At 40.0% G+C, this 72089-nt stretch overlaps 1 protein-coding gene across 3 annotated transcripts; it reads right to left on the bottom strand.

Moving 5' to 3' along the window:
- Positions 1-41644: 41644 nt before the first annotated feature.
- Positions 41645-55122, bottom strand: ATP23 (ATP23 metallopeptidase and ATP synthase assembly factor homolog). Of its 3 annotated transcripts, XM_043564657.1 has the most exons (7): positions 54724-54792; positions 51249-51294; positions 50997-51094; positions 50481-50562; positions 46470-46607; positions 44793-44876; positions 41645-42156 (listed from the first exon to the last, which is right to left on the bottom strand). In XM_043564657.1, the coding sequence occupies exons 5-7, from the start codon at positions 46566-46568 to the stop codon at positions 41953-41955; spliced, it is 387 nt and encodes a 128-aa protein (XP_043420592.1). In that variant the 5' UTR covers positions 46569-46607; positions 50481-50562; positions 50997-51094; positions 51249-51294; positions 54724-54792; the 3' UTR covers positions 41645-41952. The 3 variants fall into 3 exon arrangements, with proteins under 3 accessions (XP_043420592.1, XP_043420593.1, XP_043420591.1); XM_043564658.1 differs by lacking the exon at positions 50997-51094 and having other exon boundaries at positions 54724-55122; XM_043564656.1 differs by lacking the exon at positions 54724-54792 and adding an exon at positions 47012-47194 and having other exon boundaries at positions 50997-51473.
- Positions 55123-72089: the final 16967 nt, after the last annotated feature.

Here is a 72089-nt window from a genome sequence, read left to right as displayed (position 1 = left end):
AACTCCTACAACTCAATAGCAAAAAACAATCCAATTTTCAAATGGGAGAAAAACCTGAATAGACATTTTTCTTTTTTAAAAAAAAAATTTTTAATGTTTATTTATGTTTGAGAGACAGAGAGACAGAGTGTGAGCGGGTGAGGGGCAGAGAGAGAGGGAGACACAGAATCTGAAGCAGGCTCCAGGCTCCAAGCTGTCAGCACAGAGCCCGATGCAGGGCTCAAACCCACGAACTGTGAGATCATGACCCAAGTCAGATCCAAGTGAAGATCCAAGTGAAGTCAGATGCTTAACCAACTGAGCCACCCAGGCGCCCCCTGAATAGACATTTTTCAAATGAAGATACACGAATGGACAACAGGTACGTGAAAAGGCATTCAACATCACTCATCATCAGGTAAATGCAAATCAAAACCACAATGAGATATCACTTCGCATCTTTTAGAATGGCTAACATCAAAAAGATAAGAGATAACAAATGCTGGCAAGGATGTGAAGAAAAGGGAACCCTGTGCACTGTTACTGGGAATGCAAACTGGTGCAACCACTATGGAAAACAGTATGGAGGTTCCTCAAGAAATTAAAAGTAGAGGGGCGCCTGGGTGGCGCAGTCGGTTAAGCGTCCGACTTCAGCCAGGTCACGATCTCGCGGTCCGTGAGTTCGAGCCCCGCGTCAGGATCTGGGCTGATGGCTCAGAGCCTGGAGCCTGTTTCCGATTCTGTGTCTCCCTCTCTCTCTGCCCCTCCCCTGTTCATGCTCTGTCTCTCTCTGTCCCAAAAATAAATAAAACGTTGAAAAAAAAAAAATTTAAAAAAAGAAATTAAAAGTAGAACTACCATATGACCCAGCAGTCCCATTTCTGGGTATTAATCCAAAGGGGGAAAAAAATCAATATCTCAAAGAGACATCAGCACTCCTATGGTCATAACAGCATTATTCATAATAGCCAGGGCAGGGAAAAAACCTAAGTGTCCTTCAATGGATAAATGAATATAATATGGGGTGTGTGTGTGTGTGTGTGTATACACAAATGCATATACATACATTGGAATATATATATATATATATACATATATATATATATATATACATGCAGTGGAATACTCTTCAGCCTTGGAGAAAAAAAAAATCTTGCCATTTGCAACAACACAGATGAAAAGTGAGGGCATTACGCTAAGTGAAATAAGTCAGAGAAAGACAAATAATACATGCTCTCACATATGTGTGGAATATTTAAAAAAAAAAAAGGAAAAAGAACTCATAGAAACATAAAGTAGACTGGTGGTTGCCAGGAGCAGGTAGAAGGGGAGAAAGCGGTCAAAGGGTCAAATTTCCATTTCTAAGATGAAAATGTTCTGGGGATCTACAGTGACTATAGTTAACAATATTGTGCTAATTACTTGAAAGTTGATAAAAGGGAGATATTAAAAGTTCTCACACACACACACACACACACACACAATGGCAGCTATGTGAGCTGACAGGTGTGTTTAACCTTATTTTGGTAATCATTTCACAATAAATACGTATATTAAATCATCTTGTTGTACACTTAAACTTACACAGTGGAAAAGCCAATTGTATCTCAAGCCAACTGGGAAAAAAAAGAAAATCTGAGCTAATAGGTAATAAAAGTAACAGAATGTCACCACTTGGAAACTCCTACTGAAATGAAGAATTTAAGCCAGGAGTTCTGAAGCTTGACTGCATTTGGGAATCACCTTTGGGAGCTTTAAACATAGTGATGATTACTGGATCCCATCCCCAGAGATGCTGTTTTAATTTGCCTCATGGGGGGCCTAGCAATGACAATGGGGAGGGTTAAAATCTCCTCACATGATTCTAATGAGCAGCCACGGTTGAGACTATTGATGCAGGGATTGAGCATCAGTGTCCATTGGAACAATCAAATAGAAAAGCTGTTCTACAATAAATGGATCAGGTGGATAACAACTGAAACCACCGGTCAATCCCACCACCATAAAAAGATGTGATGCAGGGGTGCCTGGGTGGCTCAGTCAGTTGAGCATCAGACTTCAGCTCAGGTCATTATCTCACGGCTCGTGAGTTCAAGCTCCGCATCAGGCTCTGTGCTGACGGCTCGGAGCCTGGAGCCTGCTTGGGATTTTGTGTCTCCCTGTCTCTCTGCCCCTTCGCCCAGCCTCATACTCTCTCTCTCAAAAGTAAATAAATATTAAAAATATTTTAATTTAAAAAAAGATGTGATGCAAATAGAAGTGCCCAACACTACCTATGAAGTGTACTTGTCAAAAAATCAGTCTGAATCTGATCAAGCCTCTCAATTTAACTATCACAAGAAATGTAAGAGACTTGAGGGAAATATAGGACACCCTCAGGATCCAATAAGCATAACCCAGAATGTGGAAAAGTCTACAGGACAAATAATCCACTCTTTCCAACAAATAAACTATAAGAAAATAATAAAGGACGGGGAATGTATAGATTAAAAGAGTCAAAAAGACATATCAACCAATGCAACAAGTGGACCTCATTTGGATTTTGATTTAAATACACAACAGTTAAAAGAACTATGAGACAATCAAAGAAGTCTGAATATTGCTAGATATTTGATGATATTAAGACATTTATGTTAAATGTTCAGGTCAGTAACTTTGTCTATAAAGGGCCAGATAGTGTTTTAGGCTCCGTGGGTCTATAGTCTGCTGCAACCATTCAACTATGTCATCGTAGCCTGGAAACAGCCAAAAACAACACATAACAAACAGCGGTGGCTGTATTCCAGTAAAAGATTATTTACAAAAACAGGCAACAAGATGGATTTTGTCAACCACTGTTTAAGAGATATATTCAGAAGAGCTTATAGATGAAAGTATGTGATGGATGGAATTTGCTTCTAAACCTTCCACTGGAAACGAGGGGGCTGTGAGCGAGCAGTATAAACGAAACAAGGTTGGTCATGTGCTGATAATTAGCTGAGGACAGGTAACAGGGGAGTTCATTACACCAGTGGTTCTCAAAGTGTGGTCCCTAGACCATCAGTGTCAGCATCAGCTGGAAACTTGTTATAAATGCCAATTTCAGGCTCCACCTAAGACTTACTGAATCAGAAACTCTGGGGGTGGATCCCAGCCATCCATCTTAACAAGCCCTCCAGGTGATGCTAATGCACACTAATGTTATTCTCTCTCTTTGTACTCTCCTATCTGTTTGAAATTTTGCATAGTAATAAGTTTTTTCATCAGATTCCCAAAGTGGCCATACGAGATAAGCAGTCCCTTTTAGGAAATATCAATTGCTTTAGATAGAGTATGATACATTGCTGAAGCAGGGGAATTTAAAAATTCAAATGAAGCAACCTCTTTTGAAATGCTCATCAGATCTATTACCTAACTCAAAACAAATGACTAGCATACACGTATTTTGGTATAGTCCTAGGCCTTTTTTTTTTAAGTTTTATTATTAAAACAGTTAACCCACTAAAAGTTTACTTTATTTTATATGTACTATCAGCTAAACATCTTCATCAGTTTTTCAGGGAAAAAATAAATTATTTGATCTGGAAACACCTCTATTATCAAGATCAGGAGCATACCATTTTTCAATACATATAAATATCATATCATTATGTCATATACCTAAAACTAATGCCATATGTCAATTATATCTTCATAAAAAAGAATATATTTTTCTAATATCTATTTTAGTTTCTTATCAGATATTATTTTCCAGATTTTGTGACATTTTAACATTGATTTACAGTATTTCTTATGATCGTGTCTTGAATTAATTTGAATTGAAAATGTGACAAATTTCTCAACCTCATCACCAGCAGATTTTTTTTTTAACCTTGTCATCAGTAAATAGTCTGCTATTGTTTTGGAAATTATGTAGAGCATTTCTCCATTATTCTTTAAAATTTATGCTAGCTATTATAGAATGAAGAGGCTCTCTGTGTGGCAAAACAGTCTGTAATTTACTATTCTGTTGCATAAATTCACTACATATTTTCATTCCTCTGTAACTGAGCCCTTCTTGGCCAGCCCCTACGTAGATCAATTACTATTTCCAAAACTACTAATGGGGACAAGGAATCTAGAGGAGACATCCAAAACATAATATGTTGTATAAATAATGTAACATGAGCAGAGGTTACACCATTTCTATTTCTTGATTTGATTTGCCTAAATACCTTTAGTCTATCAGAATTGAAATATGCTACTGAAAGGTGTTATTTTTATGTTACATATTCAGGGTCTTAAAAAGCATATTTCCTACAGAATAACTGATCCAGGCATATTGTAGCCAACCTGTATAAGATACAGATCCTCCCTTAATGATAAAGTAAATTATTTTATCAGCTAAGATTGGTTTGGCTGCAAGAAATAGAAACTGCCTGGTTAATTTAAGTAGAAAAGAAAGAATATATGGCAAGGACATGGGGTAACTCACAAAATGGCACAGACTCTGGAAGGGCAGAGACTAGAGCAACCCCAGGGAAAAACAGAAGCATGAACAATGGTCAGTTCAGGGAGGCTGAAGAGATAAATAGTGCCAGCCACGTGTGGTCTTTATATCATCCCTCTTATGGACGTAAACGCCTTCTAGCCACCTGGCTTAGGTCGGGAGTTATCAGGTCCCTGATTGAGAGTCCTATCAAAGCAAAACTGGGGTGCTGTTAAGAAGGGAGATAGCTGATGGGAGGCAAAAATGATCAACTTCCACTGAAATTAATTTTAAAACATTGGCAAAATACCACTTAAAAGCATATTAACTATAGGAATCCCTCATTTGAGAAGTACAGACTGCCAAAAAAGTTGTCCATAACACAAAGGCTAGCATCTCTTTAATTCTGTTCATATCATTGAACATAAACACACACACACACACACACACACACACACACACATCCACCCAAAAGTGTAAATAAAAATTATAATAAGGTACATAAGTCTGAGCCATATTTAGCCTAATAATATAAGGGGTTCATTCATTCATGTGTCCACAAGTATTTAGACATTATTCTAGATACTAAGGATACAGCACTGCTAAAAAAAAAAAATGTTTTTACATCTTGCCTCATGGAACTTATACTTTTAGTCAGAGAGAAACGAGACAAAACAAATAAGTAAATTATGTAGCATCTTAGGAGGTGCTACAGAGAAAAATAAATGAGAGAAGGGTGAGAGGGGGGAGGGAGTGCCAGGTCAAGGTTGCAAATTTAAAGAGTAATTAGGGAAGGCCTCGCTGAGGTGACAATGAAGCAAAGACTTATAGGAGAGAGGAAGTAAGTCAGGCAGGTATCTGGAGGAAAATCTTCCAGGAAGAAGGAGCAGTGGGTGCGAGGCATTGAGGCAGGTGTGTACCTGGGGTGTTGAAGGATCATGAAGAGGCCAGTGTGCCTGGAGTCCCTGAAGTGAGCAATGGGAGAGGGGTCAAAAGTGAGGTCAGAGGGTGGTCAGGTCATGACAGGCCTTGTCAGCCACGTGAAACCTTTGACTTTTTCTCTAAGTGAGATAGGAAAACCACACTACAGAGAATTAATTCCTCACCTAAGAATTCACTTTCCCTTGAATCATCTTTCTAGTCTAAAATCTATTAAATATCAAGACCATCTCTTCTCCCCTGGCTCTCAAGGCCTATCTGTACATTTCCTGGATGACTAAAGATTTCTGCAATATCCAGGCATTGTCTAACTCCCAGAACATTACTACTTAGCTGTATCAGTCAGCGTCCAACCAGGAGATAAGAAATGATACAGTAATTTTAACAAGGAAGTTCAACTATAACAGAAGATTCAATAATTGGGTGTAAGCTCGTAAGAAGTAAAGAAAACTCTAAAGAATATAAGAATTGCAGATCTAAGGAGCAGTTACAACCCCTGGGGCTGAGATAGAGTGCCCAAGGAAGAGCTCCCCTCCTCCCAGGACTGAGATCCATACCTTATTGGAGACAGCACCATCACAGCTCACTGGATAGAGAGTAGTGGCTGAGATGCCATTACTGATGGAACTTGCTGGAAATCCACCCTCTGGATTGCACGAGAAAGCCATTGACAAGGAGGTACCATGCTTGGAATTTGCTGCAAAGCTGCCCAAGGGGCCACCAGAGGAAAGCTGCTAGATACTGGATGCTGTTGGTTGCCAGGCACTGCAGGGGCCAAGCCCTGGAGAAGCCATTCACTAAAGGAGCCGGATGCTGGAGACCCCATACACTGCAGGCAGCAAGAGGTGAACAAAGCTGTGCCTCGCACTGCCAGCCTAAGAGGTAGAAGTTACACACAGAGCAGGAGTTTGCCAAGAGAACACATCGGGACCAGGACCAAAACAAAACTTTTTCCTCCAGTATCCCTCTAGCCCCTCCTACCAGCAAAGCTAACATCATGCCAGCTGGCAAAGAAGCATTTCAAGGGCCCAACTCTATTTTCATAGAGCAGACAGTAATGGACGGACTTGAAGTTGAGAGGCAATACATTTATAACTGGCATGCCAGCTTTTCTTATTTGGATGCAATATGCTCAGCATAAACTGTTGATGAACCGCAATATTATACTTTAACAAGTGTTGCTACTTTCTAATGCAAGATACACTTCTACCCAAAAATAAATAAATAAATAATAAAATAAAACCCAAGCCATGCCTAAGTGTGAAGCTCCAGATTCTAAAAAATGAGATACGGTCTATCCATTCTGAAAATTCTACACTTAGAAAATAAGAGAATATCTATTTAAGGCACTGAAGAGTCCCCTTGTTAAATAATGCCCAGTGCATGCCTGGGTGCATGCCATTCTATATAATCACAAATTTAATTGATTTCATTCCACTTTAAATGCTTGCCTCTTAGTGTTCGCCTTTGTTTTTTTTCTTCCTGAGATAAGTACACAATTGTTGTCTTCTTCTACTTGGATGCGTTAGGAATGAATGGCCCAGTAAGATACATCATGATGAAAAGAACATGGGCTCCCTATCAGACAGACCTGATCTTAAATTCTGACTCCACTGCATTCTGGGTGTGTGGCCTTCAGTAGATCACTTAATCTCTATGAGCTTCAGTTTCCTCATCTCTAATTGGGACAATAGCACTTACCTTTCAGGACTTGGAAAGACTATCTGGAGCACCTGGTAGACAACCTGCCCCCAGAGAAGTACCTATTTTAAAAGATGGCCTGGATCTGTGAATTCCATTGCTCTTTTATCTGTTAGGAATTTTATTCAACTGTCCATGGTGAAAATTGTAAGCATGCCAAGTTAATTCAAACTTTCATTCCAAAGACAGCCACAGAAGCATAAAATAAAATCTTGTAAAATGTTCCATTAACTACCATAGAATTTCTAAACAATATTCCAGTGTTGTTGGGGAAAAAAAAAACAGTAATTGGCACAGACATCAAAAGTTAATAGAGATTCTCCAAAACGTCAGCTGTCCCCCTTGCTGTTTCTTCCTGATTTCTGTCGTTCTTTATAACGAGATATCATTTTTTAAGTATAATTTTCTTTCCTCTTGAAAGTGTCTTGTTATGATAATTCTATTCTCAAATTCAAAAGTTCAAATAACTACTCATAGGAAAAGGAAACATGCATTTACACAGAATGCAGCTGTTGATGACAGTTTACCAAACGGAATGAGATGCTACACTAAAGGACCGTGAAAGTAAGTCTCCAACATGAGATCTGTACACTTCAGTTAGAAACACCAAAGTGACCTCAGACTCAAGGTTCCCATCACAATAAACAAATTTCTAGAACTTTCACGTAGTTTAATTTAATCTCACTTTCTAAAAACCACCACGAACTTTCTAGACCATACGTTCCTTCGGTTAATTGCCTATCACCAATGTTTTTCATATTCAAATTACCACCTGATGCCAAATATATTTTTCTACTTTTTAAAGTAGATGCAGCCAGAGAGGAAAGAAGCTCCTCCCTGGCAAGAGGACTCTGAAGTTTCCAGTAAGCCCATTGAATTTTCAATACAAGATCAGACAAACAAGAATATAATGGAACCCAGGTGTTAGACTAATTACTAATTTAACCATAAATGAAGGAAAGGGATGTATTAATCCTTGATGCAAGTTGTCGTGTTAATACAGAATCCATCATAATGAAGTAATGACCTCCCTGGGCTCAGAGGTTGACTGTATGAATGGCACTGTATTCACCGAATGTTAATAAGTTGTGTGTGTGGCAGCAGGTAAGCAGGAGATGGCAGAAAGAAGCCATTGTGGTAGCTACACAATTACAATGGACGTCGTGTCTTGGGTAACGAACAGGATTCACATCACATCTTATCGGTCACAGCGCAATTTTTCCAGCTCTGTTTATAGTAATCTGTGGGATTATTTGACAGCAAGATGACATTTTGACTTTGGAACAGATTTTTCTCATAGAAAGCACAATTACCCACTGATCTTGTAATACTCAATTAGGACACAGCCATGCTAGGCAATTTAGATTTTTTTTTATTAAACATACAAATAATGGACGTGTTGTTCATTAGCACATGAGATTCTTCAGTCTCCACACATAGCCTTCTTGGTCTAAGTGTCTTGGTCATAGGCAATAGATGCAATCGAAAATTTTTAATTGCCTATTATTTAAATTAGAAGTTTCAAATTTTTAAATATAGAAGAGTCCCAGCAGCTGAAACTCATATCTGTGATGGATCAGATCGTTATTGTATGCAGAGACTGTGTTTCAAGGAACATTATTTGGCTCATATTCTATCTAAACCCATTTAACCAAAAAATCCATATTGTAAAGGAATTTTATTATAGTGTAAAATGTAATACGCTAGAAATATGTATGAATTCTTATGAGTCCAGTTGTTTTATTTAAACTCACTGAGGCGTCAGTAATGCACCACACTGAGGATGTAAGGGAGAGAAAATCTCCTTTTGTAACCCTTCTAGGTTTTGCCAAATTCAGAAAAGGAATTCTTTCTCTGGAGAGTGTGTGTGTGCTGTGTGTGTATGCATTCACGTGCATTCGTATTTGTCCACATTTAGCCATCTCTCAATTAACTGCATGTGAAATGGCCAAGTTTTTATCCTTCACTGGTTTCTCCTGCCATCACTCAGAACCACCTTCCTTTTTCCTCAAAGTGTGTTCAGGAGAAATCAGTCCGTTTTAACACCAGCCCAACAAAAACATAATTGAATGGAAGAGAAGTCTAAAATGATGATTCGTCACATGTCATAATCAAATAAATTAAGCATCAATGATGTGCTTAAAATCACAAAAAATAAGATAAATGTATTTTCTTTCTATGGTATTAATGATATTTAAAATATACTCAAAACATTGGAAACTGTATTCTTCAGTGAACGTGTCATTAGTCAAAAGCAAAGAAAATCACACTAACTTCTTGATGTGATATTATCTGATTGCCAGAGATTAGCAGAAATACAGTCGTCCCCCTTATCTGTGGGAGATATGTCCCAAGACCCCCAGTGGATGCCTGAAACCACAGATAGTACTTAACCCTCTATGTACTATATTTTTTCCTATATATAGATACCTCTGGGAAAGTTTAATTTATAAACTGTAACACGGAGATTAACAATAACTAATAATAGGGGCGCCCAGTCGGTTGGGCATCCGACAGCTCAGTGAGTTTGAGCCCCGCATTGGGCTCTGTGCTGACACCTCAGAACCTGAAGCCTGCTTCGGATTCTGTGTCCCCCTCTCTCTCTGCCCCTCCTCTGCTCATGCTCTGCCTCTCTCTGTCTCAAAAATAAATAAACATTAAAAAAATGTTTTAAAAACAATAACTAATAATAAAATACAATTATAACAATATACCGTAATAATATATCTCTCTCTCAAAATATCTTCTCATACTATACTAATGCTTCTTCCTGTGATGATGTGAGATAAAATGCCTACGTGATGAGATGAAATGAGATGATGTAGGCATGCCACATAGCGTTGGACTTCTATTCACCTCCAACAGTATGTCAGCAGGATCATCTGCTTCCAGATGGTGATGGACCTCAGGTAACTGAGACCACAGAAAGCAAAACCACAGACAAGGGGGGACTACTATAGCAACTTCTGCAATTTTCATCTGTACTATGAAATAATGTAACTACCTCACAAGGTTTATTGTGAAGATTTAATTAAATAAAGCAGGGATCACCAATCCACGGACCATGAGCCAAATCTGGTCAACCACCAATTTTTTTATAGCCCACCACATAAGAATGATTTTTACATTTTTAAATGATTTTTTTAAAGCAAAAGAACAAAAATATTTCATGACATGTGAAAATTATGTAACATTCAAATTCCCGAGTCCATAAACACAGTGATATTGGAACACAACTACACTCATTCATTTCTGTATTGTCTGCTTTTGTATTTGTATGACTGCTTTCACACTACTACAGCAGGGTTGAGTAACTCAAGCAGAGCCTGCATATGACCTTCAACATCTAAACTACTTACCGTCTGGCCCCTAGCAGAAGAAACATGTTGACCTCTGAAATAAGCATGAAACTCATTTAGCACAATGCCAAGCATGTAGTAGGGGCTCAATAAATGGTATTCATTTATGTAAGTACAGCCAAGTGCTATTTATGACTACAATATTGTAATATGGAGAGACCCACCAGTCCACATTGGGCCATGAAAAGGCTTTCTCCATCGCTCCCCACTTCCCCAGGACTTACCTCCATGCACCTTCTGTTCTGCAGAGAGGGTGGAGAGGCATCTTCTGGGTGCCTCATCTGCAGCTTTCAATGCTGGTTTAGAATATTGCTCAGAAACATTCCTTCCTCCTCCACCATCCCCATGGATGGAGTATACTCTGGGAATGGCCAAATAACTTGCTTGGAATGGAATATGAGCAGATGTATCATGCTCTACTGGAGTCCTCATTTTCAGAATATTCATTCTAGACCTCAGTTACAAGCAAAAGTCATTAGAATTAGAAACAATCCACTAACGAACTGGCCACCTATAAAATTAGTCCCCGCTTCAAACTTTCCTAGCCACCGGGGTCACTCCTGCCCATCGGATCAGAACCTTAATCTTCCCTCTCAAATGAAACAATGTTTCTGCATGATTGGACCCAAATCAACCCAGCTAGCCTAGATATTCCCAGCCCAAGCAGTTGTCGAGGTTCCATTTTTGGTCTACACAATACTGAAATGGATGATTCACAAATATTAAGCCTCAGTAAAATTTATTCTTTCTGCCAGCCACATGGAAAAGAAAAGTTTTGGTGTGAACATAAAATGCAGTCATCTGGGGTTACAGCTCATTTTTCCATGGGATCAGCTTCAGATTTACGTCTAGACTAGATTGTTTCCAAATTCATAGGTTTAAAAGTGAGGAAAGAGAGAAATTAGATTTATAGTCATTTCAGCAGTAATGACTATTGACCACCTTGACACCCTATCTTAAGACCCCTAATATCTCAGCCAGTAGGTAATTTCGAAGGGGAAAAAAATGGATGAATGTATTATCATTTATTGGCCCACTGAGGATTTGAGCTAGGTAAAATATCTTCCAGGAGGAAGCCTCAAACATCATTCCAGTGAGTTTCTTACTGGGCAGAGCATATGCTTCTCGCCATCATTCTCTAATAACGTAAAGAAAGGATTCGTGTTATCAAAGAAGAACAGGAATCCTGCTAACAAAGGGCATTACCCCTGAAGACTCCACACCAGTAGAATTTTTGGCTCAATTATGTAATAAAAGAATCCAAATGCTTTTCTCCTAACACGATCCACTCTGACCAGACTTCCTTCATTCCTGGTTCATCATTTTAAAAATGTTTTTAACTTTCCAAAAAATGTCTTCGTTTTTAAAAACTTCTTATGTAAATATTCAAATCCAATTCAAGTCCTGTTTTAAATTTACCTCTTGGGGAGAGGAGGACCTACTTCTTTGCCAAGGGCACTTTGGTTGCTATTTTCTATTTACAAGAGAGCGTATATTTCCATGTTTTAGCAGTTAGTCAGGCATAAATGAATAAATTAGCATTTACCTACATTTAAATCTTATAACCTAAACTATTGGACAGCTGACTCTAATTGATTTATTATTGCTCAGAGTTATTGTGTGCCAGCTGAAGCCAAGTGTTAAGTAAAGGACAAGTTACTAACAAAAAAAATGATGCCTCAGTGCCCTGGTTTTTGAGTTCAGAAGTCTTCCTGTGGTCCATGATTGAGGACTGGGTGAGTCTATTTGGCATGCACAGTCCATGTCAACCACCTATCTGAGACTTTGGGCTTCCATAGATTGTGAAATTGGGTTTTGACTCTAGTTTATCTCATTATCCAAAGGCCAGATACACTCAGGTACATTTAGCCAGTACCCAGAAATCTCGGTGATATTTCTGAGAGTAAAACCCATCATCTCTCACATTGCCCCCTCCACCTGTGAGCACAACCCCAGCAACCTAAATATTTATGTGCTTTGATAGACATCGCCCATCCTCATCCATATATAGTTCTATTTTTTTCTTACTAGATTTCAGAAGATTACACCTCCCAGCCCTCTTGTAGTTAGAAGGGGCCATATGACTGGTTCTGGCCAGTAAAAAGTGAGTAGTGATTTGTGTCACTTGTAGGTTGAGGAGGTGACATGACATTATACAGTTGTTTGGACTTTCCCCAGTCTCTCTCTCTTGCCCAGCTGGGACAGAAACATTCCAGATGGTGGAGCTGCTGTCGGACTGGCCCCTGAGTGACTATATGGGCAAAGGTCCACCACCATGCTATCCCACATTCTGTGTCCCACCACCTGACCACTCAAATTAGATGTGCAGCTTAAGAAAGAAAGGAAGCTTTATGGGGTAGGCTACTGAGATTTGGGGCCAATATGTCCCTGTAGCATAGCATAGCATATCCTGACTAACATGGTAGCAGTTGTCTCAACTCAGTGATGTATATCTCAGAGGAATTCCTTCTGCACGACTTCTATGTCATTGTTGCTTGATTCTCATGGAAGAAGTCACCTTCACTTACTCCCTCCCACTCAAGACCTGAGATTGACTTGAAAAGATAAATAGGATTTGGAAAGGTGAAGAAAGGGAGGAGAGCACTCTACACCAGAGAAACAGGTTGAGATATCCCGATCATAGAAGAAAATAGTATGACTTAAGAAACATATTTCTTTGGTGAAAATGATTGATGAAAATGAAAGATGCTCGATTTCAACTTGGCCCTCCCTTAGTGGGTGGGGGAGTGAACAAGCACAAACCACAGGTGAGGCTCTCCATGGAGTTGTTAATTAGAAATAATTCCACCCTTCCCACCTGTGACTATGTCAAGCCAGCTTCTTGAATATTTGTGTGAATGCATAGCCCCCAAAGGGACTTGGGCTTGTCCAAGAAAGTCAGTTTCCCACTTGAATTGGCCTGTCCATGTGTCCCTACCATGAAAATTTCTGACAATTTTGAAAGTGGAACAGAAAAAGCTGATAGCTTCAGTAGTGGTTACTGGAGGAGGAGGGAGTGTTAGGGAGGAATTAATGTACCTTTGCGATTTTTATAATGTCTGCATTATGTGGGTGTATGTGGTGGTTTGGTGTGAACATATGTGTCATGAGAAATATCACTTATACTTACCACTGTCCTGAGAAGGATAATAGCAAAAAGACAGCATAACTTCTGAATTCCCTTAGGGAAAAGGTTACTCAATATAAGATTTTTTTAAGTAGAAAATGTTAGATTAGCTAGAAATGTAGAATATAGAAATACATCATTTTTTAACACTCTAGTACATTCCCAACACTACTGAAAGCACCTTATATGAATTCCTCATAACAACCATGTGAGGTAGGAGCAATTACCTTTATTTTATAAATTTGTAAAATTGAGGCCCAGAGTGGTTAAATAAGATCTCACAGCTTACAAGCGGTGGAACCAGGATTTCAATACAGCAGTCTGACTCCACAGCTCAGGCTAGTGTGAATCTCAATACATACCTACTCTGAGTTTGATTAATACATATGTTATTCCCAGAATTCGTGATCCCCAAAGACCACCAGGGAGCCGAGTCCAATGCAAAAGCAAAGAGCCTTTATTCGAGCTAGCTCGAGCTCAATCCCCTACCTGCACCGACGCAGCGGTGAGATGCCGGAGAGAGAGTGAGCGAGTTTCAAAAGCACAAAGGTTTTATAAGGATCTAGGGGCAGTTGGTGGGGTGATGGTCGTGGCCTTAGCTGATTAGCTGGGGAAGGGTCAGAGTCCCGTTGCGCAGGTTACCGGGGGTGGTTTGAACGGGAAGTTTGAACGGGTGAGCTGGAAGTTACTCAAGGGGAGGAGGCATGGCCTGAGGTTTGAGCAGGAATTTCTTTCTGCGGTTTTCCCAGAAAGGGGGCCATGTCAGGGACATAGTCACTCAAGATGGAGGACACAGAACAAAATGGAGTCGGCCGGCCTAGGTCCGCTCTTTCACACACAAACAATCGAGTTTCCAGTTGCTAACATGAGAACTCTGGAAATCATCCTCCATGGGCTATGGCCAGCTTCTCTCCATCAGGCAAAGTTCTGAGTCCTCCAATTCACTGAAGGCTTCTGCTATTTCTATCACGTGTTGAATATTTTGGAGGAAAAGTAAAGTGGTTTGTTTTTTTTTTTTTTTAATGATTAACAATCTTTATTTAATCCTCTTTAAAATGTTTTTATCGTGAAATTTTCAAGCACCCAGAAAAGTAGAGGAATAGTACAGTGAACTCCTATACACCAACCATCATCTACCTCCTCACAATCCATTTACCCCTTGAGTCCCCACACACACACCCAATTCTGGCTTCTGCCTCTGCCATGCCATTGTACTCAGTGACCCAATGACCTCCTTGAATCACAATCCAAAGGATGTTTTCCAACTTGTTTCATTCTTTACGAACTTTATCTATGCTACGTATAGCCCTGAGCACTTTTTATACACCGTTTAATCTACTCTTCAAGACAATATTGAGGTAGGTACTATTATGATCCCCATTTTCAAAATGAGGAAACAGACTGGCAAACATTCTTCATTTTGAGGAAAGAAAATGAGGTTTAGAGAGAGTAAGTCAATTTGACGTGGATCACACAACTAGTAAGGGGTAGAACCCAGACTGGAAATGAGGTCTGTCTGACCCGGAAACTACCAGCATACACTGCATCTCTTTCCTCTCTGGCTTTCAGTACATCACTCTCTCCTGGAGTTACTTATCTCCTCACCCTCCTTCTCTGTTTCCTTTACGGGCTTCTCTTCTTTTATCTTCTAATGCCAGTGGGCCCTATGATGTTGCCCTCAATGCTCTTCTCTCTTATACTCACTCCATCTGACGGACCTCACTCATGTCTAATGCTTCAGTTGTTACTATATGCCAATGACCTCCCATCTGTGATTCTGGCTTGTACTTCTTGCAGTTTCCAGTTCCAACATTCTCACTCCATCACCTCGTGACATCACCTCCTGTCTGTGTCAGAGGAGCCCCCACCTTAGTATGTCCATTCACCGTCTTACCCTTGAAATCTACTTCTCCTCCTATGGTTGCTGTCGTTCAGCTGTCCACCAAATCCTATATATTCTGTCTCCAAAATGTTTTATGAATCTGTCCCCTTCTCTCTGCCCTTGTCAGTTCAGGTCCACACCACTTTTTTCCTTGGATTATGGCAAATAGTTGATTATTGCCCACCTTGCGTCCTCCAATTCATTTGCCAAAAATGTTTCAGATTGATTTTTTTACTACAAATTTTATCACATTTCCTTCTTAAAATGCTTCAAACAATTTCTCTTAACCTTCCGGATAAAACCCCAATTCTTTATTATGGCCTATAAGATCCTTTGTAGTCTAGTCTAGTCCTAGAACACTTGTTGGAATTGTATCTCATCACTACTCATTTGCACTCAATTCTTTAGCCATATTGTATCTCTCTGAAATTATTCTTAAGTGTTTATAATCGATTATATTTTCATTTCTTCTACATGTCTAAATTGTTCTTCTACTCATTCCCTTCCCTGCCCCCTGCCACCATACAGCATACACAAGCTTACATATTTTCTACTTAGCTAATTCTAACTCACTTGTCAAGATCTATCTCAAGAGTCATCTTCAAGGCCTTCTCTGACCACCCTCTCTCCACCCCAGTCCATGTTTCTGACCCCACCCTCATGTTCCCATGGCACTCCGGATTTCGGTTGCAAAATTTGTAAGTTACCAACTCAATATCCTTTCCCCCTTCTTCCTTACTAACAGAAGTCCAATTCTGTTTAGTGTACAATGTGTCCAGTTAAAAATACTCATTGCCCCAGACTCCTTTGAGCCAAGAGAGATCCTGTGACCTACTTTGGTCAATGATATGTCGGTAGAATTCTGTTGGGTGTGGCTTCCAGAAAGCTACAGTTTTCCTAATAAAAACAGATGGACTTAGTGGGCACAGCCCTTGCCATTTACCCTTTCCCTGTCTTCCTGCCCAGAACACGATCAGAGCAGCTAGAAATAGAACAATCATCTTGTATCTGTGAGGATGAAAGCCAGACACAGAGGATGGGAGATCAGGAGGTTGGATAGAGCCTGATATTGCATGGCTTCCTTGAGCATTTGGACCGGCCCTGGATTGCCTTTCTCTGGACTTGTTAGAACAACAAATTCATCCATTAGATGAAACCACTACTGTTGGGTATCTGTTGTGTGTGGTCCAACACAGTTCTGGCTGATAAACTCTCTCTTTTTCTTATCACGTATCAGGTTTAATTGTTTGCAGTTGCCTATTGTCTCAGTCCACCAGCAGATAATAAGATTTATGAAAAAAAGTGGGCTTTTTTATCAGTGCAGAAGCCTCTTCTGCCTTATCTCGCATCCATTTGGCCCTCTTTTTAGTCTGGCTTTGGCCATGGCAACCAGCAGACAAAAACTGAAAGTGCATTCTCTTAACTTTTTTTTTAATTTTTTTAACGTTTTGATTTCAATTTTGAATTTGATTTTGAGAGAGAGAGAGCGTCAGCAGGGGAGGGACAGAGAGAGAGGGAGACACAGAATTTGAAGCAGGCTCCAGGCTCTGAGCTGTCAACACAGAGCCCGACACAGGGCTCGAACTCACAAGCCAGTGAGATCATGACCTGAGCCGAAGTCAGACACTTAACCAACTGAGCCCCTCTCTTCACTTTCTATTGGGGGTTCTTTGCTTCTGCTAGATGACACCAAGAATCACTGAGCCATTCTGATTCTTACACAGAAGTGGAAGAAGTTAATACCGCCAAAGATAATCTTTATTCAAGGGATTGAATATTGGCCAATTCCATATTTCAAGTGGGCAATTTTGAGGGACATCCTACACCATTCTCAGGGGGGTTCCAGTGGGGCTGGACCCTAGTTACCCACATTGATAAGCCAGCTCAGTATCATTTAGTTTCTTTCCCTGTTTCATTATTTCCATTTCCCACTCTTGTTTATTTCCCAAAATAAAACTTCCTACCAGTAAGGCCTTGTCAGTCTCTGCTTTTGGAGGGAATGGTAGCAAAGACAACTGTGACTTCGTATCTCACCAGCACTTAGTGTGCTTCCCAGTTCTCTACAAATATTTGTTTGCTGATGCATAACTGAATGAATGGACTTCTTTTCCAATTATGCTTCTTTATTAAAACGGCTTTTTATTTCATTAAATAAATGAAGGAGAGTTAAGTTTCCGACTTCAGCTTAAGTCACAATCTTACGGTTTGTGAGTTCGAGCCCAGCATCAGGTTCTGCATTGGTGGTGCAGAGCCTGCTTGGGATTCTCTCCCTCTCTACCCTTTCCCCATTTGCATGCTGTCTCTCTCCCTCTCTTTCTCTCTCTCTCTCTCTCCCCCCCCCCAAAATAAGTAAATAAACTTTTAAAAAATTATAATCATTTGAAAAGTTAGTAGTGAAGATTAATAGCTCCTAGCTCCTACATAAAATACTAGCCACAGAGGGGAGAAACATAACAGCAGCATCTATCCAGATTTCAACCAGTGAGGATCCCTGAATTACCAATATGACATTCATTGTCCCAAACACAATGACACTTAGGCACTAACCCTTGGCTTGTTGATGACTGGAACATTAAAGCTAATAAAAGTCTTAAAATATTATAAAAATTTAAAGATTTTGTCAGGAAATCCCCAACAGCTATGACTATACAATCATGTTTTCCCCAACAATGTAACTCCAGTCCCAAAATAAATCTTCATATCTAAAACAGCTATAATAGAATATGCCAACCAATAATTTTATATTATCACACAATCAGAAGAGAAGTAACTAGTTTTTAGGATAATAAAAAAATGTTAGTCATAAAGCATTATTAGAAAATATGGGGCAACATTCTGTTACCATGGGCTTTGTTTTTAGATCGATGATTTAATAAAAATTCATGTGTCCCTTTCTGTTTATTTTTAAAAAGAGATAAAAACCTACCACAGTAAAATGCCTCTAGGTCTATGCATGGTGCTTCAGAAATAAAAAAAAAAAAATTATTATCAAAGGATGACTATAGCCTCAGCTCATCCAAAGAGCTCCTCCTACTGTTTTTTCAAAATATAAAAGGAGTCTGAAGAGAGGAACTTTTGTTGAAGAAGCAGACCATGACAAAATCAAGGAGCAGGAACCAAGAGAGTTAACACTCCCGAGTCAGAGCTGGGTCCCTGGTGCCCGGAGCAAGATGAACCAAAGACCAGACTGACACCAAACAGCTTCCCGAGATTCTCAGGTCTCCCCTTCCCCACAAACTGCCTTGTCCAGGAACTGTGCTTACTTGCAACTTTATAGGGGCTTTCTGGCAATAATAGCTTAACTCACAAACATCAGCTCTACTCTGGCAGTAGCTTGAAATAGAGTCGTGGGTGAGAATTTTTTTTTTTTAATGTTTATTTTTGAGAGAGCGCAAGCAGGGGGAGAAAAAGAGGGGACAGAGAATCCCAAGAGGGCTCTGCACTGAGGGCAGAGAGCCTGATGCGGGGCTCAAACTCACGAACCCTTGAGATCATGACCCGAGCTGAAGTTGGACACTCAACGACTGAGACACCCAGGTGCCCCTGGGAGAGAATTTTTTAACAAGGCACCCCTTCTCATTGTCTCCAAACACTCCTTCAAGGGCAGTCTCTTTGCACACAAATCATCTTGGAAAGGAAACGAAAGATTTAACTCAGGCATAAAGCAATTATTTTTAAAACGAGTGGTTAGTAATAAGCTTCTAATTTAACTTAGAATTAATTTTTAATTAATTCTAATGACTTAATTAATCTCTGACATTTTTGGTGAACGGGTAGTAGATGTTGTTTTTCAATTCATGGACATGAGGACACACACCTGAACTACAAAGAGTATATTACAATGTGCAGAAAATAATAAAGGCTGGAAGGCTACACACTGAATTTAACATCGGTATGTGTGGGGAGGTGAGGAACTGGGGAAGAGAAAGAGTGGGGACTCTTTCTTCTTACTTAATATCATCCTCTCTGTCCCTCAAAAGTAAATAAACATTAAAAAAAAAATTTTTTTTTTAAAGGGGCGCCTGGGTGGCTCAGTCGGTTGAGCGTCCGACTTCCACTCAAGTCATGATCTCACGGCTCATGGGTTCGAGCCCCGCGTCGGCTCTGTGCTGACAGCTCAGAGCCTGGAGCCTGTTTCCGATTCTGTGTCTCCCTCTCTTTCTCTCTGCCCTCTCCCGCTCATGCTGTCTCTCTCTGTCTCTTAAAAATAAATAAACATGAAAAAAATTTTTAAATATCATCCTCTGTTGTTTGGATCTTTTACAAAAAGAATGTTTTTATGTGTCATTTCTGAAATTCTATTTTTTTAAAGATCACTTACAATAATATTACTATCTGTGATATACTTACCCTTCTAGGCAGTGATCCATGTTCTCTGGTCACTTTTTCAGTCATTCCACACTAGCTCCCTTAAGGCACCAGCCCCCAAATCAGCCACTGCAGGGACTTCAAAGACCATTCTTGCAAAAGCAGGCATCTATGGACTGCTGATTACACGCCAGGCATTGTCCCAGAACTTTATCAGAACTATTTAATGTAATCTTCACCCACATTTGGCAGTACTAGGATTATAGCCATTCCTCAAAGGAGGAAACCAGGAACAGGGAGATTAAGTAAATTGCCCAAGACCGTTCAGCTGATATAGATGGAGTTGAAATTCAAATGCAAACAATTTGGCTTCAAGCCACACCCCTGATAACTATGCTATTTTATCTCCCTAAAAATGAAAACACTTCCCCGCCTCTGAGGGTTTACAATCTAGTTCGGGAGAACTGGAGTAACCAATCAGAATGCTATGTGCTAAATGGTCTGGTGAAGGTATGCACTAAGGGAAATAAAGGAAGAAAATTTGAGTGTGGTTCAAAGGAATGGAGAAAGTCAAGAAAGGTTCCCCAGGGGTGCCTGAATGACTAGTCAGTTGAGCGTCCGACTTCAGCTCAGGTCATGATCTCACAGCTCGTGAGTTCGAGCCCCCCGTTGGGCTCTGTGCTGGCAGCTCGGAGCCTGGAGCCTGCTTCAGATTCTGTGTCTCCCTCTCTCTCTCTGCCCCTCCCCCCTCCTCTCTCTCTCTCAAAAATAAATAAAAACACTAAAAATCAAAAGGAAAAAAAAAAAAAAGAGAAAGGTACCCAGAGGAAGCCTCCAGCCAAACCAAAAGCTGGTGTCACCACAGAGCTAAGGGAGGAGAGAGTCATGAACATCCACTATGCACCTGCTGTTTACTAGGCAATTGGTGAGTGTTTCACGCAGAACATCTCATTCTGCCCCCATAATATGTGGTATTATCCACATTTTATGAATCAAGAGACTGATGCCCAAAAAGTAAAATAGCTTGCTTAAAACTGAACCAGACCCAAGATATGAACCTTTATCTGTCTAACTCAGAAGCCCATGCTCTTTCTACTCACTACCACCATCCCCCACACACACACACAATAGGAGGAGAAAAGGGAGAAATGACATGCAAAGAGAATGTATAGACATACATTAAAAACATCCTGACATGGGGCACCTGGGTGGCTCAGTCCGTTGAGCGTCCGACCTCGGTTCAGGTCATGGTCTCGCAGTCTGTGAGTTCGAGCCCCATGTAGGGCTCTATGCTGACAGCTCAGAGCCTGGAGCCTGCTTTGGATTCTGTGTCTCCCGCTCTCTCTGCCCCTCCCCCACTCATGTTCTGTGTCTCTGTCAAAAATAAATAAACATTAAAATAAAAAACCATCCTGACATGATAAACCTCCATGCTCTCAGAAACCAAAGCCATCCAACCATAGAAGGAACTCTCTTATAAGATGAAATTCTAGGGGCGCCTGGGTGGCGCAGTCGGTTAAGCGTCCGACTTCAGCCAGGTCACGATCTCGCGGTCTGTGAGTTCGAGCCCCGCATCGGGCTCTGGGCTGATGGCTCGGAGCCTGGAGCCTGTTTCCGATTCTGTGTCTCCCTCTCTCTCTGCCCCTCGCCCGTTCATGCTCTGTCTCTCTCTGTCCCAAAAATAAATAAACGTTGAAAAAAAAAATTTTAAAAAAGATGAAATTCTATCCCCAGAAAGGTTTATGCAAACGTTGACATCTGTCTGCCCATTGAGGAAGCTTTAAGGTGAAAGTTTAGACTACCTGACCTTTAGGGGCCCTTAAATCTAGAGATAATAATATTCCATTAGGCTAACTGGGTTTCCACAGTAACACAGATATGCAGAAGCCACATGTGGCCCTAGAATGGAGTGCTGCTTAGGATTGGTTCTGTGTCTGAGACAACATGGTCAGTTCTTTGAAAAAATAGATTGAGTCTCACCTTCTCTGTCATCCTGATCAAAGGCCTCACTCTTCTCAAGGTCATGCATAACCTTTAAGACATGAATTGAAGTGACCATTTCTCTTCTCTGTTCTCATCTCAATGTATTTCTCAGCAATGTTACACACCTCCTTCCTAAAACACTTTTTTCTTTTGTTTTTCCATAACATTCGTTGCTCCAGCTCTCCACCTACTGTGCTGGCTATTCTTTCTCTCTCCATCTCTTTTGCTGGCTCCTCCTTCTCTTCCCAACCTCTGGATTGATGTAACCTAGGATGCAGTTCTGGACCATCTTCTCTTGGATCTACACTCTCTCCTAAGGTCAGCTAGTCCAGTCCCTGGTCTTCAAATAACCAACCATATGCAAATGATGCCCTCAGTTACTTACACCTTCAGCTCTGACATATCTGACATCATTGTGTTTTCATGTCCAATAAACATGTGAAACTAACCACATTCAAATCAAACTGTAAGTGTCCCAGCCCCCTAAAATTCTTCTTTCCCATCTCAGTAGATTGCTCAGGACAAATACCTCTTCCCCTCAATCCTCACATCTAATCTATCAATATATCCTATTATTTCCACCTCCAAAGTATATTTTGGAATCAACCACTTCCCTGCATTTCCACTATCTCCACTTTAGTCCAAAGATCCTGGACTTAACTTGAACTGGCCCAGATTGTCTTCCTGCTGCCACTCCTGCTCCCATTGTGATTCTCCTCATGGTAGCTAGAACAATTTCTTTTGACTCTTCAACAGTTTCTGAACGACACATAGAATAAAATCCAAACTCTTCACTAGGGTCTTACAAGATCCCACAGAGCCCATGCCTGCCAGCCTCTCCTTCCTCATTTTCCATTCTCCCACCCTTGCTCATTAGGCTCTAGCCATAACAGCTCCTTCCAGTGCCTTGAACATGCCAAGTTTGCTGCTGCCTCAGGGCCTTTGCATTTGCCATTTCCAGTGCTCGAGATGCTCTTCTCCCTCACCTTCTTATAATTGACTCCATCTTATTGAAGAACATTCCCTCAGAGATGCCTTTTCTTATCCACACCCCTCACTCTCAACCACATCACCCTATTTGATTTTCTTCATAGACTCTATGTAAACTTATTTATTGTCTTAGTCCCACTGGACAGTTAGCTCTAAGAGAGCCAGAATTTCGTCCATCCTGTTCATCATTCCCAGTGCCCAGAATGATGTCTAGCACAAAATATGTACTCAATAAATACATGTTGAAGAAACAAATATTAGTATTGGAAAGAGGTTTTTGGTTCATTGAATCTAGTGAAGATTTTATCCCATAATTGGAGTTACAGGTGTTAAAAACTTGTCATAGACAAGTGATTACAAAATCCTGCATTGCTCAAGTTGACCCAACACGTTTACAACAGACTTACTAGTGGTGCTGGGAGAAATTGCAGCCAGTAACCCTGAGGCTCAATTCCTTTTGTTTTGCATCTTCAATTTCTTAATGTAGGAAAAAGAGCTTAAACGATGAATTGACCTGTTTCTTTCTGGCACAGTGTACTTCTGTGAAACACAGAGACATCAAGGCAGAAAGCCTGAAAATGGTACCAATTTGGACCAAGACATGAATTATGCTATTTATATTGTCAGATAAGTGTCTTGTTCCCCTAGGAAACTATCCAGAGTAATGTCGTGAGCCACTTCCAATTTCATATGGAAAACACCCACGTGGACATTCTCTGCAATTCCTAGTGAGTTCATAGTTCCATTGTAAGCACGTTTCCAAAAGCGTCCACCAGTTTTCAATAGTAAAGTAAATCTCATAAGGAGGATAAGGATTAGGTGTTATCAATACAAAGAGAAAATAATCAGTCTTAATCATGACTGCATTATGTGAAAAAAATGATTTCCTTTCATTGGATTTTTGGTTTAAACCGTTCTACTGAAATTGGCTCCTGAAAAGTTGTCTCAGGTAACTTATTTACAGTCATGATGTAGAAAAACACAATTTGCCACCAGTATCCTATTATTTCTACACTGCTCAGTTATTTGTGACCTGAATAAATAAGGCCCACTGGTCTAATAGGATGAGAAGGCTGCTAAGATATGTAGAAGCTAATATAAAACCCCCTGTCTCTTCTCTCCAAGAAGATGAGCTCTGTTAGATGAAGGTCATGATAGTCATAGGTCATAGGTCATGATACTTCACAAAGCAGGGCTGTGTGCCCAGGGTCTTTCCATGCCGAGCCCTGCTTCAAAGGGGCACGTAGGGTGAAGTCATGGGACTGGCTTACATCAGGTGACTCAAAAGGAAAAATCTACTTTTTGTGTTGGCACCTGAATGCCTCAGGAAAATATATTTCAAGATGGAATTATCTAGATTATGTTTCATCATTTTCACGTTTCCTTTTGCATATCTAATCACAACTGAATATTTCATTTCCAATTCCTCTATTAGTGGTGCAACTATGAACAGATTTCATTTTCCCTGTTGGTAGTATGCCACATTGCTTGATAAGGCTTTAAAAGGTTCTTAAAGAAAGGGTGCCAGAATCAGGTGTAATATCACATCTCTAGAGAAGAAAGGCTACAGGTTACTCTGGCTTAGTGAGGACTTCCCAGCCATCAAAATTACTGACAAACACCTGCAATTCTTTGTTCTTCAAACTCCAAATCCTTCAGCCAATCCCCTGATATAGATAATCTACATCCTTCATTTGCTCCTGTTCATCTAACAAATGACATGAAGATACGATGCACCGATGAGATGAAATTGAGTGTGTGTGCACTTGCGTGTGAAAAGGAGAACATCTGTTTTCCCAGGCTGTGTCAAAGATGTACGATTCTTAACGACTTCTATCTAGGATTTACTTGTGATCAAATGTTTAAATTTCTCATCTTCTGAGCATCTGAGCCATACTAAATTAATGGAAGAAAAAGGTAATTGTTCACTAGGGGAACAAAACAGAATGCCACATTAAGAAATCGTTGGAAACTCTGGTAGCCACTAGGGCCATCCTCCTCTAAAAATGGGAGAAATAAGGTCACAGGAATTAAAGTTACATTCCCATTCAAATTAACAGCATTGTCACCTCCTCATCTGAACAGTAAAGTCTTTTACAACAGGGTCTGTGTCATAACTCTGGGTCCTAACCCAATGCCCTACAAACAGAAGGAGCTGAATACATGTTTGGGGATCATGATAATAATAATGAACCAATTTCCATAATTCCTACTACGAAACATAGTCTTTCTATGTAGTCATCAGACCCGTGTTTCCCAAAATGTGTGCCACAGAAGGTACAGCATGTCTTGCAATATTGGGAGCGTTCTATTAAAAATGGAGGGAGAGAAGGCTCATTAGCCAATTAAGATTAAGAAACCTGAGTTGTACAAGGTTAAATGTTTCACTGCCACATAATTTCTTAAGAAATTTTAGAACATTTTTCTGCATTGTGAAACTCTAAAAAATAATTAAGGTTTGCAACATTTTGCAAAAATTGTTTAATAAGGAAAACGACAGAAACCTTGAAGGGCACCAGTGTCTTTCAGAAAAAAGTTTGGGAAATGCTGCCTTAGACAAATGTTACAAGAATATGCTGTTTGCAAGAAGCGTGTCCGTGCCCTTTCCCACAACTTCAGTGGGTTTTGTTTTTGTTTTTGTTTTTATTTGTAAACAGATGAAAAGAATACCTACCTCATAGGGTTGTCATGAGATTGAAATGAAATCAAACACATAAACTGCCACGCCTAGCACAAAGCAGGCCTGCAATGAATATTCGTTCTCTGCCTGTAGGGCAGTACTGTGGGAAAAATAAAAGTGTCCTGAATTTCACTAGACCCATACACACTCTTGAGGACAGAACTATAGCACATGACGCTCCAGTCTTTGGTTCAAGAATCAAGTCAGGCCAGCCATGGCCATCTCCCACCCAAATGGGATTTTTACTTCCTTCACTTAGTAAAAGTCCACCCACCAGTGCCTTTGCTAAATTAGACCTGTGATCTCTCCCACAATCACATATACTTGCAAAGACCCCAGCATTCTGACCTAAACCAGAAGTATAGTGTTCCAGTTTCCAAGATGGGCTAAGTACATGTCTTAGCCAAGCATCTTGGGCAGAAGAAATATATCATTTAGGGCAACGCAAGAGCTGAACAGCACCCCAGAACTGTGTTTAGTTTCTAATCTGTTTTAGCAACACTGCATGGTGAGGTTGACTATAATAAATATTTCAATAAAATCTAAGTTGCAAAACGCTTTGCAAAAAGGAGACTTTTGTGACTCAAAATCCATCAGTGATACGTTAGCACCCTCTGCTGGCTAGATTTTCCAACAGCTCAGGTTGTTCAATACTGCTTTTCTTTTTCTTTCTCTTGTTTTTTTGTTTTTGTTTTCTTCTAAGAACATGCAGTGTTTCACTCTGATTCCTTTTTTTTTTTTACACATAAATTGGTTAAAAACAGATATCAGTAGAATGGCAATCAGAATGCATGGAATTATTTTGAATTATTATCTTGTGTTTCATATATATATATATATATATATATAATGTATTACCAAGTTAGCTAACATACAGTGTATACAGTGTGTTCTTGACTTCAGGAGTACGTTCCCATGATACATCACTTCATACAACACCCAGCGCTACTCTCTTGTGTTTCATTCCTCACCTCAAAGAAGTGTTTTGGTCAAAAGAAGAAATTTCCTATTGAGCTGTGATCAGGGAGCGTGTTTCAATCATAAAATATTCCATAAAAGGCATTTGCACAGGGATTCTGCTAGCACAGAATATAGGTTCCAATTTTGCATCTGACTGGATATTGGCTCAAGTTGTGATCTCTCTGCCTTGGGATGGGGCCCCCTGTTGGGCTCCACACTCTGCCCTGGGGCCTGCTTGGGATTCTGTCTCTCTTTCTCGCTCTGCTCTTTAAAAAAAAAAAAAAAAAAAAAAAAGCTTAAAGCAAAAGATTGAATTAGGGTCATCTAGGCATGAGATTAAAAGCATTTTTTTCTTTTAAAAATGTTATTGAATTAACGAATGGATTGAATGAGAGAAATCTTGAATTCCTAGGCTTCTTTTATGCAGCAACAAAGTTACTATACAAAATATGTAAAATGTTTTGTTTTCAGAATGGTAAATTTGAAAATAAGGGCGCCTAGCTGCCTCACGATCCTAAGGCAATGAATCTCAAGCCTCCGGAGTAGAGTTGCCTGTGGAAGTTTTGTTTTTTTTAGTTTATTTTTGAGACAGAGAGAGAGACAGAGCATGAACAGGGAAGGGTCAGAGAGAGAGGGAGACACAGAACCAGAAGCAGGCTCCAGGTTCCAAGCCATCAGCCCAGAGCCCGACGCGGGGCTTGAACTCATGGACCGCGAGATTGTGACCTGAACTGAAGTCGGACGCTTAACCGACTGCACCACCCAGGCGCCCCGCTTGTGGAAGTTTTAAAACTCAAGGATACTTGGGCTCTACCTCCAGGCCAATTAAATCAGATTCCCTGAGGTTGGAATCCCAAAGAATCTAATGGCTTAAAAGCAGCCCACGCAATTTTAATATGCAGCCAGGGTGGCCACCCACTGTCCTGGGGCCATCAGGTCCCTTCGGGGAATGCTTCTTGCTTTTGTTGTGCCTGTGAATCAATAGAGATTAATTTAGTAAAATCTGGGCATTTCTAACTAGCTTCCTACTGATGCGGTCACTGCTAGGCAAAGGACAACACTTTAAGCAGCAAGAGTTTAGGAGAGGCCAAAAAAGAAAAGGCAGTTTGTTTCAAGATGGAATTGTATGTCTGTGTGAATTGAAGATGCAGATTACAAAAATTTTTAAAAAGAAAGAAAAATTAAAAGAGAAAGAAAATGCAGATTACTTACAACCACATTGCTGTGATGATAACTGCCATAGAAATGACAGAGGGAGGGACAGTGAAAGGAAATCTTACCCTAATCGTTCTGCAATGGGTTACTGTATCATCTTCATTATCTTACTGTTTCTGTCACAATATCCCTCACAGGCCAAATGGAGCTAATATTTGCTCCCCAGCTACTTCTTCAGAAACGGTATGAGATTCGCATTAGATCATTTTATATGCAGCATCTCAAATATGCAGTAATTTAAAGCATACACACTTAGATCATATTAGCATTTAGCTCATAGTTCATTTCCATCAGACCTTTTTTAACCATTTTAGTCTGTTGGAGCTTAAAGCGGCAATATGCAGATTGTTCAACCATGTGAAACTGATCAAATCAACCCTTGAAAGCGTAATTGGTAAATCTCCTCATGTGCTTTTGAAAAATTAATCAAGACAGGTTTGGTGAACCTTTGCTGAAAGAGTCTCTTTAGGACAAATGACTTGGCTCCCAATGTATTGTCGTAAAGGAAAATTCCAGCTGCAAATCCCAAGGTGACCCATATATCTCGCTTGGATGGAGCGTAATGACTTCTTAAGCACTGCAAATAATTCTGCTGGTTTAAAATCAATTTGGTTAATACAATTAAATGAAACTATTTGATCCTTCAGGTTCAAAAACCATCAGTTTGACTCCTACATTAATATTTTAATATGGAAACAGCCACCATAATCTTCCAATGCCTTCTAATAATGTTCTATAGAGATATGTTGTAGAAAATAGTACACATAGTGTTGTCTTTAAAAATCTCTCCAAAAAATAAATAAATAAATAAATAAATAAATAAATCTCTCCAGAATTAGTCGTGAGAATTGGTTTTAAAATATTATTCCTCAAGTACTCATAAAGCAATCAAAGCTAATCCCTGTCTAATGCCTTTTTGCATGTGCTCATCAGAGAAGGCAGAGGAGCCACAAATGGTGCCTCAGTTTCCACTAGATGGCCACTCTCCCCATCCCACTACCAACAAAGGTGCAAGACCTACTCAGAACACACATGAATGGTCAATGATATTTTCAGTTCTCATTTTAATTTTTTTTAATGTTTATTTATTTTAGAGAGAGAGAGAGACAGAGCACAAGCAGGGAGACACAGAATCCGAAGCAGGCTCCGGGCTCTGAGCTGTCAGCACAGAGCCCAACATGGAGCTTGAACTCACGAACAGTGAAATCATGACCAGAGCCGAAGTTGGGAGCTTAACCAACTAAGCCATCTAGGCGCCCCCAGTTCTCATTTTAATGATTCAGTCAAGGGGATATAGCACAGTTGACCACTCCTCCTCTTGGAATAATCTTCTATTTTTCTTATAGGACACCACTCTTTCTGGTCTCTCTGACCACATTTTCTCTATCTCTTCCTTCTCTGACAAAACCTTAAATGCTGATATATCCAGTTTCTAATCTTCTGCTATCTTCCCTTCCCATTTACTTATCCCCTCTCTCTTTATGGCTTCAACTGTCACCCATAAGGTGATTACTCCCTCTGTAATTCCAGGCCTGGCCTCTCCTCCAAGGTCTAGATCCATGCTGTTCAATAGGGGAGGTACTAGGTACAGGTGGCTAACAAGCTTAATTAAAATTAAACAAAATTTGAGATGCCTGGGCGTCTCAGTCTGTTGAGTGTCCAACTTCAGCTCAGGTCATGATCTCATGGTTCATGAGTTTGAGCCCCACATCAGGCTCACTGCTGTCAGTGCAGAGCCCGCTTGAATCCTCTGTCCCCCTTGCTGCCCCTCCCCCCTCATGCCCCGCACAGGCTCACAACCTCGTTAGTTCTCTCTCTCAAAAATGAATACAAATTTATAAAAATAAAAATAAAATTAAACAAAATTTGAAATTCCATTCCTCAGCCCCACTGGCCACATTTCAATACTCAGCCGCATATGTCTAGCATGTACCACATGAGGTAGTTCAGATAAAGAACATTGCCATCGGCACAGAAAGTTCTACTGGACAGCGACACCTAGATAACAACAGCTAGTCATACATGTGCGGACACTCTTCCAAGTCTTTTGTATATCAACTAATTTAATCCTCACATCAAACTTCTGAGGTACTTACAGTAGTCAAAATTATACAGACAGGAAGCAGAATGTCGGTTGCTGGGGGTGGTCAGGAGGTGGAGATTGGGGAGTTATTGTTTAATGAGCATAGAGTTTCAGTTCTGCAAGATGAAAATAGTTCTGGAGATGGAGGGTGGTGATGTTGGCACAACAATACAAATGTACTGAATGCCACTGAACCATATACTTAAAAATGATTAAGATGCAATTTTTTAAAATGTTTGTTTATAGAGACACAGAGAGATAGAGAGAGACACCATGAGCAAGGGAGGGGCAGAGAGAGAGAGGGAGAGAGAGAATCCCAAGTAGGTTCCATGAATAACACAGAGCCTGACACAGGGCTCAATCTCACAACAGTGAGATCATGATCTGAGCCAAAGTCAAGAGTTGGATGCTTAACGTACTGAGCCACCCAGGTGCCCCAAGATGGTGAATTTTCTGTGTATGGTAGCACAATAAGAACGAATGAACAGCACAAATACAGCACGCACTTTAGCTTTGGAAATGAGTATTTGGGACTCCTCATTATCACAGATAACGTGTGCCAGCACTAAGACGACTGAAAGAGAATCCAGTTAAAATGGGAACTTTAAGGTAGACAGTTTAAGAAAACAAAAGTGGGTTTGGAGCGATGGCTTGAAAAGTGAAACTGATTTGATGGAAATAAATTTATCATATATTTCACAACATCCAGGCTAATATTATTTGTTCAAACTTCTAACAAAGACTCATTGGTTATTTGACATAACAATTTTGAAAAAATTAGGAAGAATAACAACAAATGTGTGGTTTTGTGTTTTTTTTTTTAGATTCCACATATACGTGAGATCATACAGTATGTGTCTATCTCTGATTTATATCACCTAGCATAATGCCCTCAAGGCGCATCCATGTTGTTGCAAATTGCAAGATTTCATCCTTTATGGCTGAATAATATGCATATGTGTGTGTATGTGTATACCAATACAGTCCCAATGTAGACCAGTTTACCTTCCCACCAACAGTGCACAAGACTTCCCTGTTCCCCACATCCTAACTAGTACTTGCTATTTCTTGCCTTTTCGACAATAGCCTTTCTGACAGGTGTGAGGTGATAGCTCATTGTGGTTTTGATTTGTTTTTCCCTGATTGTGAGTGATGTTGAGCAACTTTTCATGTGTCTGATGGCCATCAGCATGTCTTCTTTGGAAAAGTGTCTATTCATGTCTTCTGCCCATTTTTTAATCTGATTGTGGCTTTTTGCTGTTGAGTTGTATGAGGTCTTTACATATTTTGAATGTTAACTCCTTACCAGATATACGATTTACCAATATTTTCTCTCACTCAGGTTGCCTTTTCGTTTTGTTGATGGCTTCTTTTTTGTTTGATATACATCATATTTGTCAATCTCCTAAGTGAAAAATAGTATGTCATGGTTTACACATTTCTCATTATGAGAAAGGTCACATAAGTCTTATGCTTTGAGAGGCACCCATATGTATTTTGTATTCATGTCATTTGTTCATTTTTCTGTTGAGTTGTTCTTTATGTAGATGTAAAAACTGTATAGTCATCATTTTATTGTGAATGATATCAAATCTTTGACAACATATTGTTGAAAATAGTCTTTTATTTAGCTTTTTTTTTGAAGATTTAAAAAATTCCATTAAGTATGCAATATCATCTTTTATGGTTTCATGATTTTTATGTTGCTTTAGCCTTTCCCATTCTAAGATGATAAAAAATTCTCCCATGTTCTGGTATTTTTATGGCTTTCTTTCCTATTAACATCTTTGATATCTCTGGGATTTATTTTGGTAAAGGAATGATATAGGGATTTAACTCAATTTTTTCCAGATGTCTCCATTTCCCCAAAACCATTTACAGAATATGTCATTCTTCCCCACTGTTTACCTTTTTGATTTGACACTGAAGTCACATAGTGTCTCCTCTTTCTGGGAACTGGGTGTGAGTTTCCTTGGGAACCAGGTACTCTGTTCAACATTATCCCATTCCAGGGCGCCTGGGTGGCGCAGTCGGTTAAGCGTCCGACTTCAGCCAGGTCACGATCTCGCGGTCCGTGAGTTCGAGCCCCGCGTCGGGCTCTGGGCTGATGGCTCAGAGCCTGGAGCCTGTTTCTGATTCTGTGTCTCCCTCTCTCTCTGCCCCTCCCCCATTCATGCTCTGTCTCTCTCTGTCTCAAAAATAAATAAATGTTAAAAAAAAAAAAATTTTTTTAAAAAAAACATTATCCCATTCCATAGGCCTTCTCCCATCACCCCTGCTCCATTCTAAGGCCTTCACACAAAGGGTCTCTCCTTGTCTGGAAATTTCCTCTCCCCACCCTCTTCACACTCCAGATATCAGTTATACGGCACTTTCTCTAAGCTGGGTGCCATTTGGGTGCCCCAAATCACCCCATGTTTTTTCCTCTTTGGTGCAGCTGTTCCCCACAATGATAAAAGTCCAAACTGTGTTGGTTACGTCAGTGTCCCTACTGTCCACAACAGTACATAATAAACAGTGAATGCTTGATAAATATTTACTGAATGAATGCAATGTTTATTTTTTCCCCTCAGATTCATTCTCTTCCTCATTCAGTGGTTGCAGAAGGAGGGGCAGCTGTGATTCCCTCGGTGAACCCCGAGTCCAGCCACTTGGCTTTTCTGAGGCTCCTCGGGGCCTTCTACTGATAAACAATCACTCCAGCAGCCTGCCTGACCCCCTCCAGACATGTCTGGCTTTGACCTTACAGATCCAGATATGGAAGGTGCATATAGCTTTGGCCTTTGCACTGGGGCTCTGTGACTTACTAATTTTCAGAAAGAGAAGCACATGGCAGGAGACTTTTCTTGACTTAGTTTGATTTTTTTCTTCCCTCTTTTTTTAACCACCTTGGATATGAGGCAATATGAATGCAGTTAGCACTCAGAGAAGTTGCCACTAACCACTTAGGGAGGTTGCATGATTATTTTTTTTTTCCTTTTAACTTAGCTTTGGTACCTGTTGAATGAACACTATTGTCCTTATAAAATCCCAGATATTCTACTTGGTGATTTCTACACAACCAGATTCTGCTCTTGGGGATTCTAACTCTCACATTATAAAAGTTAGAAGTAGAAATCGGCAGGGAAGAGAAAGAAGAAAGAGAAAAATACAGGTTATTAGCAGAATGATTGGCTCTTGCTTCTCAAATACTTTAAATTCAGAAAAAATTTAAAAATTCAAGTGCAACATTATCATCAACATAAATTAACATTTAATTAATTATACACTCAGGGTATTTCTCTGAAGTGAGTTTAATTCGCAAATAACTAGGTTTGGTAATATGTTGGCTGGATATCTCTATCCCCTTGAGAAGGGGAGGTTGAATAGTTGAAATAGCATGGCCTGACTGCTGCAGACTAAGATTGTCCTGATTCATTCTTCGGTCCACCCTTCCTTCTCTCTCCCAAGGGCAGAAATGAAAAAGAACAATGGTTTCCTAATTGTTTAGCAAAGACTGTGTGATTATACCTGTTCTCACATAGCTTTTTGTAAAAAAGAAAGATATTGTATTTAGAATTCAGTGCCTACTAATCTTTCTAATTCATTTCCTCCTTTAAAAAGACTCAAATACAGAGAACAAACTGAGAGTTCCTGGAGGGGAGGTGGGGTGGGGAGTTAAATGGGTGATGAGCATTAAGAAGGGCACATTTAGGGGCGCCTGGGTGGCGCAGTCGGTTAAGCGTCCGACTTCAGCCAGGTCACGATCTCGCGGTCCGTGAGTTCGAGCCCCGCGTCAGGCTCTGGGCTGATGGCTCAGAGCCTGGAGCCTGTTTCCGATTCTGTGTCTCCTTCTCTCTCTGCCCCTCCCCCGTTCATGCTCTGTCTCTCTCTGTCCCAAAAATAAATAAACGTTGAAAAAAAAATTTTTTTTTAAAAAATAAAATAAAAAAAGAAGGGCACATTTAGGGATGAGCACTGGCTGTCATATGTAAGAGATGAGTCACTGGGTTCTACTCCTGAAACCAAGACTACACTGTATGTTAACTTGAATTTAAATTTTTTTAAAAATCCCATCTATAAAAAGAAAGAAAGATTTTATCATTGAAAATTTTAAACAGTTACTAAGTACACAAAATACTATAATGAATATCCTTGGATCCATCACTCAGGTTTAACAATTATCAACATTCTGCCCTTTTGTTTAATCTATACCTCCACCTACCCTCCACCTGCCCAAATATTAACTGTACACATTTGACATTGGATATATCTATGTAGCCCACATCAAAATGAAAATATAGAACATTCCTATCACCCCAGAAAATTACTTGTGTTTTCCCAGTCAATTCTTTGTCCTTTCCCCAACCGTCCAGGCAACCACCATTCTGATTTTGTTTTCAAAAACATATTAGTTTTTGCCTGTTCAATAATTTCATATAGAATCACCATATATGTATTATTCTGTATCTTATGCTTCTTTTAATTAGCAAAACGTCTATGAGCACCATTCACCTTATTACATGTATCAATAATTTATTCCTTTTTATTGTTGTTCCATGATATGAATATATCACAATTTACTTATTCATTCCCTTATTGAGGGACGGTTGGTTGTTTCCAGTTTTTAAGTATTATAAATAAGGTTGCTAACATTCTTGTGCAAGTCTTTTGGTGGATTTGTTTTCATTTCCCTTAAGTAAAATACTTAGCATAGAATAGGAGAGTCAAAAGATAGGTAAATGTTTAGCTTTATATGAAACTGCCAAACCTCTTTCCAAAGTGACAGTGCTATTTTACATTCCTATCAGTAGTATATGAGAGTTCTGTTTGCTTCATATCCTAACAAATAGTGTCAGCAGCCAATTAAAGTTTTGCTTTTCTAGGGGGTGTGTCGTGGTTTCTCATTGTGGTTTCAATTTCCTTTATTTTTTTTTTTTTTTTGATGACTAATGCTATTAGACATTTTTCACAAATTTTTTGGCCAATTATGTATCTTCTTTTGGAAAATGTTCAAGTGTTTTGTCTATCTTTTTACCTGGTTGTTTGTCTTTTTATCACTGAGTTAGAGAAAGTCTTTATATTTTCACACAAGGGTCCCTTGTCAGACAAGTGGAATGTTTTTTTTCCAGTCTGGTGTTTGCCTATTCATTTTCTTAATATTTTTCAATGGGCAGAAGTCTTTAATTTTGAATGAAGTCTAATTTCGCAACCAGAAACATTTTATCATTTTTACTTCCTATGTCTTTAGCCCAGTTTGATCCAATTTGAGTTAATTTTTGTATACAGTGGTAGGTAAAGTTCCAGTCGTTAGTTTGCATGTAGATATCTAGGTTTCTCAAGACCAAAAGGTCATCTTTTCCCCCATTAAATGGTTTTGGCACTCTTATCAAAAATCATTTGAGCATATATGCAAGGGTTTATTTCTGGGGTCCCTATCCTTATCTTATCCCGTTGATCTATAAGACCTCAGTCTTGTTTGTTTTTTAGAAGATTGTTTTGGGTATTCAGGTTCCCTTCAGATTCCATATGAATTTTAAGATAAGTTTTTCTACTTCTTGCAAAAAAAAAAGTCATTGGAATGTTTTTAGACATTACTCTGAAGCTGTAGTATTTGGGTACTTTGGGTAGTATTGATATCTTAACAGTATTAAGTTTTTCCAATCCATGAACATGGGATGCATTTCCATTTAGTTATGTCTTCTTTAGGGTCTTTATGATCTGTTGTGTTCATTGTACAAGTCTTTTACCTGATGAAGTCAGTTCCTGAGTATTTTATTCTTTTTTATACTATTGTAAATGGAATTATATCTTTAATTTCCTTTTCAGATTGCTCACTCTCAGTGTATAGAAATGCACCTGATTTTTGTGTGTTAACTTTATATCCTGCTACTTTGAGGAATTTATAACCTCTAATTGTGTGTGTGTGTGTGTGTGTGTGTGTGTGTGTGTAATCTTGAGGGTTTTGAATATTCAAGATCATATCATCTGCAAACAAAGACAAAAAATAATTTTACTTCTCCCTTTTCAGTTTGGATGCCTTTTATTTCTTTTTCTTGCCTATTGCTCTGGTGAAGATTTCCAACAATATGTTGAATAGAAGTGAGAAAAGCAAGCATCCTTGCCTTGTCCCTGACCATAAGCGAAAAGTGTTTTGTCTGAGTGTGATGTTCACTGTGGGCTTTCCATATAAGGCTTTTTATTATGTTGAAGTTTTTATTTTCTACTCCTACTTTGTTGAATGTTTTTATCCTGAAAGAGTGTTGAATTTTGTCAAATGCTCTTTCTTCATCAATTGAGATGACCACGTGGATTTTTTCCCTTTATTACATCGATGAATTTTCACATGTTGAACTATCCTGGCACTCCAGAAATAAATCTCACTTGGTCATGGTATGTATTCCTTTTAATATGCTGCTGAATTCAGTTTGCTGAATTCAATATTCAGTTTTCTTTTCATCAATATTCATAAGGGATTTGGGGCTGTATTTCTCTTTTCTTGTTGTGCTTTTGTCTGACTTTGGTAGCAGGGTAATTCTGGCCTCAGAGTAAGCTGGGGAGCATACCCTCCTCTTAAGTTTTTTGGAAAAGTCTGAGAAGGATTGGCAGTAGTTCTTCTTTAAATGTTTGGTAGAATTCACTGGTGTTTGGTAGAACAATTCAATGGTGTTTGGTAGAATTCATTTGGTAGAATTCATCATGTCCAGAGCTTTTCTTTGAAGATTTTTGATTCAATCCCAGGGAAATTAGAAAATACCTTGAATAATAGAAATTAGAAAGTACCTTGAATTGAATCGAATTTTCAATTCAATCCTTACTAGTTTTAGGTCTAATCAGATGTTCTATTCTCCATGGGTTAGTGTTGTATTTCTAGGAATTTGTCCATTTCATCTAGGTGATCCAATTTGTGTGTGTACATTTGTCCACAGTACTCTCTTATAATCTTTTTTATTTCTGTAGTTTGGTAGCAATGTTCCCATTTTCTGATTTTCATGACTTGAAGTCTCCCTTTTTTTCTTAGTCCATCTAGGTTTGTCAATTTTGTTGATCTTTTGGTTTTATTAATTTTCTCTACTGGTTTTCTATTCTCTACTTCACTGGTCTCTGCTCTTATGTTTATTATTTCCTTCCATCTGCTAGCTTTGGGACTAGTTTGTTCTTTTTCTAGTCCCTTAAGTTGTGAAGTTAGGTTGCTGATTTGAGATTTTTCTTGTGTTTTTTTTTTAATTTTTCTTATTCTTTATTTATTTTTGAGAGAGAGAGAGACAGCAAGACAGAGTGTAAGTGGGTGAAGAACAGAGAGAAAGGGAGACACAGAATCCAAAGCAGGATCCAGATTTTGAGCTGTCAGCACAGAGCCTGGCGTGGGGCTTGAACTCATGAACTGCAAGATCATGACCTGAGCGGAAGTTGGATGCTTAACCAGCTGAGCCACCCAGGCACCCCGGTTTCTTGTTTTTTAACACAAGCATTTATAGCTATAAATTTTCCCTTTAGCACTGCTTTTGCCATGTCCTATAATTTTTGGTACCTTGTGGTTTTGTTTTCGTCTTAGGTATTTTCTAATTTCCCTGGGATTTCTTTGATCGATTGTGTGTGTTCTTTAATTTCCACAAACTTGTAAATTTTCAATTGTCCTTGTTATTGATTACTAACTTTCATCCCTTTGTGGTCAAAGAAGATACTTTGTATGATATCTTTTTAAATATATTGATATATTAGTTTGTGGCTTAACATATAGTCTATCTTGGAAAATGTCCCATGTGCACTTGAGAAGAATGTGTATGCTGTTGTTGGTTCCGGTGTTCTGTATATATCTATTAGATCCAGCTGGTTTATTTTGTTGTTCAAGAGATCTATTTACTTGTTTATCTTTGGTCTGATTGTTCTATCCATTATTGAAAGTGGGGTAATCAACTTTCCTAGTTATTATTGTAGAACTGTCTATTTCTCCATTCAATTCTGTCCCTTTCACTTCACATATTTTGATGGGCTGTTATTAGGTGTGTAAATGTTATATCTTCTTGCTCTATTGAAGCTTGTATTAATATATAATATCCTTCTATGTCTCTTGTACACTTTTTTGATTTAAAGTCTATTTTGTCTGAAGCACCTGGATGGCTCAGTCAGTTAAGCGTCCAAATCTTGATTTTTGGCTCAGGTCATGATCTCATTGTTCATAGGATCAAGCCCCACATCAGACTCTTCACTAACAGTGTGAAGCCTCCTTGGGATTCTCTCTTTCTCTGTCCCTCCCTCACTCATGTGCTCTGTCATACTCTCTCTCTCAAAATAAATAAACTTTAAAATAAAAAAAAAAAAAACTCTGTCTTTATCCCTTTCATTTGTTGCTGTCACAGAATTATATATTTTTTAATGTGTGGTTTTTGTTTGTTTTTTTTTTTTTTTTGAGAGAGACAGACAGAGCATAAATGGGGAAGGGGTCAAGAGAGGGAGACACAGAATCCAAAGCAGGTTCCAGGCTCCTAGCTGTCAGCACAAAGCCCAACGTGGAGGTCAAACCCACAAACCGCAAGATCATGACCCAAGCCAAAGTCGGACGCCTAACCAACTGAACCAGCCAGGTGCCCCCAGAATTACATATTTATACATTGTATGCCCCAAAACATAAACTACTAATTTTTTAATGTATTGGTCTCTAAAATTATATAAAAAAGAAAATGTGGAGTTACAAACCATTATTTCTTCAAATATTCTCTCTGTCCCCTTCTCTCTCTTCTTTTGGGACTCCCACAATGCATATGTTGGCCAACTTGATGGCATCCCTCAGGTCCCTTAGGCTCTGTTCCATTTTCTGCAATCTTTTTTCTTTCTGTTCCTTAGACTCAATAATTTTCATTTTCTTCAAGTTTCCTAATTCTTTCTTCTGCCTGCTCAAATCTGCCTCTGAACCCCTCAAGTGGATTTTTGTCATTTGTTATCGTAATTTCCAGGTCTCTTTGGTTTCCTTTAAGTTTTCTCTCTCTTTATTGATATTTCCATTTTGTTCATATATCATTTCTTGATTTTCTGCACATTTGTCTTTAGGTCTCTGAACATCTTTTTTTTTTTTTTTAATTTAAATTTTTTTTTCAACGTTTTTTATTTTATTTTTGGGACAGAGAGAGACAGAGCATGAACGGGGGAGGGGCAGAGAGAGAGGGAGACACAGAATCGGAAACAGGCTCCAGGCTCCGAGCCATCAGCCCAGAGCCTGACGCGGGGCTCGAACTCCCTGACCGCGAGATCGTGACCTGGCTGAAGTCGGACGCTTAACCGACTGCGCCACCCAGGCGCCCCTCTCTGAGCATCTTTAAGACAGTTGTTTTAAAATCTTTGTCTAATAGCCAAATTATGGAAAGAACCTAAATGTCCATCAACTGATGAATGGATAAAGAAATTGTGGTTTATATACACAATGGAGTACTACGTGGCAATGAGAAAGAATGAAATATGGCCCTTTGTAGCAACATGGATGGAACTGGAGAGTGTGATGCTAAGTGAAATAAGCCATACAGAGAAAGACAGATACCATATGGTTTCACTCTTATGTGGATCCTGAGAAACTTAACAGAAACCCATGGGGGAGGGGAAGGAAAAAAAAAAAAAAGGTTAGATTGGAAGACAGCCAAAGCATAAGAGACTCAAACTGAGAACAAACTGAGGGTTGATGGGGGGTAGGAGGGAGGGGAGGGTGGGTGATGGGTATTGAGGAGGGCACCTTTTGGGATGAGCACTGGGTGTTGTATGGAAACCAATTTGACAATAAACTTCATATATTGAAAAAAATAAAAATAAAAAATATAAATAAAATCTTTGTCTAGTAAGGGGCGCCTGGGTGGCTCAGTCGGTTGAGCGAACAACTTCGGCTCAGGTCATGATCTCACGGTCCATGAGTTTGAGCCCCGCGTCGGGCTCTGTGCTGACAGCTCAGAGCCTGGAGCCTGTTTCAGATTCTTTGTCTCCCTCTCTCTGACCCTCCCCCGTTCATGCTCTGTCTCTCTCTGTCTCAAAAATAAACGTTAAAAAAAATTTTTTTTTAATCAAATCTTTGTCTAGTAAATCCACCATCAGGTGTTTTTCAGGGAAAGTAGAAACTTTACTCATTTATTTTTCCCTTTGAATGGGCCACACTTTCCTATGTATACCTTATGTATCACTTGTATGCCTTGTGATTTGGAGGGTTTGAAAACTGGACATTTGCCTCTAATAATGTGGTAACTCTGAAAATCACATTCTCCTCCTTCCCCAGAGTTAGCTATTGTTTTGAGTCCCAGTTTTTGGTTTTGCTCTTAACTGTAGGCTGTCTCTGTGCCAAGGATCAGCCTGAGGTGTAAACTTGGGTCTTCTTGGGTTTTTCTGAGCCAGCACCATTTCCTGGGCATGCCTGGTGACTTTCTAATTCCCCCTGTATATGACATTATTTTTGAATGGTCTTAGTTTCACCGTCTGGTTCCCAAACAGGGAAAGTGAGGGGCAAAAAAGAAAGGCACCAGCTCCTTTAATGACGCTAGAAGTCACTTCAGCCAAATGGGAAGCAGTTGGCATTGGCAAAAATGGGAGGGGATGCAACAATGCCACCACCTCTTTGAACCTCTGTGTTCAGAAGCAGCGATCAGAGCAGGTCCCAAATATACAGAAGACAGGGTGCTTTTTGCCCACCCTAACTCCACAATCTGTGTACAAGCTACTCCAGGAACACATACATAGCTGACGGGAGTATATATAGAATGGTGGGAAATGGGTAGCTACTACTAGGCTAAGAGCTGAAATTTATCGAAATTAACTGCAATTTACCACCAAAGCCTTTTCTTGAAAGTTAGGAGCCTTTGGATTTGAGATCCAAAATATTTATATAAGATTCTGCCAGTGCAACTTTGTCTAGGTGGGAAGACAGATTTCTGTTGTTTCCTACTCTGTTATCTTCCCAGAATCCTCAAACCTTGTTCTAATGTTTAATAAGTTCTTAAGCTTGAGTATCACTTTATAACTTTAATTAAATTTTAACTCTAAAGAAGTAATGCTTACTTCATTGTCTTTAAATCCTTGATTAGCCACATCTACACACAGGCATCACTCTTTCAGCCTGGACACAGGCCAAGAGATGTTTGCCAGGGACAAGTGGAAGATGCAGCTTCGATAGATAAGATGACCAGTTTTCTGAATCTAAAACTCAGAGATAAAGGGGCGCCTGGGTGGTTCAGTCATTTAAGCGTCTTGATTTCGGCTCAGGTCATGATATCACAGTTTGTGGGGTTGAGCCCCACATCAGGCTCCGTGCTGACACAGAGCAGAGCCTGCTTGGGATTCCCTCTCCCCACTCTCTCTGTCCCACCCCTGCTCATGATTTCTCCCTCTCAAAATAAACTTTAAAAATTTTTTAATTAAAAAACAAAAATAATAAAACTCAAACATAGGACTTGACAAAACATTTGAGAATGATTATATGAAAAATCTTATAAATACATAAAAATTAAATTCAATTAAATTATAAATTTAATGGATTGCCTTTACAAAAGAAGAGTCTAATCAGGGCTGTCCCCAGAAAATTAAGACATAGGGTCCCAACATACATGTTGAAAGAACAGGGAGAAGGGAAGCATTGATCATTGAATGAAATCATTCCCAACTTTCATTCCTTACATACTTTGATCATGCAATATCTCAGTAAATGTCCTGTAATGAAATCAGTATATTTTTCTTTACATTTAATGTAAATACCAACAGTAGTCACCTATCAACTTCATACAAGAGCACACTTCACAGGTTTCATAATCAAATTTTATTTTTTTAATGTTTATTTATTTTTGAGAGAGAGACAGCATGAGCAGTGGAGGGGCAGAGAGAGGAGGACAGAGGATCCAAATATAGGCTCTGCACTGACAGCAGAGAGTCTGATGCGGGGCTCAAACTCATGAATCATGAGATCATGACCTGAGCCAAAGTCAGTTGCTTAACCAACTGAGCTACCCAGGTGCCCCCATAATCAAATTTTAAAATAACCACATGTAATAAAAACAAATCACAATTTTTTTTTAATGCAAATAATAAAAAAACACAAGTACAACATAGAAAATACAAGAACGTAATTTATTTGCCTTATTTACCAAATGGCTAACTGTAAAGTTACAATTTTTGCCTTGGAGTTTAAGGCAGTTTCACTTTTACCACAGCCACTTTTTCTGAACATACGCTAGAATCAGCATCTTCTGTGTTTTAAACGTATTTCATTGATCATTTACATTTCATATATTTGTCCACTTGAGAACAATATTTTCTTCATGATCACAGAAGCTCCATAACATAAAATGTCATTGTCTTCATATATTTGAGTAATACCGATCACGGTTTTGAAAGTCTCTATGAGCATATCTTGCATAAGTCTTGTTATGTGGGATCCTTCCAAAAGGTTCATGGTCATTGAAACAAGACTCAAAAACTTCATCAACAGCCTTTTGAGCTACTTCTTTGCTGATATTCCTAACAGCCAGGATAGAAAGAATGGCTCTGTCTCGCACACAAGTCTAAGGAGAAAGAAAAGTATGTGGCTTTAATTTTATATGAAAATTTAATCATAAAATAATATTTTATATAATGTCTAACCACATCAGAATTAATTCCCTTTCATATTATTTTACAAATTTATGTCATTCTAAAGAAGAAACATTGGAGTGCTTGGGTGGCTCAGTCTGTTGAATGTCCAACTCTTGATTTCAGCTCAGGTCATGATCCCAGGGCTGTGGGATCGAGTCCTGCATTGGGCTCCGTGCTAAGAGTGGAGCCTGATTAAGATTCTCTCTCTCTCTCCCTCTGCCCCTCACCCTTGCTTGTACTCTCACTCTCTCTCTAAAATAATAAAATAAAATAAAATATAAAAAAAGAAAGTAGAAACATAATTCTTAAATTATGGAATATGTTAAACTCAGTCTAAAATTACTTAGGTATAAGTAAGACCTCCTCCATTTTTTTCATCATTTCCAGTAATATAACCAGACGTCATTCTCTGAAGTTTCAGCCAGTCCAACAAACAGTCCCAATTTGCAAATATCAAAACAAAACAAAACTCTATAAATAAGGTTCTGGTTGGATTTTTAATAAAATTTAAATAGATTAAAAAAAAATTTTTTTTTCAACGTTTATTTATTTTTGGGACAGAGAGAGACAGAGCATGAACGGGGGAGGGGCAGAGAGAGAGGGAGACACAGAATCGGAAACAGGCTCCAGGCTCCGAGCCATCAGCCCAGAGCCCCACGCGGGGCTCGAACTCACGGACCGCGAGATCGTGACCTGGCTGAAGTCGGACGCTTAACCGACTGCGCCACCCAGGCGCCCCAAAATTTAAATAGATTTAAAACATACTTTACTTCTATGTCTCTCTCCTCTACTTTTCAGATGGCCCATACTAGATAACTCTTCCTTCGAGAGGGGCGCTCTCCCATGGGGGCAAGAGGAAACCACACATGCACACACAAAATTTAAAGGCGTCTTCATTTTTTAGGGGGAAAAAAAAAATCAAACAACTTTTTTTTTTTTTCCTGAGCGTTCTTTGCAATGGGTACCTAAGAAAATAATTTATCTAATGTTACACAGTAATAGGCTAGAATTTCTCAGTATCCTAAATATGTTAGGTCCTGCCATTCCAATTTGGAGACTTTTAAATCAATTTATTTCTCCACTAGGCTCAAACTAAAGCTCAAAAGAATAGCATTTAACCTTTTCATGAAAAATAACCAAATACTTGTTCTTATGGCTGTGCATCCTGTCAATCATTCATTTTCTATGTGTGTTCCCTATTTTATTTCACCCTGGTTAGCTTGCCTGAGCCAGAGATGCTCACTAGTATGAAAATATAAATCAGTGCTTTTGACCTAAATTACACTAACCAACGATCTTAAAAATACACTCCAGGCAGAAAGGAAGAAGAAAGAGAGGAAGAACCACCTGGAGCTATGACAACAATTGCCAGAAAGAGGAAATTTCTCCTTTCCAGGATGAAAAAGGATGGTAAAAACTTATCTCCTGGAGCTACAGTTTTGGAAGACACATGTATAGACCACAGGTCAGGTTTAATTCTTCTCAAAATATAATATATTTCTATTAAAACTACGATTTCAGGGGCGCCTGGGTGGCTCAGTCGGTTAAGTGTCTGACTCTTGATTTCGGCTCAGGTCATGATGTCACAGTAAGATCGAGCCCCATGTTGGACTCTTCACTGACAGCACAGAACCTACTTGGGATTCTCTTCTCCCTCTCGATCTGCCCCTCCCCTGCTCACTCCTGCACACACACACACACGTGCTCTCTCTCTCTCTCTCCTTCAGGGAGGGTAGCAGGGTCCTGCTACCTCCATATATTTTCCATCCTGTTGCTAGTTCTATTCATTTTCTGCTGCTGCTACCCAAGGGAAAAAGAGAGACTTATCATAATCAAGTCTGTGCCAGTTCAAAGCTCTGCTATCACATCGTCGGGCCTGGAAAGGGGCGCTACCAGCCGTAATCTGTGCGGCAGGGCAGTCTCTGTCAAAAGGTATTACTTTTTGACTCAAGAATACTGTGGTCATTTCAAAATTTAAGTCCAGTACTGCTTGGATAGAAGTAAGACAGGCTGTGATTTCACGTCCATTCTTTATCTCCCCCCCTTCTAAAAATACCCCAAGAACAAGATTGTAGTTCTTTTCACTATTAAAACCTCTCACTTAGTCACACAGCTCACCCATAATTAAAAAGTAGAACTAGGGGTGCCTGGATGGGTCAGTCGGTTAAGCATCCAGCTTCGGCTCCGGTCACGATCTCCCAATTCATGGGTTTGAGCCCTGCATCGGGTTCTGTGCTGATGGCTCAGAGCCTGGAGTTCACTTCAGATTCTGTGTCCTCCCTCCCTCTCTGCCCCTCCCCCTCTTGCACTCTGTCTCTCTCTGTCTCTCTGTCTCTCTCTCTCAAAAATAAACACTTAAAAAAATTTTTAAACAAAAAAATAATCATAATAAAATAAAAAGTAGAACTAAATTCCATCTGTTTGCCTTACACAGTATGTATTTTGTATTCTTTCCATATAAGTAGTTCTTTCAAATTTCAAATGCTAAATGTACTTCTCATTTCTTTATTCATCATTTCCATTCATAGCACTCTGGAGGGTAAGCGATTTCATATGTTAGTTTTACCTGATGGTGTTGTTTTAATCCAAAATGCAACCTGAATATTTCATTCACAAGTGAGCAGTCTCCACTAAGGTTAGCAGCTCGAACCTATCACAAAGACAGGTGAACAAAAGGAAAATAAGTGCTCATGCTCTATAAAAATTGTAAGAGAATCTAACATTAGCATGTTTTTCTGAGAATAGACTTTTAAAGAGCAGATATCTATGAGCTATGCTAGACAATGCAGAATAAATGGGCTGGCGGGGGGAGGTCAATCATTTAGCAAAGGGAATTTTCAAAACTTTATACAATAACCTTATTGAAAGAACTAATTTCTTTTGGAACCAAAAGTCAGAAAGTTGGACGTCAGAGTTAAAGTCCACGCTTTCTACAAGATATATTTCTATATATTACCAAAAGGACTTCAAGAAAGCATGCTTTCAAAGATCTACAAAGCGAATTTCAATGTGAGCTTAAAATTGAATACATCAGTATCTAAGACTCTTTGAGAATATGAACCTCCTACCGCTAGCCCAAAACACCGCAACTCTCTTGGAACCTCCCTTAAGCCTGTGTAAATTCATGCCTTCCTCCAGGGCATCAACTGTCCTATGAAAAATTAAGTTCTTGAAACTTAAGTTCTTAATTTTTCAAAGAATCAAGAACATTCTACACCTGTCATGCTATGAGCATGACAGCCTGAAGTTAGGGCATATTTTCTAATTTACTATATTTTTAAGGTAAAATGCAGCTTCAATAGATGAAACAGTCTTCTAACTACCGACATAGATGCTACAGCCAACCTGGCCACATTTTTGCCAAAGCACTGCAGCCAGAAATGGCCCACTTCTTGTTACTTCTACAATACCATGGCCTCGTTCTTCTGAGGAGTTCGAGGCACCTAACACACTTGAACTGGCTCACAGGCATTCATTCTCATAACACCCAAGAGAGAGACTTACTTAAAAACTCAGGTTTCAGTGTACTCTCCAAATAATATGAGTTGTAATTAGATGCAATGGGGCTGCTTATTCATTTCAAGGGAAAGAGAAAATAAATCTGAGTTATAAAGCATCAGCTTGAAATGTATATTCGTTTTTTTAACTTCTCAGCACATTGCACTCTTCAATTAATGAAATGCAAGTATTAAATACATACGTCTAAGCGCATAAATATATCGCGCTTCTGAGAACAATCCAATGTGCTTAATACTAAAAAAAAACTTCTTACGTTGTATTTTTGAGACTAAATGCTTTACTCTCAGGCAAGCAAAGAGCTTTACCTCGAGGAGGGAGCACAACAAACCAGTTAAGAACTCGGGTTGTAATTCTGCCTCTGCCACTTCCGAACCCATGGATCTAAAAAACGCCTCGCTTTCGACATATATAAAATGGGGGTGGTAGCATCTACCTCAATGGACTGTGGTGAACAAAGTAAGAATCCACAGAAGGAAAAATAGTTTAGAATTATCAAGTCACCACTAGTGTTAGAATTTAAAGGTTATAATTCAGACAATTCTAAAAAGATGCTTAAAATGTCTCGTGTCTCAAAATTGTGTTCAGTCGTTAAAAACGGAAACCTAAGAATGGCATGGAGCCACGACAGTAAGAAAAGGAATATGTTTAAGTAAATTATGCTTCAATAAAATATCCCAACTCAGAGTGCTCCAGGGGGAAGAAGATCTTTTACGATAAGACTCACCTCCGAGCAGGCCAAATGTCTGACATCGGTGAACCAGTGGACGTGAGCACGACAGTGATCAAACGCATGAATGAGCTCGTGGGTGACCACTCTGTTCATATGGGCCTGACTACCGATGTTGTTCTGGCATAAAACAATCTAGGAGGCAACAAAATAAGGGAAGTGCCATATTTATAATATCCACTCTCTTTTTGTAAGTCCCATCTTCTCACCAGCTGGGCAGAGCCTTCACCCACCCTACTCCCTCAGCCCTACACCTACCTACTGATCACGGTCTGGCTCTAATGTACCCGTTCCATTAAGCCTTCCCAGTGACCAACTTCTCCCTCTTCTCTCTCAACTACAGCAGCACTTAAATGCCATCCTCGGTGAGCTGGTGGACTCCACAGCACCATATTAGGAGCGGGCTTTGGAATGCAGCAGACAGGTTCAAACTCCAGCCCCGCTCCTTACTAACTCGGTGACCTTGGGCACGTTTCTTAACCTCTGTCTCTGTGCCTCAGTTTCCTCAACTATAAAAAGGAGATCATGAGAGTACCTACCTCAGAGAATTGTGAGAATTAAATGAGAATATATGTAAACTGCTTCTTATCAAGTTTCTGAATGAGCAATGAATCAACAATGAATGACCACCACTGTCTCAGTCTACTAGAATTGCCAGGAAAAATCCTCAGAAAGACCTTCAGAAAGAAGTGCAAAAAGCCAACAGCACACTGAGCAGGACCCTATAAGAATAATAAAGACATGAGGGATCCTAGTAATAATAGTTACCATTTATTGTGCACTTACTATGTTCCAGACACTGAGATATGTGCCATTCATCCAACATGAATGATATATACATTCATCCAACATTCATCCTTCAACGAATATTTATTGAGATCTACTACTTATAATTTGTAACTAAAATTTATAATATATACTAATGGCCCTAGAAACTAATCAAACAGTTGCCAAAATGTTTAAATACGTGCAGTGACAGGTGTCATGAAGAAAAATCCAAGATGTCATGAATGCATACAATGAGAATGCCTGACTTGGTCTGGAGGATTGGGAAAGGCTTCTCTGCAGAAGGAATGTTTAAATGAGGATCTCAGGGATGACTAGGAGTTAAATTTGAGGGTGGGGAAGGGAGCCTGCCAGACGGAGCAACCTGTGCAAAGGAGAGGAGCACTTAAGGAACAGAACGAGAGGCTGGAAGCAGGCCCGTATTGCTGAAGCACAGAGCTGCAGGCGACAGGCATGAGATAAGGCTGGTGAGGTCTGCTAGAGCCAAATCACTCTGTATCCTGAGAACAGTGGGAAGTCACTGAAAGGGAGTAGTGAGACAGGGAGGTGCTTTTGTTTGTTTTTATCCTTTGACTCCAGTTGTAAAAATAAGCAGATGACCAAACTGGGTGCCGAGAGACTGGTTGAAGGCTAATGAGGTATTCTAGGCAAGAGATAATGGTACCTGAGCAGGGACAGTAAGACCCCCCCCCCAAAATAAAATATTTAGGAGGCAAATTGGACAAAAGTTAGTGATAGAATATGGGAAGGGAATCAGAGGTACAAGGATGATCTCTACATTTCTAGCTTGGGTAACAGGAAAGATGGTGGTACCATTCACTGAGATATGCAAAACTACAACACCAGGTTGGGTGGGGATAGGGGATGATATAAATCATCAGTTTGGACTCGAACAAATTTGTGAGGTCTCGGGTGCCTTTAAGGCATCCAAGGGCGGGTACTAAGTGGGCATCTGGATATACAGATGTAAAGTTCAAAAGAGAGCTCTGGCCTAGGAAAAGAAATGAGATCCCCTTGGCAGAGTACAGAGGAAGAAAAGAAGGGGATCTAACACCGAGGATTAAGAGACTTCCACGTGTAACAGCTGGTAGATGGAAGTGAGCTAGCAAATAGGGTCATATACTGGAAACCAGGGGGAAGAAAGTGTCTGACATTACCTGCTAAAGCCAAGTGTATGCATATTATATGACCCAGTAATTCTGTTCCTAGGCATAGACACAGGAGTGACTTTTGCACATATGCACCAGGAGAGGATGTGAAAAATATTCACAGCAGTATTGTTCTTAATAACAAAGATGGAAACAGTAAATACGGTAAACTGCAGTATGGACATACAGAGGAATACTATACAACAGCCAAACTACACAAACCAGAGGTGTGTACAACAACATGGAAGAATCTCAGGACGCTCAACAAAAGAACTGTTCCGGGAAACTAACTACTGCGCTAACTACTGCGTGATTTCATAAAACTACAAAGTATCACACAGAGCTCAAAATATTCCCTGTATAAAACTTAAAAGCCAGGCAACTAAATAACACGCTGTTTGTACACAGAGATGGTAAAACTATTCAGAACAGCAGGGAATGATTATCACAAAAGTCAGAGTAAGAAAGGGAGACGAAATGTGATCCAAGAGGGGCACACAATCTTCTGAAATCCTGGCAATGTGCTATTTCTCAAATCTGGTGGCAGTTACACGGGTGCTCATTTTATGACTGTGACCAAAAGCATACGTATAGGTTTCTTGCTCTTCTGTGTGAATGAGACACTTCACAATACAAATTATAATTTAAAAAAAAAATAAAAGGAGTGCCCAACTATGCTCAACACTACTGAGAAGTAAGATACAAGTTCAAAATGTCCACTCTATTTAATCCCAAGGCGGGGCGGGGGGGAGGGGGGGGGGGAGGGGGATGAATTTACCAAGACCCACTTTGAGAGCTATTAGGGATTGTTATTATCAGTTTACAAATGAGGAAACTGAGCATAAGGCAAACAGCTTGCCCAAGCCCACAGCCAATAAGCAGGGGAACTGGATTTGAACTCAATTCTACCAGACTCCAAGACCCAGACCTCTCACTCCTATGCTGTTTTTTTTTTTTCCTCATGATTACTGTGAAATAGCTATAAATAACCAAAATATATATAAAATTCCCCAGGAGAAAACAAGTAAGTATTGTTAAACAGGGTGATATGTTCAAGATGGGAGGTGTTACTTATAAAACTTTCATCTACCCTCATCACATGAGGGTAATATAATTCTTCTACCAACTCCAAGATACTGTCAAAACTCTCCAATTACTTAAAACTAATAATATTTATTGAACGCTTACTGCGCTTACTATGCTAAGCACCTTACATGAGGTATCGCACTTAATTCTAATAACTGTTCTATGAGACAGATATAATCATTAGCCATATTTTCCAAATGAGAAACCTTATTCCCCTAATCAAAAATGTTCAAAGGTATATCACTTCTCACCAGGTACAGGTGAAACTCTTTAACTAAGCATTCAAAGCCTCCCACCATACAGCTTACCTTTCTTTCCAACCCTATTTCCCCATATTCCCCACACAGTCTTGCCCTAGAAATTAATCAAACAGTTGCCAAAATGTTTAAATACGTGCAGTGACAGGTGTCATGAAGAAAAATCCAAGATGTCATGAATGCATACAATGAGAATGCCTGACTTGGTCTGGAGGATTGGGAAAGGCTTCTCTGCAGAAGGAGTGTTTAAATGAGGATCTCAGGGATGACTAGGAGTTAAATTTGAGGGTGGGGAAGGGAGCCTGCCAGACGGAGCAACCTGTGCAAAGGAGACAGTTGCTACACTAGACAACATGCCATTCCCTAAATATACTTTGTCCTTTCCCAATACACCACCTTTGCTCACGATACCCCTTCCGTGGGCAAGTCTTTGTCTTCTTTGTCCCTGAAGAAGCTTTATATGCTCTAGCTGAATCTGTTGGTATTTTTCATTCATATCACAGTCCCATTGTGGTAATTACACCCACGTAAAATAGTTTAACCTCCCTCAAATTTTTATCATTCTCTGTGTTCGTGGCTCATCTCCCTTAGGAAGGCATAAGCTCCTTAAGAGTAAGAACCATAAGATTCATTTTTTGAATCGTACACAAAGTCTACCAAACAGAACACGCAGCATGTGGAAGGTGCTTAGCAAACATCAGGAAAGAGAACAACTTGGCAAAAATACCTACCTGAGATGTTGAAGCATCAAAACCTCCACTGACATTTCCATCACAGTCTTCGCAAGAAAAGTGTCTTTCTTTGTTAACAGCACTAAAAGACAAGAATGGATTAAAGAAACAATGTGCAAAAGCAGTGTGCAAGTGGTGCGAGGGAAACAGCCCTGGGCAAGGAGTCGGGAGCCCCATATCATCAAGCCCTTTCAAAACTAACACCTTCAAGAAAGACTCAGTCGTCTCATCTGTAAAATAAGGAAATCATCCCTGCAAAATCTATCCTAGTTCAACTCCCATGACGAGGTTCCATCAAGCATCTGGTCAACTGATTGAGGCCACATTGGAAGTATGCTGGAGTTGCTATCCCTGGGCCAGACTGTGAAGAAGTGGACCTCAGACGTCACTTTCTCTAATTTCCTCAAGGTTCAACAACACCCGGAAGGCTCCTACATAACAAGCCGGGATTGCTTCTCCATGAAGGACGATGCTGAGGCTGGTAGAGCGGGAAAGCCAGGTTTGGTAATTACTTACAAGACTTTAAGTGTGGTCTTTACTAAATACCGGAGGTGAACGGTAGAGCCAGAGATTTAGAGTTAGGGCGGAAGATGTCTGAAGAGAGCCAGACCTGTCTGGAAAGAATGCAGAATCACCAACACCTACCATATGGAAAAGGCTTTGTGGCCAGAAGTGAAAAACTGTCAGAAGTTGCAGATTGGGGTGTTTTTTGTTTGTTTGTTTTTAGCAGCCGGAAGACAGACGACCACTTTAAATAGATCTACTTACCAACCTGAGTGCTTCATGGCATCAAGTAGAAGTTTGACGTAGGGATCTAGAAAGATATTTGATTCAATTAGGTATGCTAATCAGGAAAAAAGAGCACCAATTAAATTCTCCAAAAAGCAGTATAGGATATTATGAAAGAGTAAGTCATGGGCCGCCTGGGTGGCTCAGTCGGTTAAGCATCTGACTTTGGCTCAGGTCATGATCTCATGGTTGGTGGGTTCGAGCCCCGCATCGGGCTCTGTGTTGACAGCTCGGAGCCCGGAGCCTGCTTCGGATTCCGTGTCTTCCTCTCTCTGTCCCTCCCCTGCTCACATTGTCTTGCTGTCTCTCAAAAATAAGTAAAAAACATTAAAAAAAAAAAAAAGAAAAGTAAGCCACAAATCTTAATGAAGTAATACTATCTTAAAACTGGTAAAAGATGGATATGAAAAGACAAGCTTAAATTAACATAAAAATAAGTCCTTAATAATAAAACTGTGACACAAATACCAAGATGGATACTACTAAACATCTCAAATGATATCAAACATGCTTGTAAAGCCCATGTTTAGTTACATGATCGAAAACATTGTATTAAAGCATATACCAAAAGAATGAGGGAATTGGGGGCCTCTCCATAGAAATGAACTGCGGCACAGCATCCAGATGAGAGGAAGGGAGTAAGTGGCTCGTTGGCGTCTTTCCTGATCAGACCGCAGGGTAACAGTGTCCCATTCTAAGTACCACACTCTAAACAGGACCTGCCAACTTCAGCTCTTCCCTGGGGGAAAGGCAACTAGATCAGTACAGGACTATGCTCAGTAAGAAGCAAGAAAGGAGTTGTGGGTGTGGAGGTGGAAGGGAGAATAAAAATCTTAACTCGGACCACAATGGCCTCAAGTATCTGAAGGGCTGCCGTGTGGGAATAGATGCAGATAATATTTGTTCAGGGAGCAGAACAAGGACCAAAGAGTAGAAGTTACAGTATGAGAAAGGATTTCCCAACAATTAAAGCTGTGACTACAATATACAGGTAGCCACAAGGAGCCTCGAAGAACTGGTAACCTGTTCCAGCAGAGGTGTATAAACTCTCTAGTCAGTGATGGCACAGTGGTTTTCCAGTGTAGTGTGCGAAGGCCTAGATAACTCCTGTGGGACCTTCCACTGCTTTTTATTTTAATTATTTTTTTAACATTTTTCCTTCTTTTGAGAGACAGAGAGAGACACAGCGTAAGTGGGGGAGGGGCAGAGAGAGACAGGGAGACACAGAATCCCAAGCAGGCTCCAGGCTCTGAGCTGTCAGCACAGAGCCCAACGTGGGGTTTGAACTCACGGACCACGAGATCATGACCTGGGCTGCAGTCAGATGCTCAACCAACTGAGCCACCCAGGGGCCCCAGAACCTTCCACCTCTAAGCATCTATTAGCCTGTAATAATTACGGGAAAGTAAAACAAACCCAAATGCCTCTAATATCAACTTTCCACATAGGGGTCTTATCTCAGCACACAAATGCACAGCATACCATACGACATAGGCAAAAAATTAGAAAACGAAACCAAGGGTTTTTTTTTTTTAAGTGCTGAAAGGAAAAACAAGTGAGTCAAAGAAAAGTAGGGAGATGAAAAAGACAGATATAGGCTACTACTTTAACTGCCCCCTCTTAAAAGTATGAACAGTAAAACAATTAATAGTAATAAGTGTTTTTAGTGTATATCAGGCGTCCAGAACCATATTAAGTGTTTTATTATTCAAGCAACTAAGAGAGTTTTACAAAGTTGAAGTGGGTTCCAAAGTCTATAGTACTCTGACTAAAATAATAATAGTTTATTATTATTATTATTATTATTATTATTGTTATTATTGCACGGAGCACAGTGGTTCAGACAGGACCTGAAGTATTTAGAATGGATTTGCTTTAAAAAAAAAAAAAAAAAAAAGCACTCGGTTTAGATGTAAGTGATGAATCACTAAATTCTACTCCTGAAATCATCATTACACTATATGTTAACTAACTTGGATTTAAATTTAAAAGAGAGAGAGAGAGAGAGAGAGAGAACAAAGATCTCCCTTGAGGCCGGGTCCCAGGTTTAGGATTGTAAAGCTGTAAGTCGATGCTTTAATACCACTGACACTTCTCCCAGCATCCCTCCAGGGGTTCTTGCTAATTGAGACTTGCTAATTCCTACTGGGGTTCATGCTTAGCTCGCCACCCTCCTCACATTCCTTCTCTACAACTCCTCCACTGTTTGTCTCTTCCACTGTAAGCACAGTTAGCCATCACTCAGCTCCTGATATGGTCGCAATCTACGTTCATAAAATCCATTCCTCACAACAACCCTAAAAGAGGTATTTTTATCCCTACCCTTCCCTTTTTATGTGTGCAGATAAGGATAAAGGAGATCAGAGAGTTAAGTCAGTCTTCCACACCTGATAAGGAGAGGGACCAGATCTGAACCTATATCCAACTCTGCAGACCGGCTTTTTCCACTGCGTTCCACTTTCAACCTCTAAAATGCACCGTCCAGACCCTTACTCATCTTTGTATTTCCCCACACCAGAACTTAGGAGGCATTGGATACATATTTCCAAGTGAATACAACCTCATCATTCCCATTAGCCCCTTTCCCCTCCCCCCTCCCTGGATTCCCTAACATGCGGATAAACTCAAGAAGGCTGGAAAATCTCTAGGTGGTTGGCTTTTGAACTGTGATTGGCCAGCTATGAAATAGTAACCTTGCTTTTGGACAAGTAGGTTTAAGACTTCGATTTTCTAAATGTATCTGAAGTAAACTTAGGAAGTCCATGTCAATGTAAAGGAGTTAAGAAATCTCTAGTGTAATGTCCCTGGGCTGGAGAAATTGGTCAGTAGGTAGTTGTGTCCCTATTTAACCCACAGCAGTGATTCTTGACTCTTTGGGGGTCCGTGGCCTCTTCCAGAATATGATGAAATTAGAACTCTCTCCCCAGAAAAATGCACTCAGATGCATGCACACGATTTCGTAGTTCATTTCAGAGGTTTCTACGCTGGGAAGCCCATCCATGCATGAAGGTTAAGAACCCCTTCCAAGGAAGGTAGTTTGCAAAACTGTTTTTTGCGCTGCCGGCAGTAATGCCTTAATTAACGAGTCTCTTTAAAACTCTGCTTCGCCCACACGCTGAAGTCCCCATACCGCTGCATAATTTACATGAGAAATCAGAGGGTCTATCAGACCCGTGAGTGTGACTGAAAAGGGCAAACTCCTATCCGACTCCTCCCTCAATCCACAAGCAAGAGTGGGGCTGAAAGGCCCCAACACCACCTCTGATAGGGAAACTGAGGCCCAAACCCCACCACCACCACCACCCCGCCCCCACGAGGCCGAATCTGTCCGGACTCTGCGCAGAGGAGCCTGAACCCTGCTCATGCCACACCTGGGGGCGAACCCAGAGACCCCTGCCCTCTGGGTCGCAGACACCACCCCGCCGACCCCCGGCCTCCGGGTCACGGTTCCTACTTGTCTGCAGCGTCTTCAGGAGCATAAGCTGGCACTTCTGGTTGTTGGTGAAGAAGCTGGAAAGGAACCCTTGCTGGGGATTCCCCTGAGCCAGCCGCTCGGGGAAGACCTGGCACGCAACGTGTTGCTGCTGCAGCTGTTCCCCCGCAGCAGAACCGGGCCCGCTCTCGTCCGGAGCTCCAGCCATGCCGCCCGCAGACTTCGCCGCTGCTTCCTCCTGCCTCGGGCGGCCGGGTATGAGACCCGGGGAAGGCAACCTCCTTCCCGCCAACCGGGCCGCCCAGATCCTCCTTGTGCCGGGCCGAACCGGCCCCAGGCAGGGTGACCGCCACACACAGTGTCTGAGGACTTTGCGGCTGCTGGGCCTCCGAGCCCAGCAAGGGACGCTGGGCGGGGCGAGAGGCGCGGGGAGGGGCGGGGCTAGAGACCAGGCGAGGGGCGGGGCCAGAGGCGCGGGAGGGACGAGAAGGGGCGGGAAGAGGCGGGAAGGGGCGGGGCTAGATGCCCAGGGAGGAGCGGGGGCCGAGAGGGTGCGGGGCTCTGGATCGCCTACAGGCCGAAAGACTCGGGCCTGGCAAGTGCCCTTGCAGGCGTCTCGGACACTGCTGTGGGCTTCGCTGCTCCCCCTAGGCTTGGTTGGCCGGTCCTCGTAAGCGTGGTTATGCAGCCCGCCTCCTTGTGGACACGCCTTCCTCGGTACTAGCCACTAAGTCCCTTCAAGCTCCGAAGGTCTCAGGCACCGTCCTAGTCCCTTGCCTTTTCCAACCAGCAGACCAATTGCAGTCTGGCCCACCTGTCTCCTGACATCCCAAGCCATATTGAAAGCAGTACTTCTCAGAAACGTTTAAAAGCTGCAATTATAATGACTGGTCATCTCAAAATCCTCAAAATGTGGGGCACAACTACTTTTTTTCTGTCTCACCTGGGCCCATTCATCCACCCCACTCTCTTGCCACCCCAAATAACTTTCTGATAACATAACACAACCAGTTTCCTCCCATCTCCAAGCCTTAACTCACTTCCATCTATTAAGCCCTTTTCCTCAGTCCTTATGATCCAGGTCGTGATCAAATCTACCCACTCTGCAAGGTATTCCCAGATATCTTAATCAAAATTATTCTCTCCTGGTCTCCCAGCGTACCAAGTACTTTGCATCTGTTATCATTTTCATCACAACTTGTCGGGTTTTAACTAATCTGTGTTTCTCTTTTTGCACTAAATTACCCAGTTCAATTCACATATTTCTTCAGCACCTACTATGATGGACCAAGCATAATGGCAGAGACTGAGAAGGCAATAATAAGAGAATTGATGAGGTTGAAGAGGAGCATATGGTTTATGTGAGAAACACATTGAAATTATTCGTGTTCAAGAGACCTTGAGGATTATAAAGAGTACTTTATGTGTCATGAGTGCTTCATAAATATCTAGATTGAGTGCAAATCGAAACCACAATGAGATATCACCTCACACCTCTCAGAATGTCTATTATCTAAAAGACAAGAAATAACAAGTGTTGATGAATATGTGGTAAATTGGGAACCCTTGTGCACTGTTAATGGGAATGTAAATTGGTGAAGCCGCTGTGAAAAACAGCCTGGAGAACCCTCAAAAAATTAAAAATAGAACCAACATATATGATCCCGCAATGCCACTTCTGGGTATTTAGCCGAAGAAAACAAGAACACTAACTTGAAATGATATATGCGCCCCATGTTCACTGCAGCATGGTTTACAATAGCCAAAATATGGAAGCAACCTAAGTGTCCGTTGAAGAATGAATGAAGAAATAGCGGTATAAATACACAATGGAATATTGTCCAGTCAAAAAATAAAAAGAACGAAATCTTGCCATTTGCAACAACATGGATGGACTGCGAGGGCATTATGCTAAGGGAAATAAGTCAGACACAGAGAGACAAATACCATGATTTCTCTCAGATATGCAAACTAAAAAAAAACAAAAACAAAAGCCCACAAGTTCAAGGATACAGAGAACAGCTTGGTAGTTGCCAGAGGTGGGAGTAGAGAATGGGAGAACCAGGTGAAAGAGGTCAAAAGGTAAAAAGAAAAAAAACAACAACAACATAGAAAGATAAAAATAAAATGTATGTAGAATAAGTGACAGCAAAAGTCACGTGGGTTAAACAGTGTTCTACTGGCTTTGTATTGATTGGGAAGTGGTAAAAGTACTAATTTGTAGATTTATTTAGTCAAGGATACATGTTGTAATTACAAGGAAAACCATGAAGAAATAGCATAAAAGGGCAAAACGAATGGGCTAATAGAGGGGGGAAATGAAAAACACAAATTGGATGGGTTGCTAGGATTATTCATTCATCTGAAATACGAAAACATGAACACCTCCTAAATACAGATTGCTAAAGCTATAATAGTTTTTTAAGCCACTTTATTGAGCTCACCTTAAATTCATTATTTCTAATCTTGACTACAACCCTGCAAAATAAGTGTTATTATCACTATTTTGCTGATAAAGAAAGTGGGCTCAGCAATATCGAATAATTTATCCAGGACCACACAACCAACTTTCAATCTAGTTAGGGAGCTACCACATAAACATATAGAAAACTACGCCATTACAAGTTATTGTAATGAGTCTGCAATACTAAGGAAAGACGAGAGACGATGGGGCCTGACATGAACCATAGCCTGTAAGCATGTGAAATACTATGGGAAATCCTATCCAGCTACATGAATAAGGAAAAAAATGCAGATTAAAAGCTGTAACTTTCCCCTACCAAATTAGCAAATATTTTTTTCAATATTCATCACTGAAGGCAACAAAGAAGGAAAACTAGAAAAAAATTACACCAAAACATGATCAGTAGATGCCTAGATATTGGGATATTTTTATTACATTCTGAATTTTCCTAGTGTCCCACAATAAGCACGTATTACCTTTACAATCAGAAAAGTAAACTTTAAAGAACTGAGTAGGCTTTGGATGCCGTGTGTGTACCTTCATCCCTTTACAGTATAAAGACAGAGTGGAATGGGAAGGTGTTGTGGGAGAGATAAGGAAGTGCAAACACAAAGGACTAATTTAGAAAGAGAAAATTATCACAAAGAAATGAGAACATGAGCAAAGAGTTAGCTACAAGGATTTTCATTTCTCCATTGCAGCACCAAACAAGAGCAAAAAGGACAGAAACTGTTTCAGTGTCCAAGAGATACAATGGAATGCGTGAAACCATATTTTTGTAGTGTCCTTTTAAACATATTCAGAAAAGTTAGTTACAAAACAGCATAAACGCGATCCCATTTTGAAATTTCATTTACTGTATCTGTGGCAAGAGTCTGGAAGGCTACCCCAGTGTTTATTTCTCTGTGGCTGAGACGTGGGTGTTTTGTTTTGTTTTGGGGCTTCTCTTCGTTTTCTAAAGCAAAAATAGTTGATTTTTACTTGTAAGTTGTTTAAGTATGTCACAGCAACACGTGAAGTTGCATATCATTTTAAAGTGTGTTCCATCTTCCAGCTTTTTAATAAGGTTTAATCCATTTATCTAGGGCCCACAAAAATGGGATGACTTTACAGCCTTTCCTTAGCTCTCCAGTCATTTTGAATGTTGGGAAAGAACAAAACATCCCCCCCCCACCCCGCCCCCCAGCTCCCCAGCCCCCCAAGCCCCCGAGCCCTCCGCAGAAAAACGCCTCTTCGCAGCCGTCACAGGAGACTGACAGGCATCTACTTCCGGAAGGAGTCAGCCCTCCGAACCGGAAGAGAATGAGAGAAGGCGCGCAGCATTCTGGGAAGACCTACAGACGCCGGGTTAGGCGGGGCGAGGGTTGCTGGCTGTTGCCAGGGCAACTGGAAGCGATTGGCGGTTATCCGCGGTTTGAAGCAGTTAGGCAGTAGAGTCCGGGATGCTCAGAGGTCATTTGGGATCAGCATGAGGGGCATGAGGGCCTTTCTAAGACAAGACTGTCCTCTCAGGAGGTCATCCAGTCGTGCCCGCGCCGGGGACACCTGCCCCCGGGGAAGGGGGGGGGGGGGAGGAGGGGGCTCTGGGTCACGCCCTCCTGGAGAAGAAAGTAAGTGTGGCCCAGTAGTGGCTCGTGTCACTTCTCTAAGTTTTCTTCTTCCTTGTAGAAAATTTAAGTTGATAATAACAATATTACATTGCAATGTGTTCTAATATCAAAGTAAATTGTTTTCAGGTGAGTAAAAAGAAAAAAGGCACCCGTCCTCCCCACTACCTAGCAGTGACTTCAATTTGTCAGGTATTACCTATCACTGTTTTCTCAGCCCAAATGTTTTTTACACAGTTGAGTTTATTTGGGGAAAATCATCTTGTACCCTGCTTTTTCATAAATATGCATAGGATGTAATCGTTGTTAAAATCTTAGCAACAGAGAAGGCTTTTGAAGACCTGAATGTAAATCTTGTTTTGTAGTGAATTGAAGAGACAGAGATGAAGCGGACGCAGCACGTGAAGACAATTCTTTCAAGAAGTTTGGCTGTAAAGGAAAAGATAAAGGTCAGTAGCCAGAGAAGAATGGCAAGGAAAAGAAAAAGTTTAGGATTTTTCTTTAAGAAGAGGAGACATAGTGGTGTTTATTAGTACAAGAGAAAAACAACAACAACAACAACTAGTAGTCAGAGGTTAAAGATACTGCCAACAAAGAGAATAACTGATTGAATGATTCTGTAAAGAAATAGGAGGAGATAAGATCCACACGTCAAGTACATAAAATAGCTTAGGAAATGGAACCTGGTAGGAAGATGTCAAAGGGGGTTGTGGATGTTTATAATTTTAAATCTATTATAAGTTGGCAAGAGTAATGAAGATATATCAAAATACATATATATGGCAAATAATATGTATACTCAATCACATTAGTAATATTATAAATGGAATATTAAATGCTTATTACATTGGCAAAGATTGGGGAGCCTGGGTGGTTCAGTTGCTTGAGCATCCAACTTTGGCTCAGGTCATGATCTCACAGTTGCTGAGTTTGAGCCCACATCAGACTTCCAATCTGCTTCGGATCCTCTGTCCCCCTCACTCTCTGCCCCTCCCCTGCTCACACTCGCTCTCTCCAAAATGAATAAACATTTTTAAAAAAAGAGTATGCAGAAAAAAAATTGGCAAAGATTAAAAAGAAAATAATATATGTGTTGGGCAAGGGCTCAGTTAAATAGGCACCCCCCAGGCATTTTAGGACTCTGTATCCTTAAAACGTATATATACTTTGACTAAGGAAGTGTACTTCTAGGAACTTCTCAAAAGGAAGTAATCAAAACTGCACACATACTAAGCTGGATGGAGTTCATTTCAGCTTGTCCACCAATGCAAGATAGGTGAAATGCATTATACCCATACTTCTTAGACATGGATAACAGGGTTGCAAATAAGAGAAGTTCACTTATATTAGTTTCCTTAAAAGCATCTTCAGGTTTTATGGGGCGCCTGGGTGGCTCAGTCAGTTAAGCGTCCAACTTCAGCTCAGGTCATGATCTCACAGTTCATGGGTTTGAGCCCCACATCTGGCTCTATGCTGACAGCTCAGAGCCTGGAGCCTGCTTTGAATCCTGTGTTGCCCTCTCTCTCTGCCCCTCCCCTGCTGGCACTTTCTCTCTCTCTCTCTCTCTCTCTCTCTCTCTCTCTCAAAAATGAATAAACATTGAAAGAAAAAAAGAGCATCTTCAGGTTTTATAGGAAGGGAATGTAGAGTTGCAGTCTGATTGACTACCCTGATACATAATCAGTGGGATGCCTTGAACCGTTAAAAATTATTTAGAAGACTATATAATGATAAGAAAAGATATGTAAAGTACATTGTTAAGAGAGAAAAGTGGGTTATGAAAAACCCAGCGATATGTAGGTTCTTACCACATGGTGGGTTTTTTGTTTTTTGCTATTCTGCTTTCTGCTTATCTGTATTCCACATGACAAATATATATTTTTCAGGACATATAAAATGTTGCTCTTTTATTTTTTCTAATGTTTATTTTTGAGAGAGAGAGAGACAGAGTGGGAGCTGGGGAAGGGCAGAGAGAGAGGGAGACACAGGATCCGAAGCAGGCCCCAGGCTCTGAGCTGTCAGCACAGCGCCCAATGTGGGGGCTCAAACTCATGAACTGTGAGATCATGACCCGAGCTGAAGTCAGACGCTTTACTGACTGAGCCACCCAGGCGCCCCATAATGTTGCTCTTTTAAAGGTGTGACTAACTTTGTAAGTAAGGAAGGAAGTTGGGGAAGTGCTCTCCCGATGACCTTGAAATAGATGATGGCTCTCTGTGAAATAGAAGATCAAAAGAAATTTGATACTCTAACAACCTGAGAGAACTATTTTTCAAATGTATCTTATAGATGCATATAATTTATCAATGCCCCCACCAGTCTCAGAAAAGATTGAGTGTGCTCAGAAAGAGATATATGCTATAATAGGAGAAAATGATAGGAAAACGTAAAAGGTTATTGGAAAACAAAGAAAATAAAGGCAAGGGTATGTTAATACCCCCAAAATAATCATGCCAAAAGGTCCTATGTAATTGGTAGAGGCATGCTACCACAAATTAGTCTGAGGTCCCTAGCAACTAAAACAAAACATAGTTCTAAGTTTCACATGGTCTGTAAGATTTTTTTTTAAGTTGTTTAAGAGAAGTAAGGGCGCCTGGGTGGCTCAGTTGGTTAAGCGTCAGACTTTGGCTCAGGTCATGATCTTGCGGTCCGTGAGTTCGAGCCCCACGTCAGGCTCTGTGCTGACAGCTCGGAGCCTGGAGCCTGCTTCGGATTCTGTGTCTCCCTCTCTCTTACCCTTCCCCATTCATGCTGTGTCTCTCTCTGTCTCAAAAATAAATAAACGTTAGGGGCGCCTGGGTGGCTCAGTCGGCTAAGCGTCCGACTTCAGCTCAGGTCATGATCTCGCAGTTCGTGGGTTCGAGCCCCGCATCGGGCTCTGTGCTGACAGCTCAGAGCCTGGAGCCTGTTTCAGATTCTGTGTCTCCCTCTCTCTCTGACCCACCCCATTCATGCCCTATCTCTCTGTCTCAAAAATAAATAAAGGTTTAAAAAAAAATTTTTTTAAATAAACGTTTAAAAAAATTTTTTTTAAAGACAGAAGTATAGTTTGGTACAGAAACCTGAGAAAAATTCTTCCCTAGGTCCTGGTAAGGGAATAATATGAGATTCCTCTATTATTATTGTGTTTATTCTATTTTTATAGAATTTAGCAACATCTCAGAAAGGTTATATTCCTATTTATTAACTCAGTAATTACAATCTCTTATTAAGTACAGTGAGAAATAGAAACACATGTAAGACAAAGTTTCTGCCCTCATTTATTGTGAAAGAATAACTATAACATAATTGCGTATTTATGATATTTAATGAAAAACTAGTAAGATGAATAGTTAGTATGATGAATACCAGAATAACTAACATGAGGAACTATAAATCAAGACAATGTTTGAAGCAAAAAAGTGAGATGGGATTCCTGCAATACACAGAAAGGCATTCAACCAGTGGGATCACGTTTAACCTTGTGTAAAAGGGGATGGTACTCCCCTTTTACAAAAGAGGAAACAGGTTGACAGAGATCAGATCAATTGTCCAGGGTCACATGGCTGGTAAAGACAAGAGCCAGGATTTCAAGCCAATTCTGTCCCTTGAAAACCACCTTAACTACTACACTGTATGGGAGAGATAGCATTCAAATAGACTTTAAAGGGTAGAAAAGCTATGTCAGGCAGAGTTTGGGGAAAGATAATCTAGGTGAGAGGACAGCACTAAACAAATCAAAAAGGTTGGAATGCCTAGGGTATGTTTGGATAACACACAAACACCCCAGGAAAATGAGAGATATATAGGTAAGCACTAGAAGAAAAAGACGAGGAAGGTTGGGACAGATATTTTAATTTTTGAGAATTAGTTTACCTGTAGTTTACCTGATAAAGGACTCAGGCCTCAGGGCCTGATAAAGCAAGAGTTTTAAGCCCAGAGACCTTGAACCTGAAAATTCTATGTGAGGGCTCTGGATGGGGAATTCAAGGGACACTAGGTCTAGATTAGGGACTCACCCCACCCAGGTGAGGAAGGGGTCTAATGGCAAATAAGAGAATCCTGTTACACATTCGCTGTATAACATTGGTCAGGTAATATAAGATCTTTGGGCCTCAATTCTTTATCTCTTAGAGAGAGGAGGAGGAAGGAGACTGTTAGACAAGATGATCTCTTAATACCTCTTCTAGCACTAATATCCAGTGATCACATAGGCCAGAGATTGCAAACTCACATGCCTAAACTAAGGATTAAGAGGATTTCATAAATGAGTAAATGAATTTGATGTAAGAAGAATAAAGAATGGTAGAGATTAGTGGTGGTTTAGATGTCTCATCTAAAACTCCAGGCAATTCTTGCATGAGTGAAGACTCCGTGTTGCCAGGTTTTCAAATTTTTTCTGAGATACAAGAACACCGTATTTGTAAGAATATTATACAGGACAAATAAAACTGGCCGGCTAGACGGGGCGCCTGGGTGGCGCAGTCGGTTAAGCGTCCGACTTCAGCCAGGTCACGATCTCGCGGTCCGTGAGTTCGAGCCCCGCGTCAGGCTCTGGGCTGATGACTCGGAGCCTGGAGCCTGTTTCCGAGTCTGTGTCTCCCTCTCTCTCTGCCCCTCCCCCGTTCATGCTCTGTCTCTCTCTGTCCCAAAAATAAATAAAAAAACGTTGAAAAAAAAAATTAAAAAAAAAAAAAAACTGGCCGGCTAGATACAGTCCCATGGGTCACTAATTTTCAACCTCTGCTACAGATAAAAGGCCCTAAACAAGAATGGTAAGTGTTTGAATGAAAAGAACTAAATATGAGGAAAGAGGAAAGAATCAAAGAGAATAATACCAATTTTTCCCCTAGGTAAGAAGGAGGAGGTGGTAACTAAATACTAAATACTAATAAATGCTAAAATCATCAGAAGGTTTGGAGAGAGTAGGTGCTTGACTCTGAGTTTTTTTTAGCACAGGACAAACTTCTTGGTTATGGGTGTCCACTGCACATGAATCTAATTCAGCTGTTGAGTTTGAGAAATCTGTGGGATCATCTGGGCAAAGGGTGCAGGAAATGTAAGGGAGAGAGGATAAAACAGGAGTTAAAGATGTAAGATTCATTCCCTCAAAGTTTTATTAAACATGTAGCACAATATGTATTTGTTATTTCTTAAGACTATAAATTCTGTGAGGGCAGAAACCAAATATGTTTTTTTCACCCCTTATCCAGCACCTAGCAAAATATATAATAGGTGCTTAATGTATGTTGAACAAACAGATTGATAAATACACCATGTGTTTCACTAGCATCCTGAGACACAGGGTTGAATTCGAAAATGTTCTCAAAGAAGCTTATAGGCTAGAAAGTAAGTCAAGTCTTATATTTAATTAATTAATCTAAGTTTGAAAGTAGTACCATTTAAAAAAAAAGGTACCATGGGATTCAGAGAAAAAGATTTTTTTTTTAATTTTTTTTTCAACGTTTATTTATTTTTGGGACAGAGAGACAGAGCATGAACAGGGGAGGGGCAGAGAGAGAGGGAGACACAGAATCGGAAACTGGCTCCAGGCTCTGAGCCATCAGCCCAGAGCCTGACGTGGGGCTTGAACTCCCGGACCGCGAGATCGTGACCTGGCTGAAGTCGGACGCTTAACCGACTGCGCCACCCAGGCGCCCCTAGAGAAAAAGATTTTTAGAAGTTACACTGGGCTCTCATAATGGATAGTTAAGATCGGATCATGCAGATGTTGGAAAGAACTAATCAGAAGCATCTAAATTGAAGGTGCATATTTTTCTTCTGAAAGTAGTGTTTGCGACTGCCAAGATAGTGAATAGAAAAACAGTTTGAAGCCAAAACCTTGAGAATCACCCAAATGTAAAGAAGGTAAGGAAGAAGAACCAACAGAGTAAACACGGAAGAAGTCATCAGAAAACTAAGAGAGGCATCAGGAGAATGAGTTATATAGGAACCAAAAATCCACATTTCAAGCAAGACGGGTCAATCAGTATTTGTCAAATACTATAGAAACAGCAAGCCATGGAGGAGGATCAAAGGCCATTGGATGTAGTGATTAAGGAAATCATCAATGACTTCCAACTAAACAGTGTCTTTATAGTTGACCAACGATTAGAAGGGAGAGGAGCATGAAAGACCATAGAATTCAGAGGCTTTTGATTTGCTTAGGGAGGGAGGGAAAGGAGTTACTTAACAGGGGGAAAATCTAGAAAAGAAGAGGACTGAGTTGCAAAAAAAAAAAAAAAAAAGGATAAATTCATGAACCAAGACTTTGGAGGATCTAAACAGTAATGAGATCAAGAAAAGAGAGAAGAGTCATTGTCAAGAATCAGCATTATAATTCTAACAAATATTAATAACAGATAAATATTTTCCTTAATCTCTCAACATATTTTCCTAAGTAGTTACTTGGTTTCTTTTTACCCTTATGGCCCCAAAGTAACTTCTGATATGCTGAAAATAGTCTTAAAACTTTAACTTTGTAACATTTCTCTTTTTTTAATTTTTAAAGTATATTTATTTAGAGAGAGGGGGTTGGGGGAGAGGCAGAGAGAGAGAGAGAGAGAGAGACCCAAGCAGTCTCTGCACTGTCAGTGACGAGCCAGATGCAGGGCTTGAACTCACGAACCATGAGATCATGACCTGAGTGGAAACCAAGAGTCAGATGCTTAACCAACTGAGCCACCCAATCACACCTCAACTTTGTACTATTTCTTAATGCTTCCTTAAAATCCTCTTTTTATAAGTAAGTAGGTATTATAGTACATTATTCCTGCATTTTTTGTTGTTGTTGTTGTTATTCCACATCCCTTCAAGAAACCACTTCTCCCTAGCTGTAGCTTGTGTAGTTCAAGTGGAACTGATTCCCAACTCCCCACCCTGCCCCTCCTCCTATACTTGATCCAGATCTGGCCAATGACAACCATCACTGATACTTTCACTAACCCTATAAGGAAAAAGACTCTCCTCCTCTGATATTGCAGGTGCTAAAGACCATATAAGCATAGAGTAGACAGGCCACCTTTGCTACTACATGGAAGCTTATTTAAAATTGAAGCTTAAGGGGTGCCTGGGTGGCGCAGTCGGTTAAGCGTCTGACTTCAGCCAGGTCACGATCTCGCGGTCCGGGAGTTCGAGCCCCACGTCAGGCTCTGGGCTGATGGCTCAGAGCCTGGAGCCAGTTTCCGATTCTGTGTCTCCCTCTCTCTCTGCCCCTCCCCTGTTCATGCTCTGTCTCTCTCTGTCCCAAAAATAAATAAACGTTGAAAAAAAAAATTTTTTTTTAAATTGAAGCTTAAAAAGCCAACCTGGAAGATAGAAACCAAATCCTGATGACATTATTTGAGCCCAGGGATCCAAACATGCCCAAAGACTATTTTGCCACTGGACTTTTCAGTTAAATGAGCCAATAAACTCTCTTTTTTTTTTAATTTTTTTTAATGTTTTTATTTTTGAGACAGAGAAAGACAGAGCAGGAACAGGGGAGGGGCAGAGAGAGAGGGAAACACAGAATCTAAAACAGGCTCCAGGCTCTGAGCTGTCAGCACAGAGCCCGACGCGGGGCTCGAACTCACGGACCATGAGATCATGACCTGAGCCGAAGTCTGACGCTTAACTGACTGAGCCACCCAGACGCCCCCAATAAACTCTCTTTTATGCTTAAACTTGGGTTTTATCTGGACTTTTGTCATTTACTACTGAAAACATCCTAATACAGGTATATTTCATTAAGTCAACATTATTTCTGTTTCCTCTATGCCTTATTTTAAATTTGTTACTCTATAATGTACTTTGTAATAATACTCCACAGCTCTCACTAAATTAATAAATTTAGTACAATCCCAATCTTAATCCCAATAGTATTTCAAGAGCTTTTTGTTGTTGTTGTTTGCCTGTTGTTGTTCTGCCTAGGCAGAATTACTCCAAAGTTCACTGAGAGAAAAAACACTAAAATACCAAAAAAATAGGGGGATATAATCAGATACTGAAACATAAAGCAATAATAATAAACATAGGGTGGTAACAGAGTATGAGCAAACAGCCATGTAACAGAATCCAAAGGCTGAGTATAATAGAAGTATTTGCCATATTTAATATATGGTAAATCAAGTAAAGGTTAATTTGATAAAGTATTTAATATTTAAGGACAATGAGTTAGATTTGGGGGAGAAAAATAACTAGATCTTTATCTTATTCATCATTCCAGAATAAATTCCAAATAGATTTATGACTTAAATGTGAAAATTGAAGCCAGATTCTCAATATATATTGGTTGGCATATTACTGGCACAATCTTTAGCATTATCTGCTAAATTTTTAAATATTAATACCTTTTGACACAACTTTTCAATTCTAGAAATTTATCCAGTAGAAACAAAATGTATATATAAACATAAGTATGGATAATAGAGCACTGGAATATCAAAAATATTACCCACATGTGGAATAATTAAGTTATGGAGTATCTATATCATGCAATCTCAGAGGGGCAATATCACAACCAAGGAGATGAAAATTGGTTCTTGGCAGGAGGTGGGGGACAAAAAAAAACCTATTTTTTATGCATAAAGCACAAATATGCCTGACATATGTAGATATACAGTATATATGTGGTATTGAAATTTCATGGAGGGAATGATTAAGAAAAAAATGTATAAACAGGCTTCTTGGGAAAATAATGGGGGGGAAGACTGAAAAAAAAACTCATTTATATAATTCATTACTATGCAACTGTAAAAAAGAATGAGGTAGATGTATATTGACAAAAGAGGATGCCCAAGATGCATGAGGTTTTAAAAAAACAAAAACTGTAGATAGTCTTGTGGTCAGAAAGGGCTTCTTAAACGTGACTCCAAAGCCCAATACTATTAAACTTTAGGTTAAACTACACAAAATTGAAAATTATTGCATGGTAAAAACCCCGCCCACTCACCCCCCTACACACACACACACACACACACACACACACACACATACACACACCTACACGCACATTTATAGTTAAAGTTGAAACAACAACCCAAGAGAAAATATTTGCAAAATACATGACACAAGCGTATGTTATTAATACACAAAGATCTCTTACATGTCAATAAAAAGGTTTAACACCCTAACCACACCTGGTACAGAACATGAATAAGCAAATCACACACACACACAAACACACACACCAAATAAGCATAGGAAAATATTTTTATTCTTGCTAGTTAAGAAATATAAATAATCCCAACAATGAGATAACATGTTTTCATTGGGTTAGCCAAGTTTACAAAAGGTGCTATTAGCAGAGATAGGAGATAGGGCTCTGTCAGAGTATAAAGAGGGTCAGCCCTTCTGAATTACAGTTTGGCAACCTGTATCAAAATGTTAAATATGCATACCTTTGAATCAGCAATGATACTTCTAAGAATATATCCAAAGGTGGTAATCAAACCAGAAAAGATACATGTGCAAGAATGTTTATTACAACATTGGTTAAAAATTGAGACCAACTTAAAGTTTTATAAATAAGAGTCTAAATGTACTTTTGAGTGAAAGGACCTTGTTACAAAGCATCATGTTCATTTTTTTATGTTTGTTTATTTTTGAGAGAGAAAGAGTAGCCAGAATATGGTCTGGAAAGGGAGGCATCAACTCTGGGTGGAGTGTGTCCCCTGGGAAGTCCATGGACTTCTCACCATCTAGACGGGTACAGCTAGAGGAGGGTCAGAGCAGGGGCCCCTTGCCTGGGTCCGAGGACAATACTGCAGTAGAATTTCCCATAGTCTTGGATTTGCTGATCACATCCCCAAGATATTATTAAACACATTTCTTTGGGAGTGCCTGGGTGGCTCAGTCGTTAAGCTTCCGACTTCAGCTCAGGTCATGATCTCACGGTTCTTGAGTTCGAACCCAACATCAAGTCTCTGTGCTGACAGCTCAGAGCCTGGAGTCTGCTTCAGATTCTGTGTCCCCCTCTCTGTCTGCCCCTCCCCTGCTGGTACCCTGTCTCTCTCTCTCTCAAAAATAAATAAACATTAAACACACACACACACACACACACACACACATTTCTTTGTTCCCTCTATTTCCTGTGAATTGATACTTAAATCTAGGAGCACAATCAGATTCAGGTCCAATGTCTTTGGCAAGAATATTTTATAGGTGAGTGGTGTGTACATACATCAGGAGATCATGACCTGAGCAGAAATCGAGAGTCGACACTTAACCAACTGAGCCACCCAGGTGCTCCTGGTCTTTGACACAATGCTCTAAGTCTTTGCTAACTTCCTTGCTTTCTAAATGACAAGTTGTTCCAGACTCATCTTCAACATTTCCTGCAGCAGACCTGGAATCAGCCACTTCTCCAAGGAACACTGGTTATTTTCAATGGGAAATGGTATTTTAGAGGCCACAATCTGGTAAGGGTGTTTATTGCTACTGGGTGGTTGGTTTATGGTTTCTAGACCTTTCTAGTGGGTGGAGCTAAGGAATGTGGTGTTCTAAAGATATAACACATATGTCCAATTCAAAATCAGAACTACCTTCATCAGTCTCACATCTGTATCTCCTTTTCCCCATGCCTAAAATCCACATAATTACTCATTTGCTTTATCCCACCATGTAAAAACAACTCTCAGAATACAGTCTTGGCACTCCAACCACAATATGATTAACTGAAAGCAGTTTGGGGTTTTTGTTGTTGTTTTGGGGGTATGGGAGCCTTTCTGTAAGTCTTTTTGGCATTAGGGTATATTTCAATAAGGATGTGTAGTATATTACTGTGTTTTAAAGTCACTTAGAGAGGGTCCACATGTGTGGTTATGCCACCAACTCAATACAGTTAGGTTAATTTGTTTAATCTTGATTTTAGTTTTTAGAGATTGCATTTTTAATGTAGCTTTGTTTTACAACTCATATAAAATATTTACGTGGTTCTAAAGTCAAGTCTATAAAACAAGATCAGAGAAAAATCTAGCTTCTACCCCGTCCTTCCTGTCTTATCCTTCCCTCGCTATGTAAATAACCATTTATTTTTATTATTTATCCTTCCATGTTTTTAGATACATAAGCAATTATAATCTCTTTTTAAAAATAAATTATAGCATACTGTGCACTCAGTTCATGCATTGACAGTGTACAATTTAATGATTTTTAGTATATTCACAAAGTTATACAACATCACCACAAGTTTGGAACATTTTCATAACCCCAAGACACCCTTTATGCCTAGTCACCCCTTATCAATCCCCCAATCCTCCCAAGCCTTAGGCAACCACTAATCTACTCTCTGTCTCTATAGACTTGCCTATTCTGAATATTTCATATAAATGGAATGCTATGATACGTGGTCTTTGTGTCTGGCTTTTTTTATTTACAAAATGTTTTCAAGACTCATTCATGTTGTATATGTAGCAGTACTTCATTGCTTTCTATTGCCAAATATATTCCATTATATGGGTGTAACACATATTATTTATCCATTCATCAGTTGGTAGACATTTGGGTTGTTTCCTCTTTTTGGCTATTGTGAATAATGCTGCTATGAACATTTGTGTACCGGTTATTGTGTAGGGTAGACTTACATTTTCATTTCTCTTGAGTGGTAGCTGGGTCATATAGTATCTCCATGTTTAACTTTTTTAAAAAAATTTTTTTCATGTTTATTTGTTTTTGAGAGAGAGACACACACAGTGTGGGTGGGGGAGGGGGAGAGAGAGACACAGAATCCGAAGCAGGCTCCAGGCTCTGAACTGTCAGCACAGAGCCCCACACAGGGCTCAAACCCATGAACCGCGAGATCGTGACCTGAGCTGAAGTCCGACGCTTAACCGACTGAGCCACTCAGGTGCCCCATCCATGTTTAACATTTTGAAGAGCTGTCAAACCGTTTTTCAAAGCAGCTGCACCATTTTACATCCACCCCCAGCAATGTGACTTCCAATTTCTCCACATTCTTGCCACCACTTGTTACTGTCCATCTTTTTTATAATAGCCATCTTAGTGGGAGTGAGGTGATATCTCATTGTGGGTTTGATTTGCATTTCCCTAATACTAATGACGTAGAGCATCTTTTCATGTGCTTATTTGCCATTTGTATATCTTCTTAGAGAAATAATCTGTTAAAATCCTTCACCCATGTATCAATTGGGTTGTCTCTCAGCTATTTTTTTTTAATGTTTATTTATTATTTTTGAGAGAGAGACAGAGTGTGAGCAGGGGACGGGCAGAGAGAGAGGGAGACACAGAATCCGAAGCAGACTCCAGGCTCTGAGCTGTCAGCACAGAGCCCGATGCAGGGCTCGAATCCACAAATGAGATCATGACCTGAGCCAAAGTTGGACGTTTAACCAACTGAGCCACCCAGGCACCCCAGTTCTTTTTTATTCTATATGATTATCCATTTGATGTACAGTTCAGTTCCTTTATTTCTGTTTGTATTCAGTTTTAGGATTTCTCCCCAAACTTGTTGATTTTACTTTATTTTATAAATATGTTAGATATTTACATGGTTCCAAAAGTCAAAGATATACACAAATGCTTATCCAGAGAAGTGTCATTCTCTCCTGTAGGCAAATGTCATTAGTTTCCAGTTTGTTCTTCCAATGTATATTTTAGTAAAAATGAACAGATATATGTATATTATTTCCCCATATTTCTTACCCAGAAAGTAGCATATGATATATATTCTCTTTTGCTCTTTACTTTTCTCACTGAGCAGTAAATCCTGAAAATCACTCCATAAAAGCTGCCTAGTACTTTATTATGTGTACATGACTTTATTGTGTATTCAGTCTCCTATGTATACAGATTTAGATAATCTCCAACACTTTTCAGTTACAAATACATTGCCCTGTATAATCCACATGTGTAGTTTGGTACTATTTGGAGATATTTCTTTAGGATAAATTCCTGCAGAATTTGGTAAAAGGGTAAATTCACAGATATTGCCAAATTCTCTCCTGTAGGGATTATATCATTTGGCAATCATTCCAGCAATAGATGAGAATTCCTGTTTTTCCACAACCTAACCAAGAGAGTTCACAGCTTTTTTAAACCACTGGTAATACTCATTTAAAAAAAAAAAATACAGTCCTAACCATCATTCATGCCTATCTATATTTCCTGAAATTGGTGCTTTCCCAATTCCAAGAATTTTAGGTGGAAGTCCATAGAACTATAAGCACCCTTCACGTTTATGGTTTTCATTATGTGGCTTTTCTATTTGGACTTTGCTGTCCTCCCCCCTTTTTTGGCAGCAATGCTTTGGAACAATGTGTTTGGGAACTTGAAAAAAGCATGGTGCATCCCTAAAACCTGTAGCTGGTCTGTCACCCAGGAGCAGGCTGCAGCAGAAA

This window comes from Prionailurus bengalensis, chromosome B4 (genome assembly GCF_016509475.1).
Source record: "Prionailurus bengalensis isolate Pbe53 chromosome B4, Fcat_Pben_1.1_paternal_pri, whole genome shotgun sequence".
NCBI classification, from domain to species: domain Eukaryota; kingdom Metazoa; phylum Chordata; class Mammalia; order Carnivora; family Felidae; genus Prionailurus; species Prionailurus bengalensis.
Note: the sequence above shows the minus strand (reverse complement) of the source record. Positions and strands in the feature narration are given on the sequence as shown.

What these genes read in the sequence shown, in the direction of transcription:
- ATP23 (XM_043564658.1), bottom strand. Translation starts at nt 54,910, where the DNA reads ATGGCTGGAGCTCCGGACGAGAGCGGGCCCGGTTCTGCTGCGGGGGAA. An exon ending in CCTGAAGACGCTGCAGACAA is followed by an intron (nt 51,295 to 54,723) that starts GTAGGAACCGTG and finishes ATATCTTTCTAG; the next exon opens with ATCCCTACGTCAAACTTCTA. An exon ending in GATTAAAACAACACCATCAG is followed by an intron (nt 42,157 to 44,792) that starts GTAAAACTAACA and finishes CTTTCTCCTTAG; the next exon opens with ACTTGTGTGCGAGACAGAGC.